Source organism: Anomaloglossus baeobatrachus, chromosome 4 (genome assembly GCF_048569485.1).
Source record: "Anomaloglossus baeobatrachus isolate aAnoBae1 chromosome 4, aAnoBae1.hap1, whole genome shotgun sequence".
NCBI classification, from domain to species: Eukaryota; Metazoa; Chordata; class Amphibia; order Anura; family Aromobatidae; genus Anomaloglossus; species Anomaloglossus baeobatrachus.
This window is the reverse complement of record NC_134356.1, coordinates 697,236,271-697,307,749: the sequence shown is the minus strand read 5'-3', so window position 1 is coordinate 697,307,749 and position 71,479 is coordinate 697,236,271. Positions and strand designations below refer to the sequence as shown.

General features: G+C 49.8%; 1 protein-coding gene across 1 annotated transcript; it reads right to left on the bottom strand.

Annotated features, from left to right (window-relative positions):
• Window positions 1-14,837: 14,837 nt before the first annotated feature.
• Window positions 14,838-64,378, bottom strand: LOC142303037 (olfactory receptor 10A7-like). The gene is made up of 2 exons (XM_075344136.1): window positions 64,235-64,378; window positions 14,838-15,788 (listed from the first exon to the last, which is right to left on the bottom strand). Exons 1-2 carry the CDS (start codon window positions 64,376-64,378, stop codon window positions 14,838-14,840), a joined length of 1,095 nt encoding a protein of 364 aa, XP_075200251.1.
• Window positions 64,379-71,479: the final 7,101 nt, after the last annotated feature.

Here is a 71,479-nt window from a genome sequence, read left to right as displayed (position 1 = left end):
CAGGCTATATGTCATAACGTATTGCAGCAGGGTTCGGCGGTGCTGCCACAAACGCTGCAACATGTGCAGATTCAAATTCCTGCGTGTGGGCACATCGCATTTCAGGCGTTTAACCACCAGACCTAAAGACTTCTGTAGCGACGAAAGTTGTTGAGCTGCTGTGTGCGCACGATGGAAGTGAGCACATAGTGAGCGTGGACGCTGCACAAGGCCATGTAGGCCGGGATGGTGTTTTAAAAATTGCTGGAGAATTAGGTTCAACACGTGAGCCATACAAGGCACGTGTGTCACATTGCCCTGACGATGGCCCGCAGCCAGGTTTGCATCATTGCCGCACACGGCTGTTAAGTCACCAACGGAGTCCGCTCCGTAAATTTGTACTCCGGTCGCCAGGTGACAACGTGTTCCTTTCATGCATAGTGCTGATGATGGGAGAGGAGTCGATGCCAGCGGCGCAGGTGGACGCAGGTTATGCTCACCCACTGGGCTGCATTACCTTGACAGATGCAGAATCTCTGGCTGAATGTAGCTGGTGGGTATCTCACAGATGAAATACCATCATTCAGCTACAACCAATGGGAAGACACCACACCCTTTTTTATGCCCATCCTGTCTGCAGACCACTGCCAGACATAGCTCTGCTTTTACCCCCAGTTCAGTTTTATGATTTTGTGTGCTTGTTACCTGACTACTTTTCCTGCTTGCTGTTTATGTACCTTGTTGGCCGATCCGCATTTCACCTCTGCTAGTTTTCTGATTAAGTCCTGGCCGTCCCATTCTGTTCCTCAATTAATGTTTTGACCCTGCCTGACTACTATTCTCTGGAACTGCAGCCTTCCACAGGTATTAATCACCTTGGGCCCTGTGCAATTCCTAATCCCTGTATAGAGGTTAAAGGGTTTCAGGGTTCTAGGGGTCCTGCTTGGTGAGTGGCTTCGCTCTAGCCTATCATTTACAGCCCATCTGAGTGTGTGGATCAAGGAAGGCGTTACACCGTGCCCTCTGCAGAAGGCCATGTGGGCCAGGATAGTACTTTAAAAAGTGCTGGACAACCAGGTTCAACACGTGAGCCACACAAGGCACATGTGTCACATTGTCACAGCGAAGGGCCGCACCCATGTTTGCATCATTGTCGCACCCGGCCTTCCCTGGCTGCTGGTTGAGTGGAGACAACCATTGATGAAACTCGGTCTCCAGAGCTAACCGTCCACAACTTCTCAGCGGTGTGACTCACATTTCCCATACATTTCAAAGTAAACCTTTGACCGCCTGATGGCAATAAGCTCTGCTGCCAGCATAGTAAGGAGGTGTGTGGTAGTGCTTGTGCGCAGTTACAAGGAAGGGTGGCCTGACCACACAGGGTTTGCGCCAAGGTGGAGGACCCACACGAGGTTGAAGAGGCAGAAGCAGTGTATTAACTTCTACATACAGAAGGATTGACACAACTCGTGGGGACGGCAAGACTTGTACAGCAGACCCTTCTCCATCTCTCCCCACAGTAACCCATTGCCCAGTCAGCGACATGTAACGCCCCTGTCCATGCTTACTGGGCCAATTATCTGTGGTGAAATGCACCCTGTCACACAGAGTTTCTCAAGGAATCAGTGATGTTTAGTGCGACATGCTGGTGTAGCGCGTGCACGTCTTTGTTGGAGAAGGAGTGGCGCCTGGGCATCGGCTCTTGGGGCACTGCGATGGGCATAAGGTCTCGAAAATCCTCAGTTAAAAAGGTTGGAAAGGCAGCATTTTGGTAGCCAACAGTTTCCAGATGCTGAAAGTCAACCTCTAAGCCATGTCATGCCCTTCTAAAAGCATGTAAAAGACAGTAAGGGGACTCCAACCACAGTCTCCCTCGTTTCAACTAACTGGGCCACACACACCCCACTTGACTGGCATCAGTTGACCCAATTTTCAAGATGAAAAAGATGCTTTGCATGAAGCACTCTCAAAAATACACGTGCCTTTCCCGTCCCCTGGCTGACCCAGGGGAAGAAAAGTCCTCTGAGAGCCATGACTTGTTCATCTTGGTTCTTTTAGAAACACAGCAAGGGGACTCCAAACACAGTCTCCCTCGTTGCCACTAATTGGGCCACGCACACCGCACTTGACTGGCATCAGTTGACCCCCCTTTTGAAAAAGAAAAAGATGCTTTGCTTGAAGCACTCTCAAAAATACGCGTGCCTTTCCCATCCCCTGGCTGACCCAGGGGAAGAAAAGTCCTCTGAGAGCCATGTCCACATTGTCAGTGGACAGACACGTGTGCTTATCTGCCAGCAGACCCCCAGCAGCACTGAAGACAGGTTCCGAGAGAACGCTGGCTGCAGGACACGACAAGATCCCCAAGGAGTACGTGTTGAGCTCAGGCAATTTATCCAGATTGGAAGCCTAAAATGAGCAGGGCTCAAGTTGCACAGTAATGGCATCGATGTTTCCTTGCATATACTCATATCTGTGTCTCCTCCTCTTTTTCCTTGTCCTGCTCTTTTGTTTTCGCATGAGTATATGTCCTTGTCACTTTCCCATGTGTTTGTGTTGTGTTGTGAGTTGTTTATCACCTTTTGGACACCTTTGAGGGTGTTTTCTAGGTGTTTTTCTGTGTTTGTGATTGCCTGCCATTGTTTCCTATGCAGTTCGAGTTTGGTTCGTCGAACATTCGACGAACCGAACTCGAACGGGAGCTCCGTTCGGCGAACCGACCTCGAGCCGAACCTCGACCGGTTCGCTCATCTCTACTTGTGACCCAGAAAAGGTTGTCAGTCCAGGTAAGGGCAGGAAGAATTTGTAACAAATGTTTAGAATCCCTGATGTAGCCAGCTGAATCTTTCACAAGAGGCTGTAAGATGTTATCTAGCCAATCTGAGGTCCGATTTGTGAGAGAATTGGTCCTGGCTACAATAGGTCGTAGTGGTGGTGGAAAGAGACCCTTGTGGGTTTTGGGAAGTCCTTGAAAGATTGGACACACAGGAACATCATTATTCAGGAAATCACGGGTTGATTTATCAAAAATACCCAAAGACAATCCTTGGTCAAGAATGGTATTTAATTTCCTGGAAAAGGCTTCTGTAGGATCAGATGTGAGCCGTTTATAAGTGGTAGGATCCTCCAACATGTGCATAATTTCTCTCTCATACAGTGAACTGTCGAGAATGACCACTGAGCCACCCTTATCGGCTGCTCTTATGGTGATATAAGGGTTTTTACTCAAATCCTTAAGAGCTTTGCACTCATGGGTGGTAAGATTGTTGGACGATGCAGAACTGGAGGAAAGAATATTTTTTATTTCGGTTTCCATTAGATCCTGGTATGTGTCCATAATGGGAACATGTGAAGCCACTGGATAAAAATCTTTATTCATTGTTTTAAATGGAGAAATGTGAAGTTCAGGACTATTGGAGTTGTCCATTTCAGACAGGATTTTTGTGGAGATATGTTCCCTGAGACTCATATGTAATGGAAAGGAGGATACTCCAGTGGCGGCACTGGAGGTGGAAGCAGTATCAGCACGGCTCTGTTCAGATGAAAGGAAATGTTTTTTAACCGTAAGGTTTCTGATAAATATGTTGATGTCCTTAATGGTCTGAAACAAATCGGCCCGGGATGTAGGGGCAAAATTCAGACCCTTTTTAAGAACCTGTAATTGAGCAGAGCTGATAGAACATGCAGATAGATTTATAACGGAAAACTCAGCATGATTGGATGTACTTAATACCTCTGATGCCGGTTTCTGTTGGTGCGTCGAGGAGTGAATTTTACCGCACCTCTGGTGCTTCCTTCCTCCTCGATGGCCATTCCGTTTTTTGACTTCTTGGGAATCGCACCTTCAGCAATATTTGAACTCCTATCTGAATCCAATGAACTGCCACTTCCACCTGTGGTATCCAGGTCGGTTGAAGTGAATATTACAGACTTTTCCTTAGGATTATAATCCTTGCGGTATTTCAAGATGGATCTTTTTGACGTATTCCAAGAATAAACTTGGTTGGTACTGTAATCATTAGTATCCCTCTTATATTTTCTTTGTTTGTATTGAATGAGATTTTCTTCAATTCTATGGATATTAATGAGGAATTTGTCATGGAGTTTTTTATAATCCACTGCATCATAATTTTTGTTCAAGAAATCTTGAATTTCATTAATTTGTATGTCAAAAGATTTTATGAATCTCATCATCAAGGAGGAGGAAGAAAGACTGAGGTTGAGTGAACAGGTGGTAAGAATATTATTCCACTCTGTCTGAAAATCTTGGTGGAATATAAAGGTGGGGAACTTCTTTATTCTTAAACCACGTGGGATTATGGATTTTTCAATGTACTTTTTGAGAGTGGCTGAGTCCCACCAGGTCCTGAGTCTCTGTGTGAACGCTTTTTCAAGGTCCCAAAAGATATAAGTTTTTTCTGAGCCAAGGGGAAAATCAGGTGTGTCCACAATATTATCAGAAAAAATGGATTCAAGTTTTTTTCGCCTCTCCTCATTGTCAAATGATGAGATATCCATAATTTGCTCTTTGTAAAAAAATATATATATGTATATATATGCTTGATGACAAAAAAGTGCTGATGTTTGGCAAGCGTCAGGTATGATTTGTGACCAAAATAGTAGAAAAACTCTTATATATGTTGGGTTCATATAGTTGTATGTGCATAGCTGGAGATATATATTAAAGCGTTTCGTAGCATTATAAATCCAGTATATGTTAGTGTCGAGCCCCGAGAACGCTGTATCGGTGCATTACCTTCAGGGACTCCACTGGCTCAGTCTGATCACAGGTAGGAAACCTTCTTGTAGGATTGTCGTGACGCCACTCTCAGTATTGCGGTCAGTGTGGACCGCCACTGCAGGTTAGGGGTGCCTGGGGCTGATGGTATGTGCAGTCAGGTGTAGTAGCCTCCTGAGAGTGAGGCATGCCCCAGGGTCCTGTGTAGATGTGTAGTACTACAAGGCGCAGAATAACTTCACACAAGCAGGATGTCTTTCAGGGGTTTTACTCACAGTTGATGGCAGGGTGAGTGACCCGGGCGTAGCTGGGATGAACCAGGCTGGAACCAGGTATCCTTCAGGCTGACTTATGATGGTGACTACCGACTCGCCTTCCTTAGCCCTTAGTGGTTTGGGGTAACCCCGACTTTTAGTCCCTATGGGGGTCACCCAGGGAAGTTGCTGAAGCCTCTCTCCCCTTCAGTTGCCGTTTGCTTGTCGCCTGGACCAGATCACTCCAGCTGCTTGCCTCCTGTGAACTATGGGCCCTAACTGTGGCTACGTGGCTGCGGCTTTTGGGTGTTGTGGTGTGGGCTTTGAGGGCCCCACACCGGCAGGTTTAGCAAGGAAAGGTGGATCAATCCCCGCTCCGGGATCTGCCGCCCGTTTGGGCCTGGTACTCCCTAGCAGTCTCCTTACTTCCCACGCCGTGCTCTCTCTTTAGCTGGAGATGGGTTTCGGGTAGCACTCCTAGGTGACCGTTCTCCCCCGTCGGTAGCCACTGCGCGGACGCTGTCAGACTGCAACAGCCCCAGGGGTCTGCTCCTCTCCGAGCTCCCTGGACTCTGCACTGCACTGGCTCACTGCTCCTCCTCTCCTGTTCTTGCCTACGCCACCTAGCAACCAGGCTCTCTTACCACACCCCTTGAGTGGAGATGGAGGCTTTTGGCCCCCTCCACTATTCCAGTGGAGGTGAAGGCTTTGCCCCCTCCTGGGATCCCCAGGGGTCCTCTCAAAGGTACATGTGTGAGACCTGATCACTATGCGCCTGTGTAGTCACACCTCGGTCAGCCTTCTGGATTACCTGTATTGTACTGTCCCCAGCATGGGTGCAGTACTCAGTGGTGCCTGACCAGGTCAGGGGCGCCACATTCCCCCTTAGTTATCACCAGCACGTCCTCGGGCTGCAAGACAACATTTTAAAATGCATAAAACATTAAAACATGTAAAACATTTTTAAAACCACCAGGTACCATACATCACCACCCTCCACCCACAAGTCCGTTAACCCACCCAAACCCTTTTCAGGAGGCAGGTCACCGGTCCTTTTGGTAACCAAGTCTGGGCCATCTACTTCCCCAGACCTTTCCTCCAATCTTCCTCTCCCGTTGGCCGCGCCTTCAGCCACTTCTGGCAGGATGTAGAGGCGGCTTTCATGGTCTGGTGGTCTTCAGGGCATACCTGGCCTGGTGAAGCCGCGCCTTCAGCCACTTCTGGCAGGATCCAGAGGCGGCCTTCACAGTTGGTGCTGACCAGGTACCCTCTTTGTGGTGGAGAGCCAGGCCCCATAAACAGGCATGCTCTCTGGTCGCAGGTGAGCCAAGGCCCTATATACGGACGTGCTCCCTGGTTGCAGACGAGCCAAGCCCCTAAACAGGCTGACTCTGGTGGTGGTGGTGCCCTCTGGTGTAACTATTTACACTGCGAGAGTTTGTGGCTATAGCCAGTTCATAGCCTTAAGGTTCATTTCTCACATTAGTTTATGTGGGCACATTGCTTAAACTTGAAAACGTTGCAAAACTTCAAACTGGTCAAAACAGTAACTTGTTGTACTTTACTTTATGCAGATTCCTCCTCACCAGGGCTTGGGCCTGTAGGGCTGCGGCACCTGTTGCTTCCTTGACCTCTTTCTTCGTCTGTGGTAGTCTCATCAGTGGGTTCTTTGTCTGTTCTTTCTCTATCTCTGTCTTTCCTTTCTTCTTCCGTGTCTGTTTCTTTTTCTTTAGGACATGGTGTTACATCTAGCGCATACCAGCCTCTTTCTCCTTGATGCATGGTAAACTGCACTGTGTCTCCCATTCTTAGGTTTCTTCCAGGATGTCCTCTGGGCAAATGAGCTCTCACGTCTCTTCTATTGACAAAAATGCCTTCTTTCATACCAGGTGCAACTATAAAGCCGTATCCTGATTTTAGGCTGAAATCTTCCACTACTCCTCGACAAAGGGGTCCTCTGACCTGGGCTTTGGCTCTTCTCAGGAACCGTTTCTCCTCTAGGTCTCTGGCCGTTATTTCATCTTTCTGCTCTGGGGATTGCGGTGCAGGGAAAGACTGGGTTCTGCTACGGCGCCGTGTCTTGCGGACTGGATTCTGCGAGGTACAGCTTACAAGCTCCCAGGTGAGGCTTTTGGGTAGATCTTCTTCAGCAGACGGTGTTAGGTCTTCCTCATCCCAGCGGGAATATGGCAACATCTCCGGCTCTGGGTATGGATCCAGTGCAGATGGCTCTGGAGTCAGCTTCTCAGCTTCCTGGCCTCCCCTCCCCCTTAGTTCTGCTGAGCACTCCTTTGGTGGCAGTGCTGGGGATGGGTGCTCTTCAGCCGGCCCAGGCGGGGATCTCTTTGGCATGGTTGCTGCAGGAGTCGTCTTGGGGGTATGCGGAGGGAGCATGTACCGGTCCACCATCTCCTGTGGGAACTTGGCCTCCAGGTCAGCCTTCAGCTGCCAGTATGCGGGGTCCTCACCTACCAGGGACTTCCTAGCAGGGACTTCCTTAGACTGGGGAGCGGTGTCTGCTCTGGCCTTGCAGGCCGGGGTAAACAATGATACGTCTGTCTTTTCTTGGCGGGCCGCGCCCGATATGGCGGCGGCCTGGTCTTGGCGGGCCGCGCCTGGCATGGCGGCGGCCTGGTCTTGGCGGGCCGCGCCTGGCATGGCGGCGGCCTGGATGGGCGTTTCTGTCGCAGCCGGAGCCTTAGCGGGCATCGCTACCGTGGCCGGTGCTTGGCGGGACGGACTGGGCGTTGCTGCCGCGATCGGAGCTTGGCGGGCCGCACCTGGCGTGGCTGCGGCCTGGTTCAGCACCTCACTTGCGGCGCGGACGAGCGTTGCTGCTGCGGTGGGGTCTCGGCGGGCCGGGCCTAGCATGGCGGCGGCCTGGGTCAGCGTCACACCTGCGGCGCGGATGAGGGTCGCGGTGGCAGCCGGTTCTCTACGGGCCGAGCAGGGCATCGCTGCGGCGGCCTGGGCTTGGCGGGCCGCACCTGGAGTGGCTGCGGCCTGGCTCAGCGTCGCCGCGCCGGGCGCCTCTTCAGGGACCGCGGGCGTGGCAGCAGGAATCGGGGCACTCGCGCTGGCAGGGGCATCACTGGACTCACCCATCGGTGGCAGCATCGGGGTCTGAGTCGTCGCCGTCCGGTCTGGCACTCGGCGCGCGGCTCTCCCTTCATAGGCCTGAACCGCCGCGGTCATCCCCAGGAACTCCGCACGTCCCTCTCTGATCTGCCTTCCGATCCTGGCTTCCAGTTGTTCGCAGAACTCGGCAAGCTCCCGACACCACCAGGCAGCGGAGCCTGGCTCTGGGTCTCTGCATTCAGACGCCATTTTCTCTAACAACAAGCTGCTGGCTTCTTTTCCGTTCCGCCGTCTCTGGACGCTTCCGCTCTCTTCACAAGCGAGGTCAGAACTCTGCAGGGGATCTCTGGGTAGCCACACCTCTTCGTGGGCGGTAACTTCTCCCAGCGCGGGCTGCTGTTGTTTTTCAGCGCGCTTTTCATGGTGGCAATATGGCGGCGCTTCCAATTTTCCAAGCGGACCGCCCAGGCACATGGTCACCTGTCTGAACAGGTCTAGTCCTTATCCTGTTCGTGATGCCAGATGTCGAGCCCCGAGAACGCTGTATCGGTGCATTACCTTCAGGGACTCCACTGGCTCAGTCTGATCACAGGTAGGAAACCTTCTTGTAGGATTGTCGTGACGCCACTCTCAGTATTGCGGTCAGTGGGGACCGCCACTGCAGGTTAGGGGTGCCTGGGGCTGATGGTATGTGCAGTCAGGTGTAGTAGCCTCCTGAGAGTGAGGCATGCCCCAGGGTCCTGTGTAGATGTGTAGTACTACAAGGCGCAGAATAACTTCACACAAGCAGGATGTCTTTCAGGGGTTTTACTCACAGTTGATGGCAGGGTGAGTGACCCGGGCGTAGCTGGGATGAACCAGGCTGGAACCAGGTATCCTTCAGGCTGACTTATGATGGTGACTACCGACTCGCCTTCCTTAGCCCTTAGTGGTTTGGGGTAACCCCGACTTTTAGTCCCTATGGGGGTCACCCAGGGAAGTTGCTGAAGCCTCTCTCCCCTTCAGTTGCCGTTTGCTTGTCGCCTGGACCAGATCACTCCAGCTGCTTGCCTCCTGTGAACTATGGGCCCTAACTGTGGCTACGTGGCTGCGGCTTTTGGGTGTTGTGGTGTGGGCTTTGAGGGCCCCACACCGGCAGGTTTAGCAAGGAAAGGTGGATCTATCCCCGCTCCGGGATCTGCCGCCCGTTTGGGCCTGGTACTCCCTAGCAGTCTCCTTACTTCCCACGCCGTGCTCTCTCTTTAGCTGGAGATGGGTTTCGGGTAGCACTCCTAGGTGACCGTTCTCCCCCGTCGGTAGCCACTGCGCGGACGCTGTCAGACTGCAACAGCCCCAGGGGTCTGCTCCTCTCCGAGCTCCCTGGACTCTGCACTGCACTGGCTCACTGCTCCTCCTCTCCTGTTCTTGCCTACGCCACCTAGCAACCAGGCTCTCTTACCACACCCCTTGAGTGGAGATGGAGGCTTTTGGCCCCCTCCACTATTCCAGTGGAGGTGAAGGCTTTGCCCCCTCCTGGGATCCCCAGGGGTCCTCTCAAAGGTACATGTGTGAGACCTGATCACTATGCGCCTGTGTAGTCACACCTCGGTCAGCCTTCTGGATTACCTGTATTGTACTGTCCCCAGCATGGGTGCAGTACTCAGTGGTGCCTGACCAGGTCAGGGGCGCCACATTAGAACAAATTCAAGGGTGGGCGCGAATAAAAAACGCCAAAAACAGGGAAAGTAGAGAAAAAAAAGTATTCAGCTCACCCATGTAAGGTCCTCCAGTCTGCGGTTGATGCACGTAGTCCTGCGGACAGGCAGGTCCGGCTTCAGAGTAAACGATAATAGAAAATGAGTGGGACTCAGCACCAATATGGATGAATAAAAATCTTCATGCTTTATTTGAAAAGTTTAAAAATAAAGAAAAGGGTCACAAATCATCCAAAATCGCCATGCGACTTGCCGTGCGGCTTGACGCGTTTCGGACACAAAAAGGGGAATTTAAAAACAGTCCTTAATCATAAGCCATGTAGGATGGGAGGCAAGAGATATATATAGCACCTTAAGAAGCAATGAAATACAAGAGCAAGATGGAAAACAGGAAGGGAGTCCACCCGAAAACATGCAAATTAGTAAGAGGGTTGGTATATCATTGGATTCTCTTAACCCCATATGCGTATGTATATCTACTGGGGAATTCAATGAAAAACAATTCTTAGATTACAAAAAGACCTCAAAATAAGGTCAATGCAAGCATACATGTGTATATGTGCACCATTCCACCCACCCATATATTTCGTATAGCAATTATTTCACTAAGGAAACAAGAAGATTATTTCATTGGTCTATGAAAAGATGTTCATGCAGATATTATAATAAGTGGATATATCTTATATAGATGGTATGTGTACACATGCATATAAATGCATGTGCTCTGTGGGTGCAGGGCAAAGAAAAAGATAGATAGAAATAGAAATACATGTATGTGGACTAGATATTATATCGTTTCCAGTATAGGATTTTATATATTATACACATGAAAAAAAAAAAAATATTTTTATTTTAGTTTTTATTTTTATTTCTATATTTTGTATGTGTAGCTATATGAGCTCTATGTACACATGTGTACGATGGAAGAAACATATAAAACATAGGATATCCAGGAATTCAGTTATGAGAATTATGAATGAGATTTATATCCTACTCTGAGATATGAGTAATTCTCCAATAAATTCATATTATCCTTTTGTGTTAATATTTATATCTTCTGATTGTTTCCTCAGTATATATCTATCACACAAAATGTTCATATGGCCATTGATCTTGGAGGTGAGGTAGAATAAAAAAAAACCAAAAAAAAAACCCTATGATTATATTTCATATATATATATAATAATCATATGACATAGCGTAGATCGGAACGATAATTAAGTCCCTTTGGATGCCGGGTATCGAGTCGTAATATCCATTTGGCCTCGGTGTAGAGAAGTTCACGAAACCAATCGCCTCCTCTTAGAGGTTTTTTGACTTGATCGATGCCTACAATGTTCTCCCTTCCTGTTTTCCATCTTGCTCTTGTATTTCATTGCTTCTTAAGGTGCTATATATATCTCTTGCCTCCCATCCTACATGGCTTATGATTAAGGACTGTTTTTAAATTCCCCTTTTTGTGTCCGAAACGCGTCAAGCCGCACGGCAAGTCGCATGGCAATTTTGGATGATTTGTGACCCTTTTCTTTATTTTTAAACTTTTCAAATAAAGCATGAAGATTTTTATTCATCCATATTGGTGCTGAGTCCCACTCATTTTCTATTACCGTAATATCCACAAGGCTCTGTCCTGGACCCAGTGCTGTGTAATATCCGCAAGGCTCTGTCCTGGGCCCAGTGCTATGTAATATCCGCAAGGCTCTGCCCTGGGCCCAGTGCTATGTAAAATCTACAAGGCTCTGTCCTGGGCCCAGTGCTGTGTAATATCCGCAAGGCTCTGTCCTTGGCCTAGTGCTGTGTAATATCCGCAAGGCTCTGTCCTGGGCCCAGTGCTGTGTAATATCCGCAAGGCTCTGTCCTGGGCCCAGTGCTGTGTAATATCCGCAAGGCTCTGTCCTGGGCCTAGTGATGTGTAATATCTGCAAGGCTCTGTCCTGGGCCCAGTGCTGTGTAATACCACAAGGCTCTGTCCTGGGCCCAGTGCTGTGTAATATCCGCAAGGCTCTGTCCTGGGCCCAGTGCTGTGTAATATCCGCAAGGCTCTGTCCTGGGCCCAGTGCTGTGTAATATCCGCAAGGCTCTGTCCTGGGGCCAGTGCTGTGTAATATCCGCAAGGCTCTGTCCTGGGCCCAGTGCTGTGTAATATCCGCAAGGCTCTGTCCTGGGCCTAGTGATGTGTAATATCTGCAAGGCTCTGTCCTGGGCCCAGTGCTGTGTAATATCCGCAAGGCTCTGTCCTGGGCCCAGTGCTGTGTAATATCCGCAAGGCTCTGTCCTGGGGCCAGTCCTGTGTAATATCCACAAGGCTCTGTCCTGGGCCCAGTGCTGTGTAATATCCGCAAGGCTCTGTCCTGGGGCCAGTGCTGTGTAATATCCGCAAGGCTCTGTCCTGAGCCCAGTGCTGTGTAATATCCGCAAGGCTCTGTCCTGGGCCCAGTGCTGTGTAATACCACAAGGCTCTGTCCTGGGCCCAGTGCTGTGTAATATCCGCAAGGCTCTGTCCTGGGCCCAGTGCTGTGTAATATCCGCAAGGCTCTGTCCTGGGCCCAGTGCTGTGTAATATCCGCAAGGCTCTGTCCTGGGGCCAGTGCTGTGTAATATCCGCAAGGCTCTGTCCTGGGCCCAGTGCTGTGTAATATCCGCAAGGCTCTGTCCTGGGCCTAGTGATGTGTAATATCTGCAAGGCTCTGTCCTGGGCCCAGTGCTGTGTAATATCCGCAAGGCTCTGTCCTGGGCCCAGTGCTGTGTAATATCCGCAAGGCTCTGTCCTGAGCCCAGTGCTGTGTAATATCCACAAGGCTCTGTCCTGGGCCCAGTGCTGTGTAATATCTGCAAGGCTCTGTCCTGGGGCCAGTGCTGTGTAATATCTGCAAGGCTCTGTCCTGGGGCCAGTGCTGTGTAATATCCGCAAGGCTCTGTCCTGGGCCCAGTGCTGTGTAATATCCGCAAGGCTCTGTCCTGGGGCCAGTGCTGTGTAATATCCACAAGGCTCTGTCCTGGGCCCAGTGCTGTGTAATATCCGCAAGGCTCTGTCCTGGGGCCAGTGCTGTGTAATATCCGCAAGGCTCTGTCCTGGGCCCAGTGCTGTGTAATATCCGCAAGGCTCTGTCCTGGGCCCAGTGCTGTGTAATATCCGCAAGGCTCTGTCCTGGGGCCAGTGCTGTGTAATATCCACAAGGCTCTGTCCTAGGCCCAGTGCTGTGTAATATCCACAAGGCTCTGTCCTGGGCCCAGTGCTGTGTAATATCCGCAAGGCTCTGTCCTGGGCCCAGTGCTGTGTAATATCCGCAAGGCTCTGTCCTGGGCCCAGTGCTGTGCAATATCTGCAAGGCTCAGTCCTGGGCCCAGTGCTGTGTAATATCCGCCAGGCTCTGTCTTGGGCCCAGTGCTGTGTAATATCCGCCAGGCTCTGTCTTGGGCCCAGTGCTGTGTAATATCTGCAAGGCTCTGTCCTGGGCCCAGTGCTGTGTAATATCCACAAGGCTCTGTCCTGGGCCCAGTGCTGTGTAATATCCGCAAGGCTCTGTCCTGGGCCCAGTGCTGTGTAATATCCGCAAGGCTCTGTCCTGGGCCCAGTGCTGTGCAATATCTGAAAGGCTCAGTCCTGGGCCCAGTGCTGTGTAATATCCGCCAGGCTCTGTCTTGGGCCCAGTGCTGTGTAATATCCGCCAGGCTCTGTCTTGGGCCCAGTGCTGTTTAATATCTTTATAAATAATCTGGACAACAAGAATTATTAGGGAACTCATAAAATTCACAGATGATACTAAGATAGGAGAAGTAGCCAACACTAGAGAGGAAAGAGTGCGGAGAAAAAAAGATCTAGACACACTCGAACAATGGACTGAGGAGAACACAATGGTGTTTAACAGGGACAAATGCAAAGTCCTACATCTGGTTATTAGAAATGTAAAAAGCAAATATAGTATGGGAGGAATAGAACTAGGTGATAGCACCGGGGAAAAGGACTTGGGCATAATAGTGGATCCCAGATTCAACACGAGCCAACAATGCGGAGCTGCAGCTAAAAAGGAGAACAAAACTCTGGGATGTATCAAGACAAGCATAGAGTCTAGATCAAGAGAGGTGATTATTCCCCTATACTCTGCCCTAGTCAGACCCCTCCTAGAATACTGTGTGCAGTTTCGGGCACCCCAATTCAAGAAAGACATTGATATATTGGAGCAAGTCCAGAGAAGAGCAACCAAGATGGTAGAAAGTCAGCAAATCATGTCATATGAAGACCGGCTAAAAGAACTAAAGAGAAGGCTGAGAGGAGACTTAATAGCGGTCTACAAATGTCTGAATGTAATTCATATTGCAGAGGGAACAACCCTATTTTCATTAGCAGAGGGAAGTACAAGAAGCAATGGAGGAAACTAAAAGAAAGGAGATTCAGATTAGACATTAGGAAAAATGTTTCTGACAGTGAGGGCAGGTCAGGGAGTGGAATAGGCGACCATAGGAGGTAGTGAGGGCAGTCAGCGAGTGGAACAGGCTACCATGTGAGGTGGTGAGGGCAGTCAGAGTGGAACAGGCTACCATGTGAGGTGGTGAGGGCAGTCAGAGAGGGGAACAGGTGACCACGGGAGGTAATGAGAGCAGTCAGAGGGGAACAGGCTACCATGGGAGGTAGTGAGAGCAGTCAGAGTGGAACAGGCTACCATGAGAGATAGTGAGGGCAGTCAGAGAGTGGAACAAGGTACCACGGGAGGTGATGAGCTTTCAATCTATGGAAAGTTTTCAAGCGGAAGCTGGATAAACCTACAGCTGGGATGATTTAGGAAAACCTGCACTCACAGGGGGTTGGACCCGATGGCCCTTGAGGTCACTTTCAACTCTACCATGTAATTCTTGCCATGTGTCAACGTTTACTTTGTGCTCTATTTCGAGTGCCTCTACCTGGTTTGGAATACTGATGGGTTTTGGCACTCCTGTTCTTTGGATACTTATATGTTGGCTTCAGTCTCCCTTTAACTTGAACTTCTTAGGGAGGTATTATTAAATCTAATTGAGGTGTGAAAAAGCAGCAAATTTAAAAGGTCACATTCATGAAAAATGTTCCAAATTGTGAGGTTTTTTACTTTTAAAAACGTCTTCTCATTTTGTATTAAACTTTGATGTCTTAAACAAAAAATAAGACTTTATACAAGATTTCATCTCTTGATTCCTGAAGCTGTAAATAACCGGGTTTAACAGTGGAGTGCAGATGGTGTATGACAAGGAGAGGACCTTGTTTATCTTATTAGAACATTTTTGAGAAGGAACCAAATATATAATGAATATAGCCCCAAAGTATGTGCAAACTGAAGCCAAATGGGAGCTGCAAGTAGAGAAGGTCTTTTGTCTCCCCATCTTGGTGGAAATCTTCAATATAGTGAAAGAAATCGTAATATAGCTCATGATGATCAACACAAAAGGGATTAGACTGAGAGTGATGGTTATTAGCACAGTCTCGATCTCCACCAGTGAAGTGTCAGTAGTAGACAACTGTAAAATTGGAGCAAGATCACAAAAAAGATGGTCAATGGTATTCAAACCACAAAACTGCAGCTTACAAATGGACGCCGTTATGATGATCATCACTAAGAAGCCAGAAATCCAAGACCAAAAAGCTAGATGGTTACACTTCTTAGCGTCCATGATTGTGGAGTATCTCAAAGGGTTACATATAGCCAGATACCTGTCATAGGCCATCACTGTGAGGAGAAGACACTCAGCACATCCAGTTGATGTTCCCAAGTAGAACTGAGAAATACATTCTTGGAAAGTCATGAGCCCACCATCACTCCACAAAACGTACAACATGTTGGGCATAACAATGGTGGTAAAAAGTATTTCACAGAAAGATAAGTTGCAAAGGAAGAAGTACATTGGAGAGTTGAGCCTGGGACTGCTCAAAATAAGACTGAAAATCAGGATGTTTCCAATCATAGCGGAGATATATAAAATGAGAAACAGAGCAAAGATTACATTCTTAAAATGCTGGATGCCTTGAAATCCGAGAAGAAAGACCTCCTTTACCATTGTCTTGTTCTGGTCGCATGTGGTCTAGTACAAAAATAATGCAGACAGAGTAAATAATGCGGAATATAGACTAACAACGACCAATATTAACTGCCCAGGAATGAGGGGTTATCATTGCCCATTGTTTAATAAGTTAAAATATTTATATTTCATGGGTTGCTAAGTGGTGATGAGTGAGCGCTAACATGATCGGGTGATGGGTACTCAAAATGAGTAATGATGAGTGAGCACTAACATGATCGGGTGATGGGTACTCAAAATGAGTAATGATGAGTGAGCAGCGCTTTACAATTCAGGAGGTTCATATAAAAACAAGTAACAGTTAAAGAAAATAGAATAATTAGAAGCAAAGAAACAGACAACCCTGCTCGTGAGAGCTTACAATCGACAATGAGGGGGGGGGCGGGGCAGGATACAAGGGCCTATTTACAATAACAATCCAGCCATCTCAAAGAAATCAATGGGGGGTAGATGAAGGCTGCCTGAACCAGTAAGGGCTGTTTCACACATCCGGCTTTTCGCTGAATTGCTGGATCCGGCGCACTCCAGGACAATGTGATACAGTACAATGGCAGCGCGACAAGCTCCGGTAACATGCTGTCATGTGAATGGAGCATGTGACCCGGAAGTTGCCGTGCTGCCATTGTACTGTATCACACTATACTGGAGTGCGTTGGATCCGGCAATGTGGAGAAAAACTGGATGTGTGAAACGGCCCTCAGCCAAAACTTTGAGATGCTTTTGGATGTGATAAAGTTTAATGGAGAGTTGTGTTCTGAGAAGTTGTGGAGCGACTATGTGAATTTAGTTCGGCTAGGTAGTGTGCTAGGCCGCCCTAAAAAGATGCGTGTTTAGGGAGCGTCTGAAGCTGAGCAAGTTGTGATTCATCCTAGCTTCTTGGGCTAGAGCATCCTAGAGGATTGGTGCAGCTCGGGAGAAGTCTTGGATACGGGAGTGGGAGGTTCGGATTAGTGGGAATGTTAGTCAAACGTCGTTACTATCCCCTGGGGAAGATGCCAGCTGACATTACACAGCTGATATCAACCCCCAAAAACATTACCCTGATTGCCATTGCACTAGGGCAATCGAGAAGATCCAGGAGAAGCATCAGAATTAGAGCATCTACTGGATTCTCCTCTTTTGGGGCAGCTGTGGGCTGCTATTTTTAGGCTGGGAAATGCCAAATAACTATGAACCTTCAAAACTTGATAATATGAAACTGCAGTTGTCTAATTTACTTTGGATGGTGTTTAAAAATATTTATTTACTTTCCATCAGCGACCTGAGAGTCCAGACGTCTTCCCCATGCTGCCCCCAATACATTTTGTGTGCTTTTTCCATCCACTTCAGCAATTTCCCAGCCCTTACCAGGGGGGTCTGCTGGAAAATGCTCAAGTTCTCAATTGTCTTCCATTATTCACTTTACTCAAATCCAAGTGTCTGACCTGCTCGATTAGAGTAACGAGTATTTGGGCATTTTACTGCCCGATCATCTCTATAAATGGTACAATAATTATTTAATTATTCACTAGACGACTCACAGGTCAGTATGTTCTTTGTTAAAGTACAAGTTAATCACATTAATTACCATCCAAAGTTTATTTTTTGTGTGGGTAGGTCCAGATTCTTAATCCAGCGTTGGACATACTGTATTTATCAGAAACATAAAATAAGGGGATGAGTAATCAAGTAAATAAATAAAAGACCTTTCAAATAAATCCACAGTCAGGACCCTTCATTTTGTTTCATCATTCCTTGTATCCCCCCATCCCCATATTGAGACCCACACCTTTTTAATGGTAAAAACGGATCCAAACAAAAGACCCAATTCATAATTCTATTAGCTCTACATGAAGAGCTCTGATTTTGGGCAAAATTGCACTATAAACCCATTTGTGTGACCCAAATCACTGAATTCCAATCAATACAGAACCCCCCCCCCCACCCTCTTCATGTACAATGACATGCAAAAGGGTAACAATGTATTGAGCTTATGACTTTCAGTCTCCATATCTCACCGTCCACCACAGCTCTGAGCGGGAGACTAGCTTTATTTTAGACAATCATCTTGGCTTCTCATACATAAATGTTACTTTCAGTTATTCAGCAGATGATTAGTTCTGCAGATTCTTTTCAGGTCACTGCATTGTTACTGTTTTTCTCTTGGTGTTTGTAAAACAAAATTCTTCCTGTAGACTATTACTTCATCTTTCAGATTTCCTAATAGCTCGGTGTGTTATTAGGTTACAGGTAGTAGGTTATTGGTTCTAATTGAAGACCTTAGGGGTACTTTGCACGCTGCGACATCGCTAGTCGATGCTAGCGATGGCGAGCGCGATAGTGTCGCGGGCGGGGAGGAGGGTGTCGGCACACTACGCTCACCCCTTCTGCTCGGGTCCGGCGGCTGCTGCTCAGTGGTGGCTCGAGCTGTGGGCCGGATCCCGGGGGTTCTCGAGCGGCACTCCTCGCCCGTGATTGAAAGGGGGTTTGTTGGGTGTGGGAATTGTTTATTGTCCGTGACGCCACCCACGGTTGTGGTGATTTCACCACCGCTGCTCAATATGGGGATCCCGGGGATGGTGATGCGGAGCAGCCAGGTGTTGTGTTGCCCCTCCGTGGGTAGGGGTTGGTGATCCCGGGGCCCGGTGATGAGATGTGAGGTGCAGGGCCTGGTGGGCGCAGGGACGCGGGGGCAGCGCTGTGCCTTGCGGCACTGTGGTACTCACTCAGCCTGAGACGTTGACACAGTTTTTACGGTAAACCAAACGGCTGGTAAGACGGTCCCACGGACGGCTGCACTTGCTCTCCCAGTAGGTGACGGTGATGTCCCTCTTCCTTGCACCTTTGTTTACTTGTTGGTTGCGATGGGTTCCCACCGGTAACCCGCTCCCCGGCTTCAAGCTGGGCCGGAGGAACTCTACTCTTTGCCCGCAGGCGCTGGCCCTGAGAGACTGGTGCCCTGGCGGTGGCGGTATCTCTCCTACACTGGTTGGGCTGTTGCCTTCAATCGGGACTTGGTTTTTGGGGGATCTACGTCCCCTTCACTGACGGATTTGGCAAATTATGGCGACTCCTAGCCTTGCCAGGGTCCGAGAGGCCCCTGCCCTGGTGCTGACTGTCCTTCGGTACACTGCTCCGGACCGCCGGGCCACTACCCGTCCACGGTCCTTCCAGGAACTTCCACACGGTTCCCCTCCAGACAGTCACCGCCGTTGCTGACCTTGCTGACCTGTCCTGCACACAGCTGGACTACTTCAGGCTTTCTTTCTGTCACCACTTTACTTCCTTCAACTTTCACTTTCTTAACTCCCCTACTTAGCTCCTCACTCCTGCTCCTCCCTGAGCTGACTGCACTCGAGCCCTGCCTGGGCTAATCTGCGCTGTTCACTCCTTCATGTCCCTCCCTGGACTCCACTCTCAAGCTCTTCCCTGAGCTGACTGCCTGGTTCTTCCCGCCTCCAGAGCTGTGAACTCCTCGGTGGGCGGAGCCAACCGCCTGGCCCACCCCCTGGTGTGAATCATCAGCCTCTGGAGGAAGGCAACAAGGGTTTCTGGTTAGCTGTGGTGTTCCTAACTGGGATGTAGGGTGTGGTGGTGTGTGACCTGTGTCCCCTGGCTTGCCCAGGGCGACACATTCCCCCTTAGCAAAATGCAGACCGTCCGCGGGCTGCCATCCAACACCGGTTTTATTTTTCTGTAAAAGATAACATGGTAAAACAACATATTTACATTTTTAATAAATCTTCCCTTAACGGGAGGCACATTTCTTTAACGTTGCAAACGGTTTACGGTTACGGTTTCCGCTCTCTCCCACCCAAGCAACCTGACCCTGATGCTGCCCCTAAAGCCCAGGCAGCACCCCTTGACCCACAGTCCAGCACAAGTTACCCGAGCGGGATCTGTCCTTCCCCTCCAGAGGGTAGCCACCGGTTCCTTTGGTGGCTGGGCCCCAGCCTGCTCTGCTGAGGGCCCTCCCTCCAACCTGCCTCTCCGGAGGCGGCATTGTGGAAAACGGTAACGGCAAACAACTTATTTACAAGCCACTTAATGTTTGTGGTTGCCCTGCAAGTTCACGGGCTTGTCCATGGAAAGTCCTCCATGCAAAACCTTTTAAACGTTCCCCGCGGGGACAACGGTGCCGGCTCCGGCCGGTTGCAAATCACTTTTGACAATCAGGTGAGGTACTCGGTAATCATCATTTTCTTATCATTTTCAACTTTTTCAAACTTTTAAACAACACAAAATGGTGGTCCCAACGGGGACGGTGCAACGGGCATCTGCTGCCCTACTCCGGATATTCAGGCTCTGGTGCTGCCAAGGGAGGGAGTGCTGCGCTCGCTCGGGCCTCTGGGCTGCCCCTCAGTTTAGCGTCCAGCGCGAACCACCCCCGCTCCCCAAAGTACCGGGTGTATTGCACGATGTCGCCCAGCATCAGATTGCGTCCGGGATGCTCCTCAGGTAGGTGGGCATTCACATCCCGCCGGGCGATAAACACTTCGGCCTCCAGGCCCGGTTCGTAGATAAACCCATAGCCCCGGCGGACATCAAACCGCCTCACCTGCCCCTCGTACAACGGTCCCCGGACACGGGATGTTGCTTGCCGGAGGTTCTCTTTCTCCCTAATGGCCCTGGCCACCAGCTCGGCCTTCTTCCGTTCCCTCTCAGCGATCTCCAGGCCCAGCGGTACTGGCTCCCTATCCCAATACGGCGCTGCTGCGAGCTCCGGCGCACGGGGCGGGCCCCGCGGGACATCCTGGACGTTGCCCACTGTCAGGAATCTGGGCGGCATGTCCCGCGGTGTCTTGGCCTTGGGCGCTGCTTTGCAGCAACAACCCGGCGCTACCTCGGCCGAGGTGTGGGGGATGGGCCTAGGGGCTTTCCGCTGCTGGGCCTTCGGCTCGGAGCGGGTCATCGGCTCCGGCTCGGGGGATTTTTCAGGGGATGCCTCCGGTTCAACCTTCGGAATCTTCCACGGTATCACCTCCGGTTTACTGCGGGCTCCGGCTACAGGTTGGCCCGCCTGGGCGGGGACGCTGGGTACTGCTACCGGTTGCGGTGGTAGCAGGCCTAATGGCGGGGTCACAGCCTCCGGGACGGGTGGCGAAGGAGGCAGCGAAGGGAGAGGGCTTGGACCGGGCCCCGCAACCGCGATGACCGGCCCTTCCAGGGCATCGGGACGTGGGTCACTCACCCTCCCTTTCTCCGCTTCCTCCTCACGTCTCCGCACGGTGGCTACAACGTCCGCCATGTCGGCCTCCCACTCCTCCATGAGGAGCTGCATCTTCACCTGCAGCCGTTGGTAGAGCTGCGCGGTCCGGACCTCCACCCACGCCGCAGTTCCAGGCGCGGGGTCTACGGTGTCGCGGGATGGCATCCACATGATGGCTTCTTCTTCCAGGAACGGTATGTCCGCAGAGTCCTGGCGTCCCTGCTTTTATAGCTGCAGTTACATGCGTCCAGCCGCCATCGCGTCCCCCTTAGCTCTTTCCGGCCCCTCCTCTCTCGGGGCGGGGTTTTGGCCTTCGCGCCTTTACTACTCGAGAAGACGCTCGAGCGGGAACTTTTCGCGCCAAAGATGGCGACTTCTGAAATTTTTCTGCCGGATACCTCCGGCGGTAACAAGGCGCACCTCTACCAAACGGCAGAGCGGTAAGATCCTGTTCGTGACGCCAAGTTGTTGCGGGCAGGGAGGAGGGTGTCGGCACACTACGCGCACCCCTTCTGCTCGGGTCCGGCGGCTGCTGCTCAGTGGTGGCTCGAGCTGTGGGCCGGATCCCGGGGGTTCTCGAGCGGCACTCCTCGCCCGTGAGTGAAAGGGGGTTTGTTGGGTGTGGGAATTGTTTATTGTCCGTGACGCCACCCACGGTTGTGGTGATTTAACCACCGCTGCTCAATATGGGGATCCCGGGGATGGTGATGCGGAGCAGCCAGGTGTTGTGTTGCCCCTCCGTGGGTAGGGGTTGGTGATCCCGGGGCCCGGTGATGAGATGTGAGGTGCAGGGCCTGGTGGGCGCAGGGACGCGGGGGCAGCGCTGTGCCTTGCGGCACTGTGGTACTCACTCAGCCTGAGACGTTGACACAGTTTTTACGGTAAACCAAACGGCTGGTAAGACGGTCCCACGGACGGCTGCACTTGCTCTCCCAGTAGGTGACGGTGATGTCCCTCTTCCTTGCACCTTTGTTTACTTGTTGGTTGCGATGGGTTCCCACCGGTAACCCGCTCCCCGGCTTCAAGCTGGGCTGGAGGAACTCTACTCTTTGCCCGCAGGCGCTGGCCCTGAGAGACTGGTGCCCTGGCGGTGGCGGTGTCTCTCCTACACTGGTTGGGCTGTTGCCTTCAATCGGGACTTGGTTGTTGGGGGATCTACGTCCCCTTCACTGACGGATTTGGCAAATTATGGCGACTCCTAGCCTTGCCAGGGTCCGAGAGGCCCCTGCCCTGGTGCTGACTGTCCTTCGGTACACTGCTCCGGACCGCCGGGCCACTACCCGTCCACGGTCCTTCCAGGAACTTCCACACGGTCCCCCTCCAGACAGTCACCGCCGTTGCTGACCTTGCTGACCTGTCCTGCACACAGCTGGACTACTTCAGGCTTTCTTTCTGTCACCACTTTACTTCCTTCAACTTTCACTTTCTTAACTCCCCTACTTAGCTCCTCACTCCTGCTCCTCCCTGAGCTGACTGCACTCGAGCCCTGCCTGGGCTAATCTGCGCTGTTCACTCCTTCATGTCCCTCCCTGGACTCCACTCTCAAGCTCTTCCCTGAGCTGACTGCCTGGTTCTTCCCGCCTCCAGAGCTGTGAACTCCTCGGTGGGCGGAGCCAACCGCCTGGCCCACCCCCTGGTGTGAATCATCAGCCTCTGGAGGAAGGCAACAAGGGTTTCTGGTTAGCTGTGGTGTTCCTAACTGGGATGTAGGGTGTGGTGGTGTGTGACCTGTGTCCCCTGGCTTGCCCAGGGCGACACAATAGTACCTGCCCCCGTCGCAGATGCGATATCTTCTGATAGCTGCCGTAGCGAACATTATCGCTACGGTAGCTTCACACGCACTTACCTGCCTAGCGACGTTGCTATGGCTGGCGATCCGCCTCCTTCCTAAGGGGGCGGGTCTTGCGGTGTAACAGCGACGTCAAACAGCAGGCGGCCAATAGAAGCGGAGGGGCGGAGATGAGCGGAGCATAAACATCCCGCCCACCTCTGTCCTTCCGCATAGCCGGTGGAGGCAGTTAAGGAGATGTTCCTCGTTCCTGCAGCTTCACACACAGCGATGTGTGCTGCCGCAGGAACGAGGACCAACATCGTATCTCCTATTGGTGCGACATTATGAAAATTTCCGACGCTACACAGATCACCGATTTACGACGCTTTTGCGATAGTTTAGCGGCGCATCTAGGCTTTACACGTTGCGACGTCGTTACCGGCGCCGGATGTGCGTCACTTTCGATTTGACCCAGACGATATTGCATTAGCGATGTCGCAACGTGCAAAGTACCCCTTAGAGTCAACAAGTCGGCTCATCACAAAGCTTATCAGTTCTGGAGACACCCGGCAGTGGAGGCGGTTCGTCTGCTCCATAATAGTGAGATCACAGATGTCCAGGCCAGCACAGTGCGACGCGGGTTACACAAGTCTGGAATGGTGACCTGAGAAATGGTGAAGAAGTCTCAACTGCAATATCATCATAAGAAGAAGTGACAGCTGAAATTTGAAAAAAAAAAAGGTATGTAAAGTGGAGAGTAGAAGATTGGAAATGATTGATGTTGAGGAATGAGACAAAAATGAATAAAGGGCTCTAATGTGTGCAAAAGGGGTCTGGTAGAAACAAGGGAAAATAAGAAAATGGATCAAGAAATTGAATGAACTCTCAAGTTCAGTGGTGGAAGCCTGATGATATGGGGTTGGTTCCCAGCCAAAGGCGTTGAATACTTGACCAGGATCAATGGTGGTCTCAATGCTGAGCTACTTCATACACTAGAGTACTATGTGTATGAAAAAGGACGACATAGTATTCCAGCAGGACAGCGACCAGAAGCATACAGCGAGATTGTTGATGGAATGGTTCAATAACGTAGAGGAGCTGGATTGTCCACACAGTCTCCAAAGCTTAACCCAATCCAACACTTGTGGGTAGAGATGAAGAAAAAGCTTTATACATTCCCAAGTGAACCAACTTGTATGCGCCAACATTGAGATCATGTAAAAGGTATATAGGATAAGATTTTGATTGAGACATGCTTGAATCTGCTGTACATATTTTTGAAACTCTGTTGAATTTTCAGCGTGCACCTGTTCACACCTAGTAGATGTGCTGGTCAGTCTTTTTAGTATTCTATTTCTTTTTGACTGAGCACTCCACCCTTCAGCTAGAGCGTTTTCATTTAGCTTGATCCTACCTACCCATTACATGTAGGTTTTTTAACCCAGATAGAGGCGTATTACGATAGGGTCCCGACAAAGTATAGTTCGCCTTGTCATTGGCTGTTAGGCTTACACGAATTGGCCAATTTGTAAACCAAGTATCTCATTTTTTCCAATAGCAGTAATGCAACGCCAACATTCCTATATTCAATGTTTACATATTTTAGCTTTTAAGAGTGCATATTTTTGAATTTGATGGAGAGCATGCCCTGAAGGATTCAGGTACTGTTGAAAGAGCAAAACGGTAACAATGAAGTGACATGACAAGAATCTGCATAACTAATCATATGCTAAATATCTGCAGTCACATTTCTGTATGTGAAGCTAAGATGATTCTCTATAAAATGAAGGTAATCGCATACTCAAAGCTGTTGTGGATGATGAGACATGGAGCCTAAAGTCAAAAGCTCAAAAACATTGACCTTTCTCACTTCTGCCATCTATTTTTCTTCTAATAGTGCATATATAATAGATGTACAATACCCAATTCACCAGACTAGTCCAGCTTATACCATCTTTCTATGGTCCAGATCTGACATGCAACATAATCTATGGTGTACTAGTCCCACGATGCCCCGAAGTTTGTACTCAAACCTATCAAGCCTTGTTCAGAAAACGAGGCTCCATAGGTCACTCCTGGTAAGCGCCAGACCCAGAGTTACTCACATGTGGTGAAATCAGTAACTTAGTAACATCATTGCACACGACAATTTCTGGATCTGTGCCGTTATTTACATCTGGAGTCACTCTTGGTCAGCTCCAGACCCGAAATTTCTCATGGTGACATCAGTGATATCCCCATGTGTGAGAAATTCCGGATCTGACAATGACTGGGAGTAAACTATGGAGCCTCATTCTCTGTACGAGGTGCCATAGGTTGGTACCGATTCGAGGCATATCATGGGACCAGTTCACCATGTATTATGTTGGACCTTTGTGGGTTATTAAAAAAATAATAAATTGGGGGAGCCAGGAAAAGTGTGGGGGAGTCTTTACTCTATACAATAACCTATTTTTTCCTTTGTGAGTGTGTGGTTTTGTTTCACTTTACTCTTACTTGGTTAGTGATGGTGGTATATGAAATACACCTGTCCATTACTAACTCTTGGGCTTGATGCCAGCTGAAAATTCATAGCTGCCATTAACCCCCAAAATTACCACAATGCCACCACACCAGGACAATTAGGAAAAGCCAGGCAAAGCGCCAGAACTGGCTCTCCTAATTTGATGTGAAAAAAAATCACAGTATGTAACCTGGATTAATGTAATACATAAATAAATAAATAAATACATTTAAAAAATGACAGCAGGCCCCCCCTATTGTTGAACACCAGGCAAGGTAAAGCAGACAGATAAGAACTGATATTATCAGGTTGGAAAGGCCCATGGTTATTTGGCAATTTTCAGCCTAGCATATGATTTGATATTATCTGGCTGGGAGCGCCCATGGTTATTTGGCACTTCCCAGCCCAAAAATATCAGCCTGTAATTGCCTCAAAAGTGCTGCATCACATTAGATGTGCCAATTCTGGCTCTTTACCTTGGCTCTTCCCAATTGCCCTAGTGCGGTGGCAATTGAGGTAATATATTTTGGGGTTGATGTCATCTGTGTTGTGTCAGCTGTATCAAGCCCAGGTGTTAGTAATTAAGAGGTATCTATCAAACACCCCCATTGCTAAGACAGTAAGTGTACAGTGCAAAAAATACACAGGAAAATAGTTAATTTTAATAAAGACTCCTCCACACTTTCCCTGGTTTGACAATTTATTATTTAAAAAAAATCTACGAAGCTCTGACGTAATCAATTGTGTCCTGGTCCAACAACGTCCGCTGAATCAGTAATCCAAGCTATGGAGCCTAGCTCAGAGAACAAAGCTTCATAGGCCATTCCCGGTCAGCGTCAGACCCGGTATTGCTCATGCACAGTGACATCATCATCGTGCATGAGAAACTCCAGGTTTGGCACTGACCGGGAGTGATCTATGGAGCCTCCTCCTCTGAACAATGCTCCATAAGTTGCAGTACCGATTCCGGGAGCATCGTGGGGCGAGTACACCATCTATTACAATGGAGTTCATGGATTTTTTTAAAATAATAAATTGGAAAACAAAGGATAGTTTGGGGGAATCTTCAGTAAAATGAACTATTTTTGTCTGTGTGTTTTTTTCAGTTAACACTTACTGGATTAGTAATGGGGGTGTCTGATGATGCCTTTCCATTATTAACCCTTGGCCTGGATGCAAGCTTACATTACACAGCTTGACATCAACCCGAAATAAACCATTACCCCATTTAACAATGAACCAGGGCAATCTGGAAGAGTCATGGCCAAGTGCCGATTCTTGGCACATCTAATTTGATGCGCCAATTCTGGGGCTGCTGTGGGCCAGTTTTTTTAGGCTCAGAAAGTCCAAATAACCATGTACCTTCCCATCCTAGTAATGTCAGACCACCAGTGTCTGCTTTACCTTAGCTGGTAATCAAAAATAGGGGTAATCTCATGCCTTTTTTTAATCATTTATGTATTTATTTATTAGGCTAAAATAAGGCTAAACAGTTTTTAGACTGGTTTAACCTAATAAATAAATAAACAATGTGGCATCCCACCTATTTTTGATCACCAGTCAAGGTAAAGTAGACAGCTTGGGGCTGATATTATCATAATGACAAGTTACATATTTATTTGGCCCTCCGCAGCCTTAAAATACCAGCCCACAGCCTCTTCAAAATTGGCACATCACACATTAGATTCGATAATTCTGGCCCTTTGCCCCACTCTTCCCAATTAGCCCTGGTGACAATCAGAATAACATTTTTGGGGTTTAATGTTAGATGTCTACTGTCAACTGGCAACAAGTTCAGGGGTTGGTAATCTCTATCAGACACTCCCACAACAATCCCAGTAAGTTTAAAGTGAAAATTCACACACAGACGCACACAGCAAAAAATAATTCATTTGAACAAAGACTATCCTTTGTTCACTAATTTATTACCAAAAGTGTTCCTACGAAGCTCCTCCTTCGTAGTCCACCATTCCCTTAATGTAGCTCCAGCGACTGCACATAGTAGTAAAGTACAGATATCACAGACGCCCATCAGAGCCACCAGCTTAGTGCTGCACTCTGTTCTCCGGTACCGTCACCTCCTCTTTTGGCCATCTTTGTCTTTTGTCCACACTAGCCGGCATTATTATTATTATTTTTGAGGTCCTGAGCAGGGCAGATCAAAGAATTGTAGTGCACCTGTGGAGGACCTTAATGCCGGCCTGTGTGGATGACGTAGGATGCGTCATGCACCTAGGTTTTACAAGAGGGAGGACAAAGATGGCCAAAAGAGGAGGCACCAGTACCAGAGAATGGAGACACATATCCGACCAGTCTACACCGGACTGCCTCTTCAGTGAGTATATAAAGGGATTTTTACATTCTACACAGTGGCATGGGCTCTTATATACAACATGTTAGAATGCTGTATATAAGAGCCCACTGGTGGTGGCCACAGCTTATACTCGTCAAATCCGGTGACAGGTTCCCTTTAATTACCATACAAAGATTTTTCATGTGGGTAGGTCCAGGTTTTTAATCCAGTGTTTGACATATTTATCAGGGTCTAAAGGGGAGGATGTTCTCTTTATGGAGACTGACAAACCAAGCTGGCTGCCAGGGAGAAGAATTTAAGACGCAATGCTCCTCACTGGTAGCCAGCTTGGTTTGTTAGTCTCCATAAGGAGAATAGCTTCCCCTTTAGATCTCGTCTTAGCCTCTCATACAGCCAGATCAGATCTCATACTTTGCACTGATGAGGGGCAATCATCCTAAAACACTGTGTCTGCAAATTGAGGTTCTGATATGGCATAAATCCTAATTCATATGACAAGACTCGTTGGAGGGTCACTTTTGACTTCTAAGATTGCTACCTCCAATAGGTGGCACCAGAGTTTGTCTTCTTCCTCCGTGAAGAAACAATTTGCATATTTATCAGAAACCTAAAGTAAGGGGTTGAGTAATCAAGTAGATGAATGAGAAACCTTTCCAATAAATCCACAGCCAGGACCCGTAATCTCACTATCCTAACAACACACATCATATATCAAAATGACCTTGATGTAATAAAGACATCTCAGGATTACATTTTTGGGCTATTCGGCAACATCTTGATTCTTAATGACCTTTTACCTCCTGATTCAAAAAGTATTTTCAAATTCAACATTTTTAATATATTTTAATCAAATTTTATTGTTTTAAATTTTTTTTTTTAAGATAAAAATTTTTACATTTCTCAGTTTAGTTTCATATTCTGATGAATATATGGAATATTCTCAATACTTTATTCACTCATCTATCTCCTCATTGAGTCACTCCTATTTCTTCGTCTTACCATGATGTGAACTGTTTGATCGCTTGATCAGCTCATCAATAAGTGATGTAAGAATGTCCCACATCCCGGTCACAGTCTCAAGCTTATGATCAAGCAATGGATGAAATACGTTGGTTTTTATAGCTTCAGACTGCACAAGCTTCTGACCTCGGGGATGGGACATCTCATTAGAAAAGAACCCAGAGGACCTGATTAAAATCATATCATTGATCAAGCCTGGGAATTTTGTTTAGAATTTTAATGAGCGTTAAGAACAAACCAATCCTGCACCGAGAGCTGTCCTTCTCAATGATCTATTTTCTGGTTAAAGAAATGGATCTTTGAAACACAATCAGATTGGTTTTGCCAAATCTATGCAATCCCTTTGTTCCAACCATAGCAAACCAGCATGACTGCATAGTGTTTTTCGATTTACAAGTTGTAGTCATCAATGAAGACACTAATTGTCAATATTCCCTAATGCTTGGAGCTGACCCAGAATTAGATCAAAAATAAAACTAGTGATCGTCACCGGAGAGCAATGAGGAAGCCAACAATAAACACCGGGTGACCACTGTAGGACAGACAGGAAAGGGTCCCTGGGCAAGAATAGCACATGGGGCCCTTTTTAAGCCAATAACTCATCAAAATTCACAATTTCACCTGCTTTGAAGAGGACCGCTTGGGCCTCTGTGCGGTGCAAAGGTTGCACCAATGATATGTCCAGTCCTGCGGGTGAACCACCTAGGAGTAGTAGATGAGAAACTAAAAAGAGCGAATATAAATGCATAAGAAATTGAGGAGATCAAGAAACATTTGAATTTGTTAACAGATTTTTCGGGTAAATTTGATTCTCAGCTCTCACATCTGCGTCCCCTCTATTCATCATCACTGCATTTACCCACATCACATCCTTTTATTGATGCCAATCTTACGATGTCATGACCTTTCGCAATCATGTGCAAAACCATCCCGAGCCTCATTGAATCAGGATTCCCAGGATGACAGTTCTCACGGCAGAGATCAGAAGATGTGACGAGGGTAGAGGTGTGCTGGTGACGAGGGTAGAGGTGTGCTGGTGACGAGGGTAGAGGTGTGCTGGTGACGAGGGTAGAGGTGTGCTGGTGACGAGGGTAGAGGTGTGCTGGTGACGAGCAGGGCGGCAGGAGATGTGAGCAATACGAATGATTTTTTTATAATGGCATTTTTTAATTCAGAAAATTAGAAGCCAGTGGCCATAAATTCGCTGAATCCGCATGGAAGAAAATTGAAAAAAAATTCAGCATTTTGGTGAAAGCGTATCTTTGTAATAGATTTCAATGCCACTCTAACATACATGCTGATTTCTAGTTAGGGTCAGAGTCTAGGTTGAAACTTAAGTTGAATATCTCAACAGACTGTCCAATAGTTCATGGTAACAAGGGGTGCAAGGTGGCAGATGTATAACTACTCAGCTCTCGTGCTCCTGAAAGTCAAGGCAGGCCAAAGCGGACAATTGCATCCCTAAACTACATAATTTTACTCTGCGGATATCAAAATGCATCCGATCCACATGAAGAAGATAAAGACATCCTGTGAGAAACAGAAGAAAAGTTCTCTCAAGGTTACAAACGTTTTCTGCTTGTAAAGGATCTCAAAATGTTGAAAAATGCTTCCAAGATCCAAGCAAAAGTGTCACACATATAGTGTCAGGCTCAGGGAAAGCTCTTACCTTTCCATCTGGGACTATGCACTTTAAACGTAGTTTTTCCTTTGGGCACTTTAAGGGTTCATTCCTTCTCTGATGCAGCAAACTTGCTCAACTGGCAGCAGTTAATCAACGTCCAGCTCGGATTTAAGTCCTCTGCTTCCTGGACCATGTGCTGGTTATTCTATTCAGTTAGGAGCTAGCCTGGGAGCAAAGAGGACATGGTGCTTTCTGCTGTTGCTGTCTGCTGCGGTTTGTTGCTAGTCCTTTGTTTTTGTACTACCTCCTTTCGCTTGTTATACCTTACCCATATATCCTTGGTTGTTCTCTGGTGTATTTTTTATTTGTGTATTGGTTTTTATTTTACCCATCTCTGTAGTTTGTTGTTGTTGGGGTTTCGGGGATCTCTATCCTGGTCAATCCCCTAGGTGGTGGTTGTGGTGGGGACTTATCTTCAGGGTCAGGACAGGAGTCAACACCAGGTTGAGGGCCCAGACCTCCCTACCTTCAAGGGAACCTCCGGGTGTGAGGGTGAGCTCAGGGAACCCAGCCTTAGGGTCTCCATAGGTTACCCTATCTTCCCTGGTTATCCATTACACCCAATCCCTGACAAAGAGAACATGTAACAATTGAGATCAAATTTTTCCTAATCCTTTTGAAACAAGGTAATTATTGCTTTCTCTTGAGGTACTATGATGCTGAGTCACTGTTCACAGACAAACTGTGGCAGAATGTGACACTGAGTCACCACTTAGGGACAAACCATGAGGCAGGAAAGTCAAGAGGTCTGGGTTCAGATACCAAGAGAGCTCATCATAAACTGAGGTATAAAACAAAGGAGTAATCGGGTCATAGTCCAAGGTCAGAATTCCAGAAAGGTATCTGATCAAATCAAATAGGATAGGCAAAATAGATAAAGGCAATTTCCAAACCAGCAAAAGATCCAAAATCCAGAGCACTAGAAACAAGGCACACACCACTGAGCTAAGGCTACAACTGGCAATAGTCAGACCACAGTCAGCTTGTTAATTGCTTAGAATTGGAAACACATGGAAGGAATTCAGCATACCCCTGTGCTTATTGGGCCACTGGACTGTCACAATACTATCAGCTCAGCATGCCCCGAATTCTGTAGGCTGTGTTTTCACTCATTGAGTCCAGTACACAGTTGGTGGCAGAATCATTCTGGTACTGTGATGCCCTGGGCAAGCCAGGGGTCACAGGTCACAACACCACCCCACCCTACATCCCAGTTAGGAACACCAAAGCTAACCTAAAAATCCTTGTTGCCTTCCTCCAGGGGCTGATGTTCACACCAGGGGGTGGGCCAGGTGGTTGGCTCCGCCCACCGAGGAGTTCACAGCCCTGGAGGTGGGAAGAACCAGGCAGTTGAGTTTAGGAAGTGAAAGTAGAAGGCAGTGAAGTAGTAGTGGAGTAAAAGAGAGGAGCTTGTAAGTGGAGTAAAGAAGTAACAAGAAACAGTTAAGAAAGCCTGAAGTTGGTCCGTGGCTGTGTGCCTGGACAGTGTCAGCAAGGTCAGCAGACGGCGGTGAAAGTCTAGAGGGGGACTGCTCGGAGGTTGCTGGAAGGACCGCGGACGGGTAGTGGCCAGGCGGTCTGGAGCAGTATACAAAGGACAGTCAGCACCAGGGCAGGAGCCTCTCAGATCCCGGCAAGGCTAGGAGTCGCCATAATTTGCCAAATCTGTCAGTGAAGGGGACGTCTGTCTCCTAACAACCAAGTCCCGATTGAAGGCAACAGTCCAACCGTAACGGAGAGACACCGCCACCGCCACCGCCAGGGCACCAGTTTCTCAGGGCCAGCGCCTGCGGGCAAAGTAGGGCTCCTCCGGCCCATATCCAATCCGGGGAGCGGGTTACCGGTGGGAACCCATCGCAACCAATATCAACATAGGTGCAGGACAGAGGGACCGTCACTGTCACCTACTGGGGAAAGCAAGTGCAGCCGTCCGTGGGAACCGTCTTCCCAGCCGTGTGTTTTACCGAGAACTGTGTCATCGTCTCAGGCTGAGTGAGTACCACAGTGCCACAAGGTACAGCGCTGCCCCCGCGTCCCTGCGCCTACTAAGCCCTGAATCACCCACCTCATCACTGGGCCCCGGGATCACCAACCCCTACCCACGGAGGGGCAACATAACAACTGGCTGCTCCATACCATCCTTCCTGGGATCCCCATACAGAGCAGCGGTGGTGTGTTAATAGATCACCACAACCGTGGGTGGCGTCACGGACAATAAACTCATCCCAAAACCCAATCCCCTTTTCACTCACGGGCGAGGAGCGCCGCTCGAGTCCCCGGGATCCGGCCCATCGCTTGAGCCACCGAGCAGCGGCAGCAGGCCGCAGTGCCAGCCGGACCCGAGCAGTAGGGAGAGCGCGGCGTCCCCTCCTCCGCCCGCGACAGTACCCCTTCTTCTAGTGGAGCCACCGGATCCATAGGTTTCCCAGGAAACCTAAGATGGAAGACCCTGATCAAATGATTGTCCTTCACAGAATGAAACAGAATCTCTCCTCTGCTTTGAATTCCCTTCAATGAGCAAGATATTGGAAGGGATTTCGGACCCTCCAAAAATCCACAAACCTCTGCACATCATATTCCAAATCTACATCGACTGAAACTGGAGGAAACGGGGATGAGGAAGACAACACTGAAGGGACAAAATCTTTTAACAGGGATCTGTGGAAACATTAGAAATGTGAAGAGACTGAGGAAGTTTTATTCTAAAGACCACTGGATTGACGACCTCCAGAATCTCATGAAGGCCAATAAATTTAGGACCTAACTTCGTCAAAAGTATTTTAAGCTTAATATTTTTGGATGACAACCAAAACTTTATCACCTATTTTGAAGACAGGACCAGTTAAATGTTTCCTTTAAGCCTACCATTTTTGCCAAGGGATGGAATGCTCCTATCTGAACCCATATGCTTCATTCCTGAGCCTTTATAACTATGTGTGGGAGACATGCATTCAGAGAAGATTCCCTTCCATGTGCTTCTAAATTTATCTTGTTCATTATTTTTAGGTCTGCCTTGGCTCCGTGCTCTTCAGTCTGTTCTGTACTGGAAATCAGGTGAGGTGCTCTGCTGGGATCTGAGATGCCACAAGAACTGCCTGATTGATGCCCTTCCATCCTGGTCTTCTGTGGTTTCTTCATGCCAGCCTGTCCTGCTTTTTGGCTGTCTGCTAGCAACCATTGATTTTGAGGAGAGAACACTTTCTTCAAGCCTAAGGAAGAGAGGACATAAGGGGAACTGTAGTGCCACTGTTCCGCCCCACGCTCCGCTGCAGCCGAGCCGCTCGGATCCGGGCTCGTTTGTCGGTGGCTTGATGGAATGTGGGTGCTTGGCGATGCGTGGCCCGAGGGCATACTTGTACTCACTATTACAGATGCACAAGAGTCTCTGGTAAACCAAAAAGATGGTGGTCGGTGCCCGTAGCCGCCTGCGTCTGGTCCCCCAATCTGGTTGGTGGTCTCCGCCTTTCTCCTACACCTTCTGTGTAGCTGTGGACAGCCCGTGCTTCAGCAACGGTCGTCCCACTTCCTGGCGTTGTGTGTCGGGAGAGCCCGTTTGCCCGCAGATGCTGGCCCGTGAGATCTCTAAGATGCTGGCCTGTGGGATCTCTAAGCCTGAGCAGTTGCGTTTATCCCCCTCGGTGGGCTGTTGTCTTCAGTCGGGACTTGGGTGGGAAAGGACCTAGAGTCCAGACCTCAATCAGTTAATTAACTTAGTCCGGTAGTTTCGGGACCAAGTTGCAGGGTCTGAGTACCCCCCTTTTGTGCTCTGGTTTCCAGTCTGTTCCCCGGTTCGGTACCGGCGGGCCACTACCCTGTCACAGTCCCTTACGGTTCCACCTGGCCGTCTTCCCGGCTCATGCAGGCTGAGGCCACCGTATGCCTCCTAGCCAGAGGTGACTGGGCTCCGACCTAGACACCTGTTGTCAGTCTGTCATCGGCCTGTCACACAGGCCTGACCTCCTCCACTCTACTGTCTAAACTAGACCAACTGTTTTTTCCTTCCTCAGGACTTGTGAACTCCTTGGTGGGCATGTCCAACCACCTGGGCACGCCCCCTGGTGGGAACATCAAACCCTGAGGGAGGTGACTAGGGTTTTAAGGGTGGCTGATGACACCTTCTTAGGGGAACGGGTGTAATGCAAGGGTCTACCTGTGACTACCTGGCAAGTCCAGGGCGTCACACCACCATCCCTGCAATGCTTTCCCTTCTTCAGGGATGCTGACTCACTCTACCTCACCACTGGCCCACATCACGCTGCCGGCTTCCCCATGGTTCTCCACGTAGGTGACCTCTGCTTTCCCCTCCTGGCACCATACAGGTCCTCTGGGAGGGCTCATAAGGTGTGTGTGCCTTTGCACCCTGGCCCTGATTTCAGCCTCAGCCATCCCGGTGATTCCTTGTCTACACAGGAGACTGTGCCTGTTGGCATCTCTGTCCGTCCTTGCCCTAGGGGTCAGCTGCCACAGTTCTTGTCACTGCCCTGAGAGTGGCACCTGGTGTCTGCCTCGTGATAGTTGCTTAGTCAAGACCCTGATTCACAGACTAAAAATTTCCTTAATTTTGTAAAATTTAATTTTATTAACAGAAGCAATTAGATAAAAAATACTTCTACAGTATGTAGCAAACAATCCATTTAGTGCCAAACAATCAAGACAATCCATTTAGTGCCAAACAATCAAGAGACATGTATCCCCTTCTAATTATATCCCTTTATGTTTCCCCTATTTAGGAGCAAAAAACAAAAACAAAAGTCAATAAGGCATAACAGAAAAATATCCCTAAACAGTCCAATAACCAAGGGTCCTAGAGTCAAGATCCATAGAGGTAACACTTCACCCTAGATTAGTTGATTCCGCGTTGAGATGTAGTTCTGAATATGTTGCCAATTACTATATTTGTGAGCAGGTTGTGATATTATCAGCCCTCAACCCCTAGTCAACCCGACGAGGTTCCCCTCCCAACAGGAGGTTCTTCAGGTTTTACATTTACGTACCTCCGCTTACAACTCTGACTATACTATAGAAATGACAATATCCTCCAGGAGCCAATAGCGGAGTGCCACATCATCAGTGACGTCACCAGCAGCCTGTCCGGAACCGCCACATCACTGATGACACAAGTCCAGGACTGCCCCAAACACCTTACCAGTCATCGTCTGATTACCAATCATGGGGTGCCAGGTCATATGGGCGGGCCTCTGTGAGCCAGTCCGGTTTGGCCACATCCTCAGGACACCTGACGCTATCCAGCCTATCAGGGCCTGCCACCTCACGGACATGCCCAGTGAAGTCTTACCGGACTTAGCCTCCAATGCACTAAGTGCCTGAGCATGCTCAGTAGCCTGAACAACCAAGTCTCAGATACAAGACTATCAGTTTGAGCATGCTCAGTAGGCACAGCACAGGACTTGGACACAGAACGAAGTCAAAGTACCTGTGCAAAGAGGCTTTTCGCACTAAGTGTGTGAGCCTGATCAGTATCCTGAACTATGGACTCAGCCTTAGGAATGGAACTTACAGGCTGAGTATGCTCACTAGACAAAATACTGGACATAGGCTCTGGCTGGGGCAAATCGGCACACGTATTTGCTCTAGCTGATCCTCCACATTTAGATGTGGAGGAAGAAGCAGCCAAGGCATGGCCAAAAAGGGCAGCCGGCCTGGGCGTAGCAGAAATCGCAGAAGGCTGCTTGAGTCAACAGTGGCGCAGATTTGTAACAGTACCCCTTCTCTAGCGCCCCCCCCCCTACTCGGATGGTTCATAGTCTCCACAGGTACCACTGTGCGACGGGCAGGAGATGGAGAAGATATGCAGTGGAAGCCACAAAACTCGCTCCACCACACAGTCTCCCCTGACGACCACTCGATATGTGGGGAATGCTGCATCAGCCAAGGCATGCCTAGCAGAATATCACCTGTACCCTTAGGGAGAACCAGGAAAGAAATGGTCTCCCTATGCCCAGGTGACATTGCAAGGGTAACGGGCACCATCTGGTGGGGAATTACCTTAGGTAAAAAGGACTCATCCACCACACTTACTCTCACTGGCCTTGGCATTTGCACCAGTGGGATGGCATGCTGCTGGGCAAAAGAGGAGGAGATAAAATTATTCCCATCCCTTGTGTTCACACAAGCCTTTGTGGACCAGTTAGCCCTCTTAAAGGACACGGACACAGGAAACGTCACCCTCTTGGATGACGCCTGGTCCAGTCTGCCATGAGCTATGGTCACCGATTGCGGTCGCTTAGCCTGACGCTTTGGACAACGGTTGGCATAATTACCAAACTGCCCACAAGTGAAACAGGTAGGACCCTTGCGACTCGATAACCTAGCAACACCAACCCTAGATATATCTGTCGCGGGCGGGGAGGACGCCGCTGCGCTCGCCAACGCTCAGGTCCGGCGCTGCTGCGATGGCTGCTCGGTGGCTCGAGCGGTAGGCCGGATCCGGGGACTCGAGCGGCGCTCCTCGCCCGTGAGTAAAAGGGGTAGTTTGGTTTGGGGATTTAGTCCGTGACGCCACCCACGAGTTGTGGTGAGGTTGGGCACCACCGCTGGATGGACGGGTCCCGCAGCCGGCTGCTGTGGCTTCTCCCGGATGGCTGGTGGTGGCTGCCTTTCCTTGCACCTTTGTGTATGTTCGGTCCCGATGGATTCCCACCGGTAACCCGCTTCCCAATAATAATAATAATAATAATAATCTTTATTTCTATAGCGCCAACATATTCCGTAGCGCTTTACAATTCAGGAGGATCATATACAAACAAGTAACAGTTATAGAAATACAATATTTAGAGGGAAAAAAATACAACCCTGCTCGTGAGAGCTTACAATCTACAATGAGATGGGGGATAGGCAAGGTTCAAGTGCTTATTTACAATGACAATCCAACCATCTCACGGAAATGGGGCTGGATAATGGTTTCCTGGACCAGTGGGCCCGAGCCTTGAGATGCCTTTGGGTGCCATGGAGTTTGATGTGGAGTTATGTTGTGAGAGGTTGTAGAGGGACTATGTGAATCGAATCTGATTAGGGAGTGTGATAGGCCGCCCTAAAAAGATGCGTCTTTAGGGTGCGTCTGAAGCTGAGTAAGTTGTGATTTGTCCTAACTTCTTGGGGTAGAGCGTTCCAGAGGGTTGGTGCAGCTCGGAAGAAGTCTTGGATCCGGGAGTGGGAGGTTCGAATTAGTGTGGATGTTAGTCGAAAGTCGCTTGCAGAGCGTAGAGAACGGGTGGGATGATAGACAGAGAGGAGGGTGGAGATGTAGGGGGGTGCTGCACTGTGGAGAGATTTGTGGGTGAGAACAAGCAGTTTGAATTGGATCTTGTGATATATGGGCAGCCAGTGCAATGACTGGCACAGAGCAGAGGCATGCGAGTAGCGGTTAGCCAGATAGGTGACCCTGGCTGCTGCATTAAGGATGGACTGTAGAGGAGAGAGTCTAGTTAGGGGGAGACCAATTAATAGAGAGTTACAGTAGTCCAAGCGAGAGTGGATCAGGGCCACGGTGAGGGTTTTTGTCGTTTCCATAGTGAGAAAGGGGCGTATTCTAGAAATGTTCTTGAGGTGCAAGCGGCAGGTGCGGGCAAGAGATTGTATGTGGGAGGTGAAGGAGAGATCAGTGTCAAGTATAACCCCCAGGCAGCGGGCTTGCGGCCTAGGACTTATCGTTGTGCCACACACAGTGAGGGAGATGTCAGGTTGAGGAAAGTTGGAAGATGGAGGGAAAAGAAGAAGTTCAGTTTTGGAAAGGTTAAGTTTCAGATAGAGAGCAGACATGATGTTACACACTGCAGTCAGGCAGTCACTTGTGTTCTGTAGTACAGCGGGGGTGAGCTCAGGGGAGGAGGTGTATAGCTGTGTGTCATCAGCATAAAGATGGTACTGAAAGCCAAATCTGCTGATGGTCTGACCAATTGGGGCAGTGTAGAGGGAGAAAAGAAGAGGGCCAAGGACTGAACCTTGAGGGACCCCAACAGTGAGAGGAAGAGGAGAAGATGTGGAGCCAACAAATGATACACTGAATGAGCGGCCAGAAAGATAGGAAGAGAACCAGGAAAGAACAGTGTCCTTTAGGCCGATAGAATGGAGCATAGAGAGAAGGAGATGGTGGTCAACAGTGTCAAAGGCAGCAGAAAGGTCAAGAAGAATAAGCAGAGAGTGGTCACCGTTACGTTTTGCTGTCAATAGGTCATTGGTCACTTTGACAAGGGCAGTTTCTGTTGAGTGTAAAGGGCGGAAGCCAGACTGTAAAGGATCTAGAAGAGAGTGAGTGGTAAGGTAGCGGGTGAGACGAGAGTAGACCAGGCGCTCCAAGAGTTTGGAGATGAAGGGGAGATTAGTGTATATATGTCCCAGTGTATATATGTGCCGGAGGAGCTCTTTTGCCCGCAGGCGCTGGCCCTTGGAACTCTAGCTGTGGCGATAGCTGTATTTCCTTCTACTGGTCGGACGGTTGCCTTCAATAGGGTCTTGGCTGTTAGGAAACCCCTGGGGTTCCGATCACTGACAGATTTGACCTCTAATGGCGACTCCAAGCCTGGTCGGGGTCCGCAGGCCCTGCCTGTGTGTGCTGGCTTCACTTCGCTCCCCAGTTCAGTACCGGCGGGCCACCGCCCATCCCTGGTCCTACGGTTCCGCATTGATTCACCTCTCCTGCAGACGGCCACCACCGTCTGCCAACCTTGCTCTTAGTGCCCGGGCCACACACCCAGACACGGTCAGTTCAGTTTGCTCCTCCACTACTCCTTCACTCTTCTCTCTTTCACTTCACTGACTGAACTCTCCTGCCTTCCTTTTCCCGCCTCCAGGACTGTGAACTCCTCAGTGGGTGGGGCCAACCGCCTGGCTCCACCCCACCTGGTGTGGACATCAGCCCCTAGAGGGAGGCAACAAGGATTTTGTGTCTGGCTGATGTGCCTGTCTCGGGGTGGGGGTGTGTGTTGCAGAACCTGTGATGACCTGGCTAGTCCAGGGCACCACATTACCCCTTGGTTAAATGCAGACCGTCAGCGGACTGCCCGTCCATCACCGGTTTTATTTTTCTTTTTAACTGTAAAACATATAAAAACAACAACAATTTATGCACTTCAAATCTTCCCTTACGGGAGGTAGGTCACTTAAACGTTGCAAAACACATATATAGACATTTTTAATAACAACGGACGAATGGCTTCCGCTCTCCCACCCAAGCAACCTATCCCTGATGCTGCCCCTAAGAAGTGGGCAGCACCCCTTGACCCCAGTCCAGATCCAGGCTGCCCGAGCGGGAATGGGTACGGTGCCTCGCACCCGGCTGTCACTTTAGGGGACCCCACGTCCATGGGGGACCCCTGACCCCTGGAGGATCGCCACCAGTTTCGGTAGTGGCGGGCCTGGGCCATCACTTTCCTCCAGGCCCATCCTCCAAACCTGCCTCTCCAGAGGCGGCAATGGAAAACATGCCCCCAACATATTTACAATCCCACCAGTTCGTGGGTGCCCTGCAAGTTATCAGGCATGTCCATGAAGAGTTCCTCATGCCAACGGAAGCAAAGGGTCCCTACGGGGAGAACTTGCCGGCAACGGCCGGGTCAATCACGGTGTCAATCAGATCATTCTCTCCGTTTGATTAGTCTTATCATTCATTTACTTAACAGGGTAACGGTACTGGTGGTCCCAACGGGGACAACGGTGCAACGGAGTGACCGCTGCCTTTGGGGCGGCTACCACCGCGGGGGGTCGGCCCAATCGGGGACCGGATGGTACATCGGGTTCTCCTTCCATAGGCAGTGCAGTCCAGAACCGCTGATCGCCGTTGGGAACGGTGGCGGGGGCAGCGTGCTCGGGACCTCCTCTTCCATCAGCTGCACTCTCTCTGGACCTCCTGCTGTGGTACCGGCCCCCAGCTCCCACTCAATCAAGGCTGGTTCAGGAGCTTGGGTGGCCTGATCGCGACGCGGCATGGCCACAGCGGCCCCTTGCTCGCGGGCCCACACCATGGCAACCATTCTGCGCACCTCCGCCTTCCAATCCAGCAGCTGCTGAAAGCTCTGCGCCCTCACCTTCAAGCAGAACCGACCCAGCTCCCGCTACAGGCAAGAAGCGGTCCCGGCAGGGAGCTCACCCGGGCCGCAGTCTTCAAATCCTCCTCTGTTCTTCCAGAGCTTAGACGCTCCTGTGGCGGGCGCTCCCGCTCTCCAACCGAAGGATGCCACAATCTCTCCATCCGCGTCCCCCCTTGGTCTTTTCTCGGCACCTCCTCTTCAGGGGCGGGGCTTCGGCTTTTGCGCCTCCACTGCTCGAGAAGACGCTCGAGCGGGAAAATCTTCGCACCCAAGATGGCGGACTCTGAAATTTATCGGCCGGACACCGCCGGCGGGGCACAAGGCGCACTTCTACCAGCCGGCAGAAGGGTAAGATCCTGTTCGTGACGCCAAGTTGTCGCGGGCGGGGAGGACGCCGCTGCGTGGCGCTCGCCAACGCTCGGGTTCGGCGCTGCTGCGATGGCTGCTCGGTGGTTCGAGCGGTGGGCTGGATCCGAGGACTCGAGCGGCGCTCCTCGCCCGTGAGTGAAAGGGGTAGTTTGGTTTGGGGATTTAGTCAGTGACACCACTCACGGGTTGTGGTGAGGTTGGGCACCACCGCTGCTGGTGACGGGGATCCCGGGAGCGATGGCAGGGAGCAGCTGGGATGTTGTTTTCCCCCTCCGTGGGTAGGGGTTGGTGGTCTCAGGGCCCGGTGAGGTGATGGGGAGGCAGGGTTGGCAAGGTGCAGGGTCTCCTGGACTGCGCAGTGCGGTGCTGGATGGCACGGTTGTACTCACTCAGCCACAAATGTACGCAAAGTCTCCGGTAAACCAAACGGCTGGATGGACGGGTCCCGCAGCCGGCTGCTGTGGCTTCTCCGGGAAGGTTGGTGGTGGCTGCCTTTCCCTGCACCTTTGTGTATGTTTGGTCCCGATGGATTTCCACCGGTAACCCGCTCCCCAGCGTATATATGTGCCGGAGGAGCCCTTTTGACCGCAGGCGCTGGCCCTTGGATCTCTAGCTGTGGCGGTAGCTGTATTTCCTTCTACTGGTCGGACGGTTGCCTTCAATCAGGTCTTGGCTGTTAGGAAACCCCTGGGATTCCGGTCACTGACGGATTTGACCTCTAATGGCGACTCCAAGCCTGGATGGGGTCCGCAGGCCCTGCCTGTGTGTGCTGGCTTCACTTCACTCCTCAGTTCGGTATCGGCGGGCCACCGCCCGTCCCTGGTCCTACGGTTCCGCGTTGATTCGCCTCTCCTGCAGACGGCCACCACCGTCTGCCAACCTTGCTCTTAGTGCCCGGGCCACACACCCGGACACGGTCAGTTTGCTCCTCCACTACTCCTTCACTCCTCTCTCTTTCACTTCACTGACTGAACTCTCCTCCCTTCCTTTTCCCGCCTCCAGGACTGTGAACTCCTCAGTGGGTGGGGCCAACCACCTGGCTCCACCCCACCTGGTGTGGACATCAGCCCCTGGAGGGAGGCAACAAGGATTTTGTGTCTGGCTGATGTGCCTGTCTCGGGGTGGGGGGGTGTGTTGCAGTACCTGTGACGACCTGGCTAGTCCAGGGCGCCACATATCCATAGGGACAGGGACGTCCTCTAAGGGAGGTGCAGTGGGGAGACTATCACAGTGGCTGAATGACCCTCTAACCTGCGCTTCAGTTGACGTTCGGAATATGGGTAGCCAGTGTCATAAGGCCCCAGGGCCGGATTATAGGCGGGGCAGGCGGGGCTTCAGCCCCGGGGCCCCCACCAAAAGAGCTTCCAAGGGGGCCTCCACCACCAGGGCCATACTTGCCACCCGTCAGCAATTTTTTTTTTCTTTTCTTCACACCCGCTCCGCCTCCGTTAAGACAGTCTAAATCAGCTGTGTTTTCGGGGGGCGGGGGGGGCACCTACATTTATTTGTATCTGCGTCTCTAAGACGCAAAAACAAGCTGCGGGCACAGGACGCTGATTGACCTCGTAAGTACCATCGCCTGTGCTTCCGGGGTCAGAGGTGTGCGTACCTGCTCCCTGCTCTGCTGCGGCGTCCAATGCTGCGGACGTCACAGCAGGACGCCGCGGACGTCACAGCAGGACGCCGCCGCGGAGAAGACCCACGCGCGCGGCCGGCTGGCCGGCCGCGGAGGAGAGGACCCACACGCGCGGCCGGCCGGCCGCGGAGGAGAGGACCCACGCGCGCGGCCGGCTGGCCGGCCGCGGAGGAGAGGACCCACGCGCGCGGCCGGCCGGCCGCGGAGGAGAGGACCCACGCGCGCGGCCGGCCGCGGAGAAGACCCACGCCGCGGCCAGGAGAGGAGACCAACCGGAGCAGGAGAATGGCCGCGGCACCGGAACAGCAGCAGGAGGATGGCGGCCTATACCGGAGCAGCAGGAGGATGGCATCAGAGCAGGTAGGGACAGAGCTGAAGAAAGATGTGTGGTGTGATGCAGAGCTGTGTGGTGTGATGCAGAGCTGTATGTGTGATGCAGAGCTGTGTGTGTGAAGCAGAGCTGTGTGTGAGTGTGTGTGTGAAAGAGAGCTGTGTGTGTGTTAAGCAGAGCTGTGTGTGAAGCAGAGCTGAAGAAATATGTGTGGTGTGAAGCAGAGCTGTGTGTGTGTCTGTGTGTGAAGCAGAGCTGTGTGTGTGTGTCTGTGTGTGAAGCAGAGCTGTGTGTGAAGCAGAGCTGAAGAAATGTGTGGTATGAAGCAGAGCTGTGTGTGTGTCTGTGTGTGAAGCAGAGCTGTGTGAGAGTGTGTGTGAAAGAGAGCTGTGTGTGTGTGAAGCAGAGCTGAAGAAATATGTGTGGTGTGAAGCAGAGCTGTGTGTGTGTCTGTGTGTGAAGCAGAGCTGTGTGTGAAGCAGAGCTGAAGAAATATGTGTGGTGTGAAGCAGAGCTGTGTGTGTGTGTCTGTGTGTGAAGCAGAGCTGTGTGTGAGTGTGTGTGAAAGAGAGCTGTGTGTGTGTGAAGCAGAGCTGTGTGTGAAGCAGAGCTGAAGAAATGTGTGGTGTGAAGCAGAGCTGTGTGTGTGTCTGTGTGTGAAGCAGAGCTGTGTGTGTGTGTCTGTGTGTGAAGCAGAGCTGTGTGTGTGTGTGTGAGAGAAGCAGAGCTGAAGAAAGATGTGGGGTGTGAAGCAGAGCTGTGTGTGTGTGAGAGAAGCAGAGCTGTGTGTGAGTGTGTGTGAAAGAGAGCTGTGTGTGTGTGAAAGAGAGCTGTGTGTGTGTGAAGCAGAGCTGTGTGTGTGTGTGTGAAGCAGAGCTGAAGAAATGTGTGGTGTGAAGCAGAGCTGTGTGTGTGTGTGTGTCTGTGTGTGAAGCAGAGCTGTGTGTGTGTCTGTGTGTGAAGCAGAGCTGTGTGTGTGTGTGTGAGAGAAGCAGAGCTGAAGAAAGATGTGGGGTGTGAAGCAGAGCTGTGTGTGTGTGAGAGAAGCAGAGCTGAAGAAAGATGTGTAGTGTGAAGCAGAGCTGTGTGTGTGTGTGTGTGTGTGAAGCAGAGCTGAAGAAAGATGTGTGGTGTGAAGCAGAGCTGTGTGTGTGAAGCAGAGCTGAAGAAAGATGTCTGGTGTGATGCAGAGCTGTGTGGTGTGATGCAGAGCTGTGTGGTGTGATGCAGAGCTGTGTGGTGTGATGCAGAGCTGTGTGGTGTGATGCAGAGCTGTATGTGTGATGCAGAGCTGTGTGTGTGAAGCAGAGCTGTGTGTGTGAGTGTGTGTGTGAAAGAGAGCTGTGTGTGTGTTAAGCAGAGCTGTGTGTGAAGCAGAGCTGAAGAAATATGTGTGGTGTGAAGCAGAGCTGTGTGTGTGTCTGTGTGTGAAGCAGAGCTGTGTGTGTGTGTGTCTGTGTGTGAAGCAGAGCTGTGTGTGAAGCAGAGCTGAAGAAATGTGTGGTGTGAAGCAGAGCTGTGTGTGTGTCTGTGTGTGAAGCAGAGCTGTGTGAGAGTGTGTGTGAAAGAGAGCTGTGTGTGTGTGAAGCAGAGCTATGTGTGTGTGTGAAGCAAAACTGAAGAAATAGGTGTGGTGTGAAGCAGAGCTGTGTGTGTGTCTGTGTGTGAAGCAGAGCTGTGTGTGTGAAGCAGAGCTCTGTGTGAAGCAGAGCTGAAGAAATGTGTGGTGTGAAGCAGAGCTGTGTGTGTGTGTCTGTGTGTGAAGCAGAGCTGTGTGTGAGTGTGTGTGAAAGAGAGCTGTGTGTGTGTGAAGCAGAGCTGTGTGTGTGTGAAGCAGAGCTGAAGAAATGTGTGGTGTGAAGCAGAGCTGTGTGTGTGTCTGTGTGTGAAGCAGAGCTGTGTGTGTGTCTGTGTGTGAAGCAGAGCTGTGTGTGTGTGAGAGAAGCAGAGCTGAAGAAAGATGTGGGGTGTGAAGCAGAGCTGTGTGTGTGTGAGAGAAGCAGAGCTGAAGAAAGATGTGTGTGTGTGAAGCAGAGCTGTGTGTGTGTGTGTGAAGCAGAGCTGAAGAAAGATGTGTGGTGTGAAGCAGAGCTGTGTGTGTGTGTGAAGCAGAGCTGAAGAAAGATGTGTGGTGTGATGCAGAGCTGTGTGGTGTGATGCAGAGCTGTGTGGTGTGATGCAGAGCTGTGTGGTGTGATGCAGAGCTGTATGTGTGATGCAGAGCTGTGTGTGTGAAGCAGAGCTGTGTGTGTGAGTGTGTGTGTGTGAAAGAGAGCTGTGTGTGTGTTAAGCAGAGCTGTGTGTGAAGCAGAGCTGAAGAAATATGTGTGGTGTGAAGCAGAGCTGTGTGTGTGTCTGTGTGTAAAGCAGAGCTGTGTGTGTGTGTCTGTGTGTGAAGCAGAGCTGTGTGTGAAGCAGAGCTGAAGAAATGTGTGGTGTGAAGCAGAGCTGTGTGTGTGTCTGTGTGTGAAGCAGAGCTGTGTGTGTGAAGCAGAGCTGTGTGTGAAGCAGAGCTGAAGAAATATGTGTGGTGTGAAGCAGAGCTGTGTGTGTGTGTCTGTGTGTGAAGCAGAGCTGTGTGTGAGTGTGTGTGAAAGAGAGCTGTGTGTGTGAAAGAGAGCTGTGTGTGTGTGAAGCAGAGCTGTGTGTGTGTGTGTGAAGCAGAGCTGAAGAAATGTGTGGTGTGAAGCAGAGCTGTGTGTGTGTCTGTGTGTGAAGCAGAGCTGTGTGTGAGTGTGTGTGAAAGAGAGCTGTGTGTGTGTGAAGCAGAGCTGTGTGTGTGTGTTAAGCAGAGCTGAAGAAATGTGTGGTGTGAAGCAGAGCTGTGTGTGTGTCTGTGTGTGAAGCAGAGCTGTGTGTGTGTCTGTGTGTGAAGCCGAGCTGTGTGTGTGTGTGAGAGAAGCAGAGCTGAAGAAAGATGTGGGGTGTGAGGCAGAGCTGTGTGTGTGTGAGAGAAGCAGAGCTGAAGAAAGATGTGTGGTGTGAAGCAGAGCTGTGTGTGTGTGTGTGTGTGTGTGTGAAGCAGAGCTGAAGAAAGATGTGTGGTGTGAAGCAGAGCTGTGTGTGTGTGTGAAGCAGAGCTGAAGAAAGATGTGTGGTGTGATGCAGAGCTGTGTGGTGTGATGCAGAGCTGTGTGGTGTGATGCAGAGCTGTGTGGTGTGATGCAGAGCTGTATGTGTGATGCAGAGCTCTGTGTGTGAAGTAGAGCTGTGTGTGTGAGTGTGTGTGTGAAAGAGAGCTGTGTGTGTGTTAAGCAGAGCTGTGTGTGAAGCAGAGCTGAAGAAATATGTGTGGTGTGAAGCAGAGCTGTGTGTGTGTCTGTGTGTGAAGCAGAGCTGTGTGTGTGTGTCTGTGTGTGAAGCAGAGCTGTGTGTGAAGCAGAGCTGAAGAAATATGTGTGGTGTGAAGCAGAGCTGTGTGTGTGTCTGTGTGTGAAGCAGAGCTGTGTGTGTGAAGCAGAGCTGTGTGTGAAGCAGAGCTGAAGAAATATGTGTGGTGTGAAGCAGAGCTGTGTGTGTGTGTCTGTGTGTGAAGCAGAGCTGTGTGTGAGTGTGTGTGAAAGAGAGCTGTGTGTGTGTGAAGCAGAGCTGTGTGTGTGTGTGAAGCAGAGCTGAAGAAATGTGTGGTGTGAAGCAGAGCTGTGTGTGTGTCTGTGTGTGAAGCAGAGCTGTGTGTGTGTGTGTGAGAGAAGCAGAGCTGAAGGAAGATGTGGGGTGTGAAGCAGAGCTGTGTGTGTGTGAGAGAAGCAGAGCTGTGTGTGAGTGTGTGTGAAAGAGAGCTGTGTGTGTGTGAAAGAGAGCTGTGTGTGTGTGAAGCAGAGCTGTGTGTGTGTGTGTGTGAAGCAGAGCTGAAGAAATGTGTGGTGTGAAGCAGAGCTGTGTGTGTGTCTGTGTGTGAAGCAGAGCTGTGTGTGTGTCTGTGTGTGAAGCAGAGCTGTGTGTGTGTGTGTGAGAGAAGCAGAGCTGAAGAAAGATGTGGGGTGTGAAGCAGAGCTGTGTGTGTGTGAGAGAAGCAGAGCTGAAGAAAGATGTGTGGTGTGAAGCAGAGCTGTGTGTGTGTGTGTGAAGCAGAGCTGAAGAAAGATGTGTGGTGTGAAGCAGAGCTGTGTGTGTGTGTGTGAAGCAGAGCTGAAGAAAGATGTGTTTTCGGGGGGGGGGGCACCTACATTTATTTGTATCTGCGTCTCTAAGACGCAAAAACAAGCTGCGGGCACAGGACGCTGATTGACCTCGGAAGTACCATCGCCTGTACTTCCGGGGTCAGAGGTGTGCGTACCTGCTCCCTGCTCTGCTGCGGCGTCCAATGCTGCGGACGTCACAGCAGGACGCCGCGGACGTCACAGCAGGACGCCGCCGCGGAGAAGACCCACGCGCGCGGCCGGCTGGCCGGCCGCGGAGGAGAGGACCCACGCGCGCGGCCGGCCGGCCGCGGAGGAGAGGACCCACGCGCGCGGCCGGCCGCGGAGAAGACCCACGCCGCGGCCAGGAGAGGAGACTAACCGGAGCAGGAGAATGGCCGCGGCACCGGAACAGCAGGAGGAGGATGGCGGCCTATACCGGAGCAGCAGGAGGATGGCATCAGAGCAGGTAGGGACAGAGCTGAAGAAAGATGTGTGGTGTGATGCAGAGCTGTGTGGTGTGATTCAGAGCTGTATGTGTGATGCAGAGCTGTGTGTGTGAAGCAGAGCTGTGTGTGTGAGTGTGTGTGTGAAAGAGAGCTGTGTGTGTGTTAAGCAGAGCTGTGTGTGAAGCAGAGCTGAAGAAATATGTGTGGTGTGAAGCAGAGCTGTGTGTGTGTCTGTGTGTGAAGCAGAGCTGTGTGTGTGTGTCTGTGTGTGAAGCAGAGCTGTGTGTGAAGCAGAGCTGAAGAAATGTGTGGTATGAAGCAGAGCTGTGTGTGTGTCTGTGTGTGAAGCAGAGCTGTGTGAGAGTGTGTGTGAAAGAGAGCTGTGTGTGTGTGTGAAGCAGAGCTGAAGAAATATGTGTGGTGTGAAGCAGAGCTGTGTGTGTGTCTGTGTGTGAAGCAGAGCTGTGTGTGAAGCAGAGCTGAAGAAATATGTGTGGTGTGAAGCAGAGCTGTGTGTGTGTGTCTGTGTGTGAAGCAGAGCTGTGTGTGAGTGTGTGTGAAAGAGAGCTGTGTGTGTGTGAAAGAGAGCTGTGTGTGTGTGAAGCAGAGCTGTGTGTGTGTGTGAAGCAGAGCTGAAGAAATGTGTGGTGTGAAGCAGAGCTGTGTGTGTGTCTGTGTGTGAAGCAGAGCTGTGTGTGTGTCTGTGTGTGAAGCAGAGCTGTGTGTGTGTGTGTGAGAGAAGCAGAGCTGAAGAAAGATGTGGGGTGTGAAGCAGAGCTGTGTGTGTGTGAGAGAAGCAGAGCTGAAGAAATATGTGTGGTGTGAAGCAGAGCTGTGTGTGTGTGTGTGAAGCAGAGCTGAAGAAAGATGTGTGGTGTGAAGCAGAGCTGTGTGTGTGTGTGAAGCAGAGCTGAAGAAAGATGTGTGGTGTGAAGCAGTGCTGTGTGTGAAGCAGAGCTGAAGAAAGATGTGTGGTGTGAAGCAGAGCTGTGTGTGAAGCAGAGCTGAAGAAAGATGTGTGGTGTGAAGCAAAGCTGTGTGTGAAGCAGAGCTGAAGAAAGATTTGTGGTGTGAAGCAGAGCTGTGTGTGTGTGTGTGTGTGTGAAGCAGAGCTGTGTGTGTGTGTGTGTGAAGCAGAGCTGAAGAAAGATGTGTGTTGTGAAGCAGAGCTGTGTGTGTGAAGCAGAGCTGTGTGTGTGAAGCAGAGCTGTGTGTGTGTATATATGAATCAGAGCAGTCTATGCGGCACCCCAGAACTATATGGGTCCCCCAGAGCGCTAAGCCACCCATCCCAGTAATGTGTACGCCACCAGAGCGGTTTGCCACTTCAGTAACGTCTATGCCCCCCCCCCAGTAATGTCTATGCCCCCTGCCCCTCCTGTAATGTATTTATTGTAGGCCCCAGCCCCTCCTGTGATGTATATACAGCAGTGCTGTGTCAGTGTGCATGGTGTGCAGTCATGTCTGTTATTGATGGCCATCATGCAACACAGCCATATGTCCTGGAGGAGCTGAAAACAAGCGGGAGAGGTGAGTGAGGCTGCTTGTGACTTCTCCATATTAACACCTGTAATGCGTCTGTGTCTGCATGTATGTCAGTGTATATGACTGTGCATATATTTGTCTGTTTAAATGTATTTTTGTGAATTTGTCTTCAAATATGTATATGTACGTATGCCTGTATGTGTATGTGTGTGTCTGTGTGTGGATGGGGCCCACTGAGACTCAACCGGGGACCACAAAAACCTGGAGCCGTCCCTGGCTGCCTTAACATTGGGATCAATTAAAAATATGTGAGTAAAGGCCGCTTTACACGCTGCGATATCGGTCCCGATATCGCTAGCGTGCGTACCCGCCCCCATCTGTTGCGCGACACGGGCAAATCGCTGCCCGTGCCGCACAACATCGCCCAGAGCCGTCACACATACTTACCTGTCCGGCGACGTCGCTGTGACCGGCGAACCGCCTCCTTTCTAAGGGGGCGGTCCATGCGGCGTCACAGCGACGTCACTGAAGCGTCACTTAACCGCCGCCCAATAGCAGCGGAGGGGTGGAGATGAGCGGGATGTAACATCCCGCCCACCTCCTTCCTTCCGCATAGCAGCCGGGAGGCAGGTAAGAGGAGCTTCCTCGCTCCTGCGGCGTCACACGGAGCGATGTGTGCTGCCACAGGAACGAGGAACAACTTCGTTACTACTGCAGCAACGATATTAGAGAATGGACCCCCATGTCGCCGATTAGCGATTTTGCACGTTTTTGCAACGATGCAAAATCGCTTATCGGTGTCACACGAAACGGCATCGCTAATGCGGCCGAATGTGCGTCACGAATTCCGTGACCCCAACGACTCCGCATTAGCGATGTCGCAGCGTGTAAAGCCCCCTTTACTCTACTTTCTTTGTATAAGTGACGGCTGTGAGTGATCCTGGACTGTATCTGTATTGTAGTCCTGTAAATCTGAATGTGGCAGATCAGGTCCAGTCACACTAAGCAACTTACCAGCGATCCCAACAACGATAGGGATCGCTGGTAAGTTGCTAGGAGGTTGCTGGTGAGATGTCACACTGCGACGCTCCAGCGATCCCACCAGCAACCTGACCTGGCAGGGATCGCTGGAGCGTCGCTACACAAGTTGCTGGTGAGCTCACCAGCAACCAGTGACCAGCCCCCAGTGCCGCGTGGAAGATGCTGCGCTTGGTAACTAAGGTAAATATCGGGTAACCAACCCGATATTTACCTTGGTTACCAGCGCACGCAGCTACACGTGCAGAGAGCAGGGAGCAGCGCACACTGAGCGCTGGCTCCCTGCTCTCCTAGTTACAGCACACATCGGGTTAATTACCTGATGTGTGCTGCAGCTACATGTGCACAGAGCAGGGAGCAGCGCACAATGCTTAGCGCTGGCTCCTTGCTCTCCTAGTTAGAGCACACATCGGGTTAATTAACCCGATGTGTGCTGCAGCTACATGTGCACATGTGAAGCCCCACAGGTGTTGTATCGGTGCATACCTTCAGGGACTCCACGTAGCTGGTTCTGGTCACAGGTAGGAGATCTTCTTTGTAGTCGTGACGCCACTCTCAGTATTGCGGTCAGTGGGGACCGCCACTGCAGGTTAGAGGACGCCTGGGGCTGATGGTGGGTGCAGTCGGATGTAGTAGCCTCCTGAGAGTGAGGCAAGCCCCAGGGCCCGGTGTGGGTTTGTAGTACCACAAGTCGCAGAATAACTCAAACACAGTCTAAAAGTCTTTCAATGTGTTTACTCACTGTTGAGAGGTCACGGTGAGATGCCCGGGCGACACTGTGATAACCAGGTGGAACCAGGAATTCCAGGAGGCCGTTCTGAGGGTAGCTGTCCACTCGCCTTCCTTGCACCCCTTCTGTTTTGGGAGGGTCCTTTGCTTGAAGCGTGGTAGGACCCCTCCAGGGAAGCTGCTACCACCCTGCTCCCCTCTCTCTGGCTCGTCTGCCGGCAGCGTGGCCTTGGTGGGATGGCTTCTGGCCCTGTCCCCTTATGGGCCTGCTGATTGCTGCTTGGCCCGAGCGCTGCGTAGTAGTGGTGAGGGCATGGAGTACCCCCACCTGTAGATTGAGCAGCTCTGACTGGTTTGCTGCCTGTACTGGGGATCTAGTTCCCCTTGGGTGCTCGGATACCGGGATCTCCGTACTCAGCCACCCCTCTTTCTCTGGATGCTCTTCAGGCCGACCCACAGTACTCCGTTCTCCCCCGCTTTCAGCTACAGCACTCCTCAGGACCTGTCTCCACGAGAGCTTCTCTGCTCCCCTTCCATACACTTCAACTAACTCTTCTCGACTCTTTTCACTTCCTCTCTCTCTCTGCCCTGCTTCCTAGCAACCAGCCCCTGAACACACCCCTAGCTGGGAATTGAAAGTTAACCCCTTCTGGCTACCCAAGGGTCCCCTCTGGTGATGTGGGAGGCCTGGTCACTATATGTTTGTGTGTGCACCTCATCCTGGCCTTTGGAGATTACCTGGAAGCATTGCTCCCGCATGGGTGCAATACTCTGTGGTGCCTGACCAGGTCAGGGGCGCCACACACAGAGCAGGAGCCGGCACTGATAGTGAGAGCGGCGGAGGCTGGTATCAAAGGTAAATATCGGGTAACCAAGGACAGGGCTTCTTGGTTACCCGATGTTTACATTGGTTACCAGCCTCCGCAGAAGCCGGCTCCTGCTGCCTGCACATTTAGTTGTTGCTGTCTCGCTGTCACACACATTGATCTGTGCTTCACAGCGGGACAGCAACAACTAAAAAATGGCCCAGGACATTCAGCAACAACCAACGACCTCACAGCAGGGGCCAGGTTGTTGCTGGATGTCACACACAGCGACATCGCTAGCAACGTCACAAAAGTTGTTCGTTAGCAGCGATGTTGCTAGCGATGTTGCTTAGTGTGACGGGGCCTTAAGATACATGTTTATTGGATTTATATCTAAATGCTACAGTTCGTGCTCTACTGTTATGGCTAAAAATGTTAACGTTTATGGGGCCCCCACCAGATTTTCTGCCCAGGGGCCCCCACCAACCTTAATCCGGCCCTGTAAGGCCCTAAAGAGAAGTTGGCACCTTGTGGGACGCTAACGCATCATTGATGTGCAAGCTCAACCCCTTCCAAAAAAAAGCAGAATGAGGGTCCTATCTGGCCACTCTAGTTCTGCAGCAAGGGTCCTGAACCTCACAATGTACTGACTCGAGGAGGTACTCCACTGCTCCAATGTCAGCAGCTGCAAGGCCGTCTCATGAGCAACCTGAGGTTCCAGAAACACTTGCCGCATGGACTCCAAGAACTCAGCGGAGTCCTGAACTATGGGGTCATTCCTCTCCCATAAAGGTGTAACCCACTCCAGTGCTCTATCTGTGAGCAGGGAGGTGATAAACCCCACCTTCGACCTCTCGGTAGGGAGCTGTGCAGCCAGCAGCTCCAGATGGATTGAGCACTGGTTCACAAATCCCCTACATGCCTTTCTGTCCCCAGAAAACTTATTGGACAGCAGAAGTGAGGGAGGGGTGGAATTGGCTTGGTGGCAGACACCATTGCGGCCCCTTGAGCCACCACATCGGCCATATTAGCAGCAAGAGCAGATTGCTCCAGAGACTTAACTCTGGTCTCAAGCTGATGTATGAACTGATGTAGCTGCTGTATATCCACAATGCCGTACAGACCCTGGCGCAGTCTAACTGTTGTGGGGGAACTGGAGGATTAGGATAAAGGTGGTGAATATCCCAATCGCCAGTCGTGGTCCACCGTGCTCCAAGATGGTAAAGGAGCTGCTGTCAACTCGAAGGTTAGGCGCAGAATACAGAGCTGGGTGGCTCAGAAATAATAGGAGCCTGATCCAAGTTAAACATCACCTGGACCAGGACTATTGTGAACCCAGTTAATGCCGCAGACTCCCCACATCCAAACCAGGAATTCCCCTGTTAGCACCAAAGGAGTCCTGGGTACACTGACAGTTGGCACAGCAGCTGCAGCCCAGTTAACTCCACTGGGCTGCTACAACAGGTCTGGAACGATAGGAGGGGGAGCGCGGTGCCTGACCCTAATGTGCCGAGTTATGAATCTTGGAGTGACAGGCACCAGACATCTATCCCTACCTACCGCTTCCAGAACTACTGGCTGTAGCCGCAATGTGGCTCTATCATGTGCAAGAATATGTGAAGACTGCACACCATGTTGCAGTCTCCAGGCCCTTTTAACACTTAAGTTCTGCCTTAAACACAATATGAACCACAGTGGCGCCTCCAGGGGCCAATAGCAAAGTGCCACATCATCAGTGACATCACCAGCGGCCTATCCGGAATCGCCACATCACTGATGACACAAGCTTAGCACCGCCCCAAACACCCTACCAGTCATCGTCTGATGACCAATGATGGGGTGCCAGGTCATAGCGGTGGGCCTCCGTGAGCCAGTCCAGAGTGGCCACATCATCAGGACACCTGACACTATCCAGCCTATCAGGGACTGCCACCTCAGGGTCATGCCCAGTGAAGTCCTTACTGGACTTAGTGCTAAGTGCCTGAGCATGCTCAGTAGCCTGAACAACCGACTTAGTCTCAGATACAAGACTATCAGTCTGAGCATGCTCAGTAGGCACAACACAGGACTTGGACACAGAACAAAGTCCAAGTACCTGAGCAGAGAGGCTTTTCGCACTAAGTGTGGGAGCATGCTCAGTAGCCCGAACTGAGGACTTAGCATGGGAGCATGCTCACTAGGCGAAATACTTGACATAGGCTCTGGCTGGAGTAAATCGGCACACGCATGTGCCCTAGCCGCCTCTCCACACTTAGATGGGGAGGAAGAAGCAGCCAGCTGGATGACCCGAGGCACGGCCAAAAATGGTGGCTGGCGCCTGAGTGTAGCAGGAACCGCAGCAGGCTGCTTGCGGCAATGGAGACGCCGATTTGTAACACCTATCCTCCTGATTGGGTCTTCTGTAAAAATGTTTGTATTCCCCATTGAATTTTATTTTGCTCATTGCTAATGTGACGCCCTGGGCAAGCCAGGGGTCACAGGTCACAACACCACACGCACCCCACATTCCCTGCAGGTACATCAGCTAACCCCAAAATCCTTGTTGCCTTCCTCCAGGGGCTGATGTTCACACCAGGGGGTGGGCCAGGTGGTTGGCTCCGCCCACCGAGGAGTTCACAGCCCTGGAGGCGGGAGGAACCAGGCAGATAGAGTTTGGACAGGAAGAAGAACAGAGTTGAGTAGAGAGTTTGAAGTGTGAGGAGTAAACAGTGAGGTGGTAGAGGAGCAAAGGAGAAAAGCTGTAGTGACAGAAAAGTGGCAGTAGTAAAGCCTGAAGTTGGTCCGGGTGTGTGCCCCGGACTGTGACAGCAAGGTCATCAGACGGAGGTGATTGTCTGTAGTGGGACTGTCTGGAGGTTGCTGGAAGGACCGCGGACGGGTGGTGACCCGGCGGTACTGGAGCAGTATACGAAGGACAGTCAGCACCAGGGCAGGGGCTTTTCGGATCCCGGCAAGGCTAGGACTCGCCATAATTTGCCAAATCCGTCAGTGAAGGGGACGTCTGTCTCCCAACAGCCAAGTCCCGATTGAAGGCAACAGTCCGACCATTGAGGGGAGACACCGCCACCGCCAAGGCACCAGTCTCCCAGGGCCAGCGCCTGCGGGCAAGAGAGGGGTTCCTCCGGCCCAGATTGAAGCCGGGGAGCGGGTAACCGATGGGGACCCATCGCTACCAAAGAGACATTCCATAGGTGCAGGGAAGAGACCGTCACCGCTAACTGCAGGGAACCGCAGCACCGTGAACCGTCCGAGGGACCCGTCCAACCAGCCGTTTGTTTACCGAGAACTGTGTCGTGTTTACTGGCTGAGTGAGTACCTCCGTGCCGTGCGGCACAGCGCTGCCCCTGCGCCCCTGCACCTCCACAGGCCCCATACCCGCCTGTCCGCCGTTCCAATCCCATCACCGGGCCCCAGGAGCACCACAACCCCTACCCACGGAGGGGCACATCAACAACTGGCTGCTCCATACCATCCCTCCCGGGCTCCCCATACAGAGCAGCGGTGGTATTAACAAATCACCACAACCGTGGGTGGCGTCACGGAGAATAAACAATCCCAATCACCCAAGCCCCTTTTCACTCACGGGCGAGGAGCGCCGCTCGAGTCCCCGGGATCCGGCCCATCGCTCGAGCCACCGAGCAGCGGCAGGCCGCAGCAGCAGTGCCAGCCGGACCCGAGCAGCAGGGAGAGCACGGCGTCCCCTCCTCCGCCCGCGACAACTTGGCGTCACGAACAGGATCTTACCGCTCTGCCGTTGGGTAGAGGTGCGCCTTGTGACCGCCGGAGGTATCCGGCTGAAAAATTTCAGAAGTCGCCATCTTTGGCGTGAAAAGTTCCCGCTCGAGCGTCTTCTCGAGTAGCAGAGGCGCGAAGGCCAAAACCCCGCCCCGATAGAGGAGGGGCCAGAAAGAAGCTAAGGGGGACGCGATGGCGGCTGGCTGCATGTGAGCGCAGCTATAAAAGCAGGGACGCCAGGACTCTGCAGTCACCCTGTTCCTGGAAGGAGTTGCCAGCAGAATGTGGATGCCGTCCCGCAACACCGTAGCCCCCGCGCCTGGAACCGCGGCGTGGGTGGAGATCCGGACCGAGCAGCTCTACCTAAGGCTGCAGGTCAAGATGCAGCTCCTCATGGAGGAGTGGGAGACCGACATGGCGGACGTTATAGCCACCATGCGGAGACGCGAGGAGGAGGCGGAGGAAGGGAGGGTGAGTGACCCACGCCCCTATGTCCCCGAGGGACCGATCGCTGCGGCTGAGGGACCCGGTCCAAGCCCTCTCCCCCTGCTACCTCCCTCGCCACCCGTCTCGGAGGCTGTGACCCCGCCACTAGGCCCGCTGCCACCGCAACCGGTAGCGATACCCAGCATGCCCGCCCCGGCGGGCCGACCTGTAGCCAGAGCCCGCAGCAAGTCGGAGGTGCTGCCATGGAAGGCCCCAAAGTCTGCACCGGAGGCAGCCCCTGAGAAGTTCCCCGAGCCGGAGCTGATGACCCGTTCCGAGCCGAAGGCCCAGCCGCAGAAAGCCCCTGTGCCCATCCCCCACACCTCGGCTGAGGTGGCGCCGGGTTGTCGCTGCAAGGCGGCACCCAAGGCCAAGACACCGCGGGACCTGCCGCCCAGATCCCTGACAGTGGGCAATGTCCAGGATGTCCCACGGGGCCCGACCCGTGCGCCGGAGCTCGCAGCAGCACCGTATTGGGACAGGGAGCCGGTACCGTTGGGCCCGGAGATCGGCGAGAGGGAAAAGAGGAAAGCGGAATTGGTCGCCCGTGCAATCCGGGAGAAGGAGAATCTCCGCCAGGCGACGTTCCGTGTCTGGGGACCGCTGTATGAAGGACAGGTGAGGCGGTTTGATGTCCGCCGGGGCTATGGGTTTATTTATGAACCGGGCCTGGAGGCCGAAGTGTTTGTAGCCCGGCGGGATGTGAATGCCCACTTGCCCGAGGAGCACCCCGGCCGTAACTTGATGCCGGGTGACATTGTGCAGTATACCCGGCACTGTGGAGAGTTGGGTGGTTTGCCCTAGATGCCAAACTGCGGGGCAGCCAGGAGAGTCGAGTGAGTCCTGCCCCCCCCTCCCTCGGATGAAGCTGAAAGTCTGGAGTAAGGCAGCGGAGCACCGTTGTCCAGTCCCCGTTGGGACCACCACTGAGTTGTTTGTGTTTTGAAAGTTTTGAAAAATGAAAATGATAAGCAAAAATAGAACCGAACAGTGACCAGATTGTCTACAGTGATTGTGAGAAAACCGGCCGTAGCCAGCACCGTTGTCCCCGTGGGGACCGTTTAAAAGTTTGCATGAGGAACTGCTCATGGACAAGCCCGTGAACTTGCAGGGCAACCACAAACGTTAAGTGGCATGTAAATAAGTTGTGTCACCGTTACCGGTTTCGCAGTTACCGCCTCCGGAGAGGCAGGTTGGAGGGAGGGCCCTCAGCAGAGCAGGCTGGGGCCCAGCCACCACAGGAACCGGTGGCTACCCTCTGGAGGGGAAGGACAGATCCCGCTCGGGTGACTTGGTGCAGGACTGGGGTAAAGGGGTGCTGCCTGGGCTTTAGGGGCAGCATCAGGGCCAGGTTGCTTGGGTGGGAGAGAGCGGAAACCGTAACTGTACACCGTTAGTAACGTTTAAGAACTGAACCTCCCGATGTGGGATGATGCCATAAGTTGTAATGCTTACCGTTTACCTTTTTCAGAAAAACAAAAAGGAAAATAAAACCGGTGTTGGACGGGCAGCCCGAGGACGGTCTGCGTTTTGCTAAGGGGGAATGTGACGCCCTGGGCAAGCCAGGGGTCACAGGTCACAACACCACACGCACCCCACATTCCCTGCAGGTACATCAGCTAACCCCAAAATCCTTGTTGCCTTCCTCCAGGGGCTGATGTTCACACCAGGGGGTGGACCAGGCGGTTGGCTCCGCCCACCAAGGAGTTCACAGCCCTGGAGGCGGGAGGAACCAGGCAGATAGAGTTTGGACAGGAAGAAGAACAGAGTTGAGTAGAGAGTTTGAAGTGTGAGGAGTAAACAGTGAGGTGGTAGAGGAGCAAAGGAGAAAAGCTGTAGTGACAGAAAAGTGGCAGTAGTAAAGCCTGAAGTTGGTCCGGGTGTGTGCCCCGGACTGTGACAGCAAGGTCATCAGACGGAGGTGATTGTCTGTAGTGGGACTGTCTGGAGGTTGCTGGAAGGACCGCGGACGGGTGGTGACCCGGCGGTACTGGAGCAGTATACGAAGGACAGTCAGCACCAGGGCAGGGGCTTTTCGGATCCCGGCAAGTCTAGGAGTCGCCATAATTTGCCAAATCCGTCAGTGAAGGGGACGTCTGTCTCCCAACAGCCAAGTCCCGATTGAAGGCAACAGTCCGACCATTGAGGGGAGACACCGCTACCGCCAAGGCACCAGTCTCCCAGGGCCAGCGCCTGCGGGCAAGAGAGGGGCTCCTCCGGCCCAGATTGAAGCCGGGGAGCGGGTAACCGGTGGGGACCCATCGCTACCAAAGAGACATTCCATAGGTGCAGGGAAGAGACCGTCACCGCTAACTGCAGGGAACCGCAGCACCGTGAACCGTCCGAGGGACCCGTCCAACCAGCCGTTTGTTTACCGAGAACTGTGTCGTGTTTACTGGCTGAGTGAGTACCTCCGTGCCGTGCGGCACAGCGCTGCCCCTGCGCCCCTGCACCTCCACAGGTCCCATACCCGCCTGTCCGCCATTCCAATCCCATCACCGGGGCCCGGGAGCACCACAACCCCTACCCACGGAGGGGCACATCAACAACTGGCTGCTCCATACCATCCCTCCCGGGCTCCCCATACAGAGCAGCGGTGGTGTTAACAAATCACCACAACCGTGGGTGGCGTCACGGACAATAAACAATCCCAATCACTCAAGCCCCTTTTTCACTCACGGGCGAGGAGCGCCGCTCGAGTCCCCGGGATCCGGCCCATCGCTCGAGCCACCGAGCAGCGGCAGGCCGCAGCAGCAGTGCCAGCCGGACCCGAGCAGCAGGGAGAGCGTGGCGTCCCCTCCTCCGCCCGCGACACTCACATTGAGCCCACCCGTGTGTCCGATCTGCTTGATTTGAGTACTGAGCACTTGAGCATGTACTATAGTGCTCACTCATCACTAGTTCTGATTTGTTGCATGTAACAATTGATCATTTCCACCTTGTCAGATGCGTGGGAGCCATCGAGCTGCTGTGCTGGTGTTTGCACACAGTAGTGCGGTGTCTAGAAGGTGGCCACAATGTCCACTCATTTATCATTTGACTCCCCCCAAACGTCTGTGAAACATGAGCCACTAAGTGGATTATGCAGGACAAAGCTGTGCAGCGTATATGTCATGTGTTATGGTGCCCAGTATAGAAGTGTGATGGGAATAATGGTGATATTTCTTTATTTTATCATTATTTAGTTATTATAACTTTTATTTTATAGTCAATCTCCCTTTTCCATATACACAGATACACAGGATGTCATTCTTATTCCTGTCCTTACATCACACTATTAGGATCTCATTATTACAATATTACAATGTATCTCATTATCTTCTCTCATTTTCACGTTCAGGTTTGTAAACAAGTCGCTCCTTCAGGAATCGAGAACACAATTGAGAAGACGTCTTGGGATTTTCTCGGCTTCTGTCTTCATTATGTTTGTTGTCTGAAATCCTGGATTTCCCCCCGGAGTCTGATTAACCGGAGCCAAGAGAATCGGTGGAATAATGGAACCGGCTTCATGGCCAAGAGAAGCGTTAACTATTGTCATCCTCATCTGTAAGGATCACCAGCAAATAGGGCTCTGTACGGTACAATCACAATGGATACCACACAATAACCTCACATTAATAATAATAATAATAATAAGATAACATGCTATTACTATTATTAATAACACTTTATATTATTACAGATAGGAAAGGATCACCTTGGGCAATGATCATGATCATTTTTCTTTTATAGTTTTATAGCTTTTAAGGTTGAAGATATACTGTATTTTTCGGATTATAACTCACACTTTTTCCCTCCAAAATTGGGGGGGTGATTGGGATGCGTCCTATAAGCTGAATGTAGCTTCTTGGGGGTGTGGAGGCAGTGGCATGGAGTCACAGGAGGCAGGGCCGCTGCTGGAGAAGGCATGCTCGAGTAGGGCAATGCTGGCCAGAGGGGGTGCACTGGCAGTGTGACACAGGCGCCATTGAACTCCCAGCAATGGATGTGATGGACTTTGAGAAAATGGTGTTGGAGGCGGCACAACGCTCTGAGATCTCAACGCTCTGTGGTCTATATCGTCACATGCTCTGTCTCCAGCTCCACTTTCCTGAAGTCCATCATGTCCATCACCAGGAGATCAATGGCACCTGCCTCACGCTGCCAGTGCACCCACTCCTGCCAGCATTGCCTTACTCATGCTGCCACTGGCTTCTTGTGAAGTGAAATGTAAAAATAAATAAATACATTTAAAAAAAATATGTATTGTCCCACGTATACCCTGTGCAGATAAAGCAGATGACTACAGGCTGCAGCCCCAGCCATACGAGTTATCTTAGTTGTGTATCAAGATACAAGGGACCCCATGCGGCTTTTTTCAATTATTTAAAGAATTAATTTTTAAAAATGACATGGCATCCCTTGCAGTTTTAATACTCAACCAAGATAAAGCTGACAGCTGGGGGTTGGTATTCTCAGACTGGGGAGGCCCATGCTTAATGGCTCTACCCAGCCTATTAATAGCAGGGTGCAACTCCCCACAATTGTTGCATTGATTAGGTGCTACAATTCCCGTCCTTTACCCAGCTCATCCCGATTGCGCTGGTACAGTGGTAATCGGGGTAATATAAGGGGTTAATGACAGCTGTCATTTATCGAAAGTCACCGCTGCCACTAAACCGTGGATTAAAAATGGGGAGGGGCCTATGAGACCTCCATTACTAATCCTGTAAGTCAAAAGAAATAAACACAAAACACAAAAAAATCTTTTAATTGAAAAAAACCACCCTTTTTCTACAATCTGTTAACTCCCAAAACAACCAGGTCCGACATAATCCACACCACAACATCCAACGATGATCCTAGCTTGTGCACAGCCACATTAGAGAACATGACCGCCTGCTGCAAATTCAGGCAGGCATTGACTGAGCCACAGCTGTGAGCAGTGACATCACTGAGTTTACTTGAAGTTACGCTAGAGGTTCTCATGGTACCACACTTGTGACCACAGGTAAACTCACCTCAGGTGAACTCATTGAACTCAGTGACATCACCTGAGGAGAACTCATTGAGTTCAATGAGACTTGCATATTCTAGCAGAAAAGCACAGGGTTTTTTTGCCAGGAGATGCAGATTTAGTGCTGAAATTTATACACCAAATACCTACACTAATTCTACATCTCTTGCCAAAAAACTGCATTGAGTTTTGATGCGGGTTTTTTTTTTATTGCCAGAAGATGCAAATTTGGTGCAGGAATTTTCTGTACAAATTTCAGCACCAAATCTACATCTCCTGGCAAAAAAATACAGTTTAGGTGTAATTTTTTTTTTTTGCCAGGAGATGCAGATTTGGTGCAGAAATGTCTGAATCAGATTTATGCACTAAATTTTTCACCTCCCGGCAGAAAACGCACCGAATTGGCATCAAAACTGTATTTTTTCTCTGGTTTTCTGCGAGGAGATACAGATTTGGTGCTCGAATTTATATACCAAATTCCTGTACTAAATCTGCATCTCCTGACAAAAATAACACATCAAAACCGTATCAAAACCGCATTGCTTTTTGATGTATTTTTATTTGACCAAGAAAAATGCAGATTTACTGCAGGAATTTGATGTATGAATTCCAGCATCAAATTTGCATCTACTGTCAGAAAACCAAACCAAAACTGAGTCAAAATCATAGTTTTTGATGCAGTTTTCTGCCAGGAGTTGCAGATTTGGTGCTGGAATTCATACACCACATTTTTGCACTAAATCTGTATTTCCTGGCAAAAAAACGTATCAAACCTGGAACACGTTTTGATGCCTTTTTTTTTTTTGCCAGAAGATGTAGATTTGGTGCAAGAATTTGGTGTATAAATTTCAGGACCAAATCTGCATTTCCTGGGAAAAAACCCTTTGTGACTTCACTATGTAGCAGAGCCGAGATCGTCGTAGGAGGGCGTCATTTGGATTATGTTAGGCTTGGGTGTTCGGGGGCTGATAAATTGGAGAAAAATGTTTTTTGTTTTTTTTTAAAAAAAAAAATAATTTGTCTGCGTTTTGTGTTTCAGACCGGACTGAAGATGGGTGGGGGAAGCAGTGAATATGCATGAGAGCTAATGAATGGACCTGCAAGTAGTTTCACAGCCTCGGGGAAGATCGGTAAGTAAAACTTTCCTGTTTGATCCCTTTTTTCTTTCTTTTTCAGCCCCTTACTATCATCATTTTTTATGACATAAGTTTAGATCTCTTAGACTTGTGTGGGGTTCATTGTCAAGTTCAGCATCAAGTTTGGCTGCTGAACCTTATTTTTTGGGGGGCTTGTGCTGGTTCAGTGAACCCGAGCATCCATAGATTCGCTCATCACCAACGAGAATATCAAGTTCTTCATTCTCATTATCACAATATTCTCTGGGAAACTGGAGACCTAGTGACGGGGAATGCAGAGTCTAGCGATGTTATACAGGTGATGTAATATGGAGGGCTAGTATATCTTGAGAAGAATGCTACTATGATGGAAAAGTAGCAGTTAACCCTATATTGCATACCTGGGGCCTCGCAGGCCTGCTAGGTTACTTGTTTTCTAGTGTAGATTTCTATGGTTGCATGTTCTAGGGTTAAAGGAGATCATCCCAGTAAGAGACTGTAACGCCTGCCTGGATCCACACACTCAGATGGGCTGTAAAGGATAGGCTAGAGGGAAGCCACTCACCAAGCAGGACCCCAGAACCCTGAAACCCTTTAACCCCTATACAGGGATTTGGAATTACACAGGGCCCAAGGTGATTAATACTTGTGGAAGACTGCAGTCCGAGAGAGTAGTAGTCAGGCAGGGTCAAACCAAGAATTGCGGAATCGGCTGGCAAGGACGGAATCAGAAAACAAGCAGAGGTCAAATGCGGATCGGGCAGCGAGGTACATAAACAGCAGGCAGGATGGAACAGGAACCAGAATTTTCAGAACTATCTCTGGCACAGGCCAGCAGACAGGAGGGGCATTAAAAAGGGTGTGGTGTCTTCCCATAGGCTGTAGCTGAATGATGGCACTTCAGCTGGGAGACACCCGTCACCTACAGTCAGCCAGTGGCACTGCAGATCCCCAGGAAACCCAGACCAGTGGATGAGCAGAGCCTGTGCCAACCGGCGCCAGTGGCATCGACTTCTATTCCATCATCAGCACTATCCACGGCAGGGACACGGCGTCACCTGGCGATTGGAGTAGGAGTCAATGGAGCGGACTCTGGTGGTAACTGTAAAAACATTAAAATTAATACATCTAGTTATCAAATATTTTATAGAAGGACATATAAGTTCACAGTTCTGTTTATGTTGGAGGGCATAGTTTATTAATTAAGTTTTTATAAGGAATAAGTATTAAAATATCTATATTGAGTATACTTGAGTTACTGACATGGAAGGATATATATAAATCCTTCCCGAAGCTTCCAGAAGGTTATGTAATATGGAACTATACAACTAAACCACCCTATATGGACTGAACAGCTGGTATATAATACACGATGGAGGGGGCTACTCGCTCGCTCCTACACGATGTCAGCTGTCAGAAGACTCCTGTCCGGCTAAAAGATGACACCCCCTGCCTTGCCATTCAGGACCCGAAGAGAGATGGGTAAAGACTTCCCATTGATCAGTATGGACTAAATGAACTCTTTGCGTAAGCTATCAAAGTATATTATTTTTCCTTTCTGTAACTGAACCCTGGCAACCATTTTTAAATAGATAAAATACATTTATTTTTTACATTTTTGAGGTCCTTTCTTTCATGCGCCTTTACGTATTTGAAGAAAAATATATTTAAGAGTATATTTTTTAACAGTAACATAATAGACACAAAGACACAACATTGGGTTTGCAGCTAGGATTTTCAGCATATTTTATCAGCCCACTTTCATGTCATGCCAAACCCGTCCATAGTTAATGTGAGCACTTTTGTATTTTAAAACAGTATCGTACTTCTAGGTACGATTGCACACAATGGAAGAATCTTGTGCTGGGATTTGTTCCAAACATCTTGGAGAACTGACCCCCGATCTTCTGTGTATGAGGCTTGTGTGGATCCTTCTGTCTCTTCATCCCAGACAGGTGAGATTATGTGAGATCGGGGTTTTGTGGATCATCACTTCCAGGACTCCTCATGCTTCTTTTCTGTGAAGATAGTTGTATACAGGAACCTCACAGACCCACCATGCCCTCCAATCCACCAGCATGTGTATTTCTGGAAACAAAGAGGGACCCGAAGACCAAGCTTCTTCTTTGCTTCCGAACATGCACAGTGTCTTCTGAAGCCCAGAAAAGTACACCTAGCTTCAGAAGCGCAAGGACTTGTAGGAAAGAATGTTGCGCACATGAGTGTTTTTCATAGAGCAGACAATGACGTGAGCTCTTTAAAATCATGTTATCACACTCATGGAGCATGAAAACATGAGTGGGACGACCGGTCTACGGAAACCAACGCCCCAGACTAGTCAGATGGGTATTCGCATATCAAAAATTCACTTTAAAAATACTTTTTTTACACCGCTTATTTGAATGTTGGTGGTTTGGAGGGCACGGGGGTCATACACCTAATCCAGAAAAAAATTTGGAGACCATTAGACACCTCTGTGATGGATTACATGATGAATAAGTATCTGCCTAGAATAATCAGCCTTACTGACCCCATTAATCCTGACCAAATCCCCAAATAATTTGCTGAAATGCAACCCTAAACTGGCAGGGACCCTCTACCGTTCTTCACTGCCGCCTGAGGACACTCACTATTGTACCACTCTCCAGTTCTTCATCAAGCAAACTACCGTCAGCTAAACCCAAATATTTCACATTTTGACAAAGCAGCAAACTTTTCTGCACCCCAGTTCCCATGTTTTCATACATAGTAGCATCATTTGGCTTCATTTCCATGGCAAACCTAGGTCTTTCTGCTTAACCACAATTCTTCAATGGAGACCATTTCTGGTCAGTCTTGTCTAAATAGTAGGTTGCTATCAGTTCTGAGCTGATTGCGTTCCCGCACATCTTCTGATTTCAAAGGGAAGTAACCATAATGTGTCTTTCATCGGCTGCAGTAAGCTTCATAGTATCATAGTTTTTTAAGGTTGAAGGGAGACTCTAAGTCCATCCTGGAGGACCACTGCATCTATGGTCCTCAACCTTGTCCATTTCTTGGTGCTTCTTTAAAAGAAATTGGAAATCACATCTTGAAAGCCTAGTCTGTTTTGAAATATTTGCCTGGAAGAGCGCTTGCTAATGCAGTGTAACTACCTTACATCTTGTTGCTGTGCTCAGTCTTGTCATGTTGTGTGACCAATGACATGAAACTGTCTTCCACAACATTACCCTTTGCAGCAGAATTTGGCAGTTCCTCACCGAGTTTTAAGCCTCCTACATAGCTGTTTCTGTTTCAGTTAGTGACTGCATTTCAAACTATACGAGGGGCTGCTCATAAGTCTTGGATTTGTGACTTTTTTTTGTTTCTGTGGTAATGAATGTTATATCATATCAAAGCCTTATGTGTCTAATATAAACTTTTGTTTTTGTTGCTTATGGCAAAAGTGTTCTACGCACGTGGGAAAACAAAGTGGCGGCGTCTAATGCGATATTCACAGCAACTGAGAGCAGAGGAGGGATAAAATTCTTACTTCTACAAGGAAAGTCCGCAAAGGATATTCATGGCGATATGTCGCAGCTATTGGGGGATCCATGCCCTTCATATTCCACAGTTAGGAACTGGGTTGCCAAATATAAAATGGGCCACTTCAGCCCCAATGATGAGGAAAGTCCTGGACGACCGAGAGTGGTTGTTGTTCTAGAGATCCTCGATGTTGTGCACAACCTCATACTGGAGAATCCACAAATTTTAGCAAAAGCAATAGCAGACATCATGGAGATTTCCTGTGAACGTGTTTGTGTCATTATCCATGAACATTTGGACATGAGGAAGTGATCTGCAAAGTGGGTCCCCAAATGTATGACTACAGATCAGAGAAGCAGCGAGTGACAACTTCCCGGTCCATTTGTCAGCATTTCTGGACTGATAAGAACTTTCTGGATGGACTGGTCACTATGGATGAGACCTGAATTTATTTGTATGACCCTGAAAACAAAAAGCAGTCAAAAGAGTGGAGGCACAGTGGTTCTCCTCATCCAAAGAAGTTTAGGGTGCAAAAATCAACCACTAAGGTTATGGCATCTATGTTCTGGAATAAGGAGGACGTGCTGCTAGTGGACTACTTTCAAAAGGGTTCCATCATCAATGCAAGATAATACATTGAACTTTTTGACCAATTGAAGGAAGTTCTGAAGGCAAAAAGGTGCGGCAAGCTGTCCAAAGGAATCTTGTTCCTGCAAGACAATGCCTCCGCTCACACTGCACAAGAGACCATGGCAAAACTGGCAGAGCTGGGCTTCCAGCTGGTGACCACCCACCTTAGTCACCAAATCTAGTTCCCTCCAACTATCATCTGTTTCCAAACCTGAAGAAACACCTCAAGGTACCAAATTTCACACCATTTCTGATGCCATGGCTGCTAAAGATGCCTGGCTTGAGGCACAAACAAAATCCTAGGGTTACAGAACTTGGAATACTGATGTAAGACGTGTGTTGACATCAGTGGAGAGTATGTGGAATAAATGGAAAGTTTCATCATCCTATCTCGTTTTTTTTCTGGGTAAAGCCAAAGACTAGAGTTGAGCGCGGTTCGTGGTTCGAGGTTCTCCAGTTCGGGGCTCGAGTGATTTTGGGGGATGTTCGAGATCGAACTAGAACTCGAGCTTTTTGCAAAAGCTCGATAGTTCTAGATACGTTCGAGAACGGTTCTAGCAGCAAAAAGCAGGGCTTTTTACAGCTAGAGTGTGCAGGAGCCATCGCTGGCAGCCTGCCAGAAGCTGGTAACCAAGATAAACATCGGGTATCCAAGCAAAACGCTTTGGTTAGTAACCCGATGTTTATCCTAGTTACTGTGCAGGAAGCCCACACTTCCCCGCTCAGCTCGCTCCGCCTCCTCCTGCCCGCGGCATGTACACATACACACACACACACACACACACACACACACACACACACACACACACACACGGTCCCGCTCGGCTTACCTGCGGTCGGCCCGGGGGCAGCAGTCCTTGGCACTGGAAACTGTGCCTGCCGGCCCTTTAAGGCCACTGTGTTCTCCTGCATTGAGCATCATCTGTGGGCGGAGCTACCGCCCGGCGTCCTGATCGGTCGCACAGATGAAGGAGTCACAGTGCCAGCCAGCGACCCCCAGCACATCGCTTCCCTCCGGCGCTGTGTGGGCCCCATCTGCACCGTGACCTGATCAGTATGTGGGACATCACTCCCTCCCCGCCCCTCCCTGTCCCCCCGTGCGTGTGTGGGCCCCGCAGAGCCGTGTGTGTGGCCCCCGGAGCCGCGTGTGTGGGCCCCGCAGAGCAAGGTGTGTGTTTGTATGTATGCATGCAGCAGAGCAGTATGCGTGTCTATATGTATGTATATATGCAGCAGAGCAGCATACGTGTCTGTATGTATGTATGTATATATATATATATGCAGCAGAGCAGTATGCGTGTCTATATGTATGTATGTATGTATGCAGCAGAGCAGTATGCGTGTCTGTATGTATGCATGTATATATGCAGCAGAGTAGTATGCGTGTCTATATGTATGTATGTATGCAGCAGAGCAGTATGCGTGTCTGTCTGTATGTATGTATATATGCAGCAGAGCAGTATGCATGTCTGTATGTATGTATGTATGCAGCAGAGCAGTATGCGTGTCTGTATGTATGCATGTATATATGCAGCAGAGTAGTATGCGTGTCTATATGTATGTATGTATATATGCAGCAGAGCAGTATGCGTGTCTGTATGTATGTATATATGCAGCAGAGCAGTATGCGTGTCTGTATGTATGTATGTATATATGCAGCAGAGCAGTATGCGTGTCTATATGTATGTATGTATATATGTAGCAGAGCAGTATGCGTGTCTGTATGTATGTATGTATATATGTAGCAGAGCAGTATGCGTGTCTGTATGTATGTATATATGTAGCAGAGCAGTATGCGTGTCTGTATGTATGTATGTATATATGCAGCAGAGCAGTATGCGTGTCTGTATGTATGTATGTATATATGCAGCAGAGCAGTATGCGTGTCTGTATGTATGTATGTATATATGCAGCAGAGCAGTATGCGTGTCTATATGTATGTATGTATGCAGCAGAGCAGTATGCGTGTCTGTATGTATGTATGTATATATGCAGCAGAGCAGTATGCGTGTCTATATGTATGTATGTATGCAGCAGAGCAGTATGCGTGTCTGTATGTATGTATGTATATATGCAGCAGAGCAGTATGCGTGTCTGTATGTATGTATATATGCAGCAGAGCAGTATGCGTGTCTGTATGTATGTATGTATATATGCAGCAGAGCAGTATGCGTGTCTGTATGTATGTATGTATATATGCAGCAGAGCAGTATGCGTGTCTGTATGTATGTATGTATGCAGCAGAGCAGTATGCGTGTCTGTATGTATGTATGTATATATGCAGCAGAGCAGTATGCGTGTCTATATGTATGTATGTATGCAGCAGAGCAGTATGCGTGTCTGTATGTATGTATGTATATATGCAGCAGAGCAGTATGCGTGTCTGTATGTATGTATATATGCAGCAGAGCAGTATGCGTGTCTATATGTATGTATGTATGCAGCAGAGCAGTATGCGTGTCTGTATGTATGTATGTATATATGCAGCAGAGCAGTATGCGTGTCTGTATGTATGTATATATGCAGCAGAGCAGTATGCGTGTCTATATGTATGTATGTATGCAGCAGAGCAGTATGCGTGTCTATATGTATGTATATATGCAGCAGAGCAGTATGCGTGTCTGTATGTATGTATATATGCAGCAGAGCAGTATGCGTGTCTATATGTATGTATGTATGCAGCAGAGCAGTATGCGTGTCTGTATGTATGTATGTATATATGCAGCAGAGCAGTATGCGTGTCTGTATGTATGTATATATGCAGCAGAGCAGTATGCGTGTCTGTATGTATGTATATATGCAGCAGAGCAGTATGCGTGTCTGTATGTATGTATATATGCAGCAGAGCAGTATGCGTGTCTGTATGTATGTATATATGCAGCAGAGCAGTATGCGTGTCTGTATGTATGTATGCAGCAGAGCAGTGTGTGTGTGTGTGTGTCTGTATGTATGTATGCAGCAGAGCAGTATGCGTGTCTGTATGTATGTATGTATGCAGCAGAGCAGTGTGTGTGTGTGTCTATGTATGCAGCAGAGCAGTATGTGTGTGTCTGTCTATATGTATGTATGTAGCAGAGCAGTGTGTGTGTGTCTGTCTATATGTATGTATGCATGCAGAGCAGTATGTGTGTGTCTGTATGTATGTATGTATGCAGCATAGCAGTGTGTATCTCTGTATGTATGCATGTATGATGTGTATCTATGTATGTCAGTGTATATGACTGTATAGATTTGTCTGTTTATATGTATTTTTGTGAGTTTGTCTTTAAATATGTATATGTACGTGTATGTATCTGTGTATGTGTGTGTGTCTGCGTGTGTATGGGACCCACTGGGACTCTTCCGCCCGGGGCCCACAAAAACCTGGAGCCGGCCCTGCCTGCGGTGATGAAGTCCCGCCATCCCGACCTCAGCGCTGTCACTGTCCTCCATGGTCGCCGCTTGTCACATCACCTTCTCTCGCTTCCGACCCGAGACTGACTAGCGGTGACGTCACGGGCCTCTCGCGATTCTTGGCTGTGAAGGCGGCGGTCATTGAACTCAGTGACAGGGGCTGTCAGTGTGCTGGAGATCATCGCAGGTAATGTACCTCGCTGACAGCAGCACTTGTCATGCCCTGCAGTGACCTGGGCTGACCCATTGATGTTAGCTCAGGTCACTGCACTGCTCTCCCAGCCAATGGGGAACATCCTGCTCTTCATTGACTGGGACAGTGTGGATCGTCATGGCAACCCCTTGGATTACACCAGACCTGGATTTGTTTTTCATTCTAATAAATTGGTTAAAGAGGGAATGTTTTGGGGAGTGTTTTTTCAAATAAAAATGTGTTTGTCGTCTATTTTTTTTATTACTGACTGGGTTGGTGATGTCGGGTATCTGATAGACGCCTGACCTCACCAACCCCAGGGTTGGATGCCAGGTGACATTACACATCTGATATTAACCCCTTATATTACCCCGTTTGCCACCGCACCAGGGCGCGGGATGAGCTGGGGCGAAGCACCAGGATTGGCGCATCTAATGGATGCGCCACTTCTGGGGCGGCTGCGGCCTGCTATTTTTAGGCTGGGGAGAGTCCAATAACCATGGACCTCCCTAGTCTGAGAATATCAGGCCCCAGCTGTCTGCTTTACCTTGGCTGGTGATCCAATTTTGGGGGACCCCTACGTGTTTTTTCTTTTATTTATTTATTTAATTTAAAATAACAGCGTGGGGTGCCCTCAGTTTTGGATTACCAGCCAAGGTGAGGTTGCCAGCTGTGGTCTGCAGGCTGCAGCCGTCTGCTTTACCCTAGCTGGCTACAAAACTAGGGGGAACCCTACGTCATTTTTTTTTTCATTTTTTTGGCTAAATACAAAGCTAAGCACCCCTTAGTGCCACATGAAAGGCACCAAAGGGTGCTCCACTTTTTCTCCACTTTTTCTCCATTTTTTTCTCCACTTTTTCTCCACTTTTTCTACATTTTTTTTCTCCATTTTTTCTACATTTTTTCTCCACTTTTTCTTCACTTTTTCTCCACTTTTTATCCATTTTTTCTCCACTTTTTCTCCACTTTTTCTCCACTTTTTCTCCACTTTTTATCCATTTTTTTCTCCATTTTTTTCTCCACTTTTTCTCCATTTTTACTCCACTTTTTCTCCACTTTTTCTCCAATTTTTCTCCACTTTTTTCTCCACTTTTTCTCCACTTTTTCTCCACTTTTTTCTCCACTTTTTCTCCACTTTTTCTCCACTTTTTCTCCACTTTTTCTCCACTTTTTCTCCATTTTTTTCTCCACTTTTTCTCCACTTTTTCTCCACGTTTTCTCCACTTTTTCTCCACTTTTTCTCCACTTTTTCTCCACTTTTTTCTCCACTTTTTCTCCACTTTTTCTCCACTTTTTCTCCACTTTTTCTCCTTTTTTTTCTCCACTTTTTCTCCACTTTTTCTCCACTTTTTCTCCACTTTTTCTCCACTTTTTATCCATTTTTTTCTCCATTTTTTTCTCCACTTTTTCTCCATTTTTACTCCACTTTTTCTCCACTTTTTCTCCAATTTTTCTCCACTTTTTTCTCCACTTTTTTCTCCACTTTTTCTCCACTTTTTCTCCACTTTTTTCTCCACTTTTTCTCCACTTTTTCTCCACTTTTTCTCCACTTTTTCTCCATTTTTTTCTCCACTTTTTCTCCACGTTTTCTCCACTTTTTCTCCACTTTTTCTCCATTTTTTCTCCACTTTTTTCTCCACTTTTTCTCCACTTTTTCTCCATTTTTTCTCCACTTTTTCTCCACTTTTTCTCCACTTTTTCTCCACTTTTTCTCCACTTTTTCTCCACTTTTTCTCCATTTTTTTCTCCACTTTTTCTCCACTTTTTCTCCATTTTTTTCTCCACTTTTTCTCCGTTCTTTTTCTATGGTCGGTCTACCCATTAGCTCTGCCATGCATACTGTAGCTCTACACCTACTGCACATGTTACTTTATGATTGACATCTCTTTCGTACCTGAGCTGTCTAAGTCTACTCTGACCCCATATTTGTCATTACTATATTGTCCTTGTACTGTATTATGACATTTGTATCATGTGTTTCATTTCTTGCTGTGTTGCAATTTTTTTGCTGCATCCCAATTGTACCTCTACATTGTTCGAGTTTATGTTATTGTTCTCTCACTCTTATGTGATACTGATTATTGTCATTTTTCATGATTACAAGCAGATAAGTCCAATCTGACGAAGGCTCAGGCTGAAACGTCATTTGTAACTT

What these genes read in the sequence shown, in the direction of transcription:
- LOC142303037 (XM_075344136.1), bottom strand. Translation starts at nt 64,378, where the DNA reads ATGGAAATGAAGCCAAATGATGCTACTATGTATGAAAACATGGGAACT. An exon ending in AACTGGAGAGTGGTACAATA is followed by an intron (nt 15,789 to 64,234) that starts GTGAGTGTCCTC and finishes TTTTTGTACTAG; the next exon opens with ACCACATGCGACCAGAACAA.